We start from the raw sequence: 72,089 nt of genomic DNA, 5'->3' as shown, positions 1-72,089 counted from the left end.
GGAACATAGGAAATAAGAGACTAAAAGGATTATGAGAAAGTTGAAGAAACAATCTTAGTTACCGGCGGTGGTTTAACTTAACGAATGAACTATGTAATTTGATATGGATTCGTTGAACATGAATGAAATTGTGTTGAATTTTCGAGAGCATTTTCCCTATTTGAATATGATTGTCTGTTTGATTTTGATTAAATTTATACTTAATTCTTGGCGGAATGATTCATCGCCGAAAACTCCGTGTAATTAACATCATTTCATTCATAATAAACATGTGATAATACGATAAAAATATATACATCTACATATATATTACAAATTATACACAAAAGTCCAAATGTTACAAATATTGAATATGTACAAATGTTCAATATATACAAAATGTCACTAATGTTCAATATATACATACAGTATAATAATGCTAATCCTCCCCCTGTACCCTGTCTAACTGTGACGGTTTACGACGCCTCCTACGATAGTAAGAGGTCGTCGCATGACGCTCGGGTAGGGGAAGTGATTGATACTGTGATGATCCAGCACCCTGTGAGGACCCGGAACCATAGTCGGGGCACGTTAAGTCTACCTCCTCAAGATGAACGTCGGCATGATGAGAAGATGACCCCTGCTCGTCCATAGTGGTGTCGGGCACAGCGACTTCTGGAATGAAGTGCTGAAACTGTGTCCCTAGGAGTATGCCTTGGGCAATCTCCCGTACAGGCTCCTCTTGGTGGAGCTGATGACAGATGCAATGCCCTGTGCCTGCATTAAGACTGAAGTATTAATGAAATGTATAACATGTGAATTCTATGGATAATAATCAACGTTGAAGAATACTTACAAACTGTGTCATCGTCGGTGCTGCGGGAGCGTACTGGGCTGTCGCGATGATACCTCGTGGTGTCATCCATCGACGAGTGATGGAGAGGAACCACGACATGTAATCCGCCAAAGTAGGTGCGCCTACAGCCTCGATCGGCGCACCTTGGGCCAGCAGCTCCAACCTGTGATCCCAACGAGCTATATGGCGCCAGTTGATCTCCAACCAGTTCTTGGGCTCCCGACCCTTGCTTGAGCTGTGATGGAGATCCGCCACTGTGTCACAAGGGGGGGGGGGATGCCCTGTATCATCCCAAATTGGCGCAGTACGCACTCAGGAAGATGCACTTTGACTATGTCGAAGCATATCACAGGTACAGAGGCTCTCCACGCCCCTGACAAGATCCCTGAGTGCTAAGGCAATACAGTGTATGCCACAGCGGGGTAAGGGTCCCATCTAAACTATACATGAAAATGCAATTAATAAATTACGCAATGTGATAGTTACAAGACTAGTTGTAGTGAAGTTTTTACCTGGTCAACTCGAAGTAGATCGAGTTGATCGCGGTTTAACCCCACGCCGATCCTGTGTGGGTCCTTGTACGTCTATCAAAGGACCACCGCAATCCATACGACACATGTGGGGTTGGAAGAATTGGTGGCGCAAATGCACCACGTCCCACACTCCTCATCGGTTGCCCAATGAGAATGTGCTCCCATGCCCAAAGCTATGAATTACAAATATAAGTAAGTAAACGAAACACAAAAACAAATTAAGAAATAAAGCGTTAATATGTAAAGTTAGTATTACCTGGAGAATAATCAGGGGCCCAACGATCTCCTTCACGTTCTTTCGTGAAGCTTCACACAGTCTTCTGTACAGATAAGCTAGGGCTGCGGAACCCCAGCTGTAACCGGAGATGACCTCCCATGGCGCATCAAGCAACGTCAAGTACAAAAGCTATACCTTGTTGCCACTCTTGTCGGAGAACAAGACAACACCAATCAAATGAATGTGTCCAGCTGACACATTTTCAGTACTTAATACACAACCCCTATGCTTCCCTTTATATGTAACAATCTTCCATGAAGGTGAATAGGAGCTCTTCCTAGCCCTAAGCCTCCAAGCACACCCTCTCTTACACTTCAAGGTGAGCACAGTTTGATTTGAAGTCTCAGTTCGGTACTCAACGTTCCTACAAATATGATACAATCTAACAGCATCTAACAACGCATCCTTGTTATCAAACATCATACCCTTTTGAAACTCTTCTTCATCGGTACTTAAAACTTACATTAACAATACTTCTTGTAGTGTCAATGTCAATCTTAGAGCATATAAGATGTTTAAATTCATTCAAATCCATGTTTGAGTTGCATGCAAACAGTTTACGTCTTCCCCAACATACTTAACATTGCTACTACTTGATCGAATTGAACCATTCCAAAAACATACAACAGTCACACGAAATGAAGCCATTTCTACAACAATACGTACAAAATCAACATCACCATCAAGTTCATAAATATATACTACATAACAACATTGTTATTAAATTTAGGTTTTGCATTCAAACATTCTCTAAATTAACCTCAAATTTAGGGTTTGCATTCAAACATTCTCTACATTAAACTCAAACATTTTCTACATTAAATTCATGAACAAACAACCTTAATATGAAGATCATGGCAAATAACAAGTACATTTGACATATTCATAGAGTTTAAGTGTAAATGACTACTATAAATGACATACATTTTTAAATCAACAAGAACTAAAAAATTTATAATAAAAATGTACCTTAATAAGCTGTAGATCAACAAGAAGTAGTAAATTGCAAGTTTAAGAACCTAGATTTATGTGAAAGTTCATGAACATTTTGTGAATCCTAATTTTTGAAAAAGGAAAAAACACAAAAAAATAGTACCTTAAGTGAACGTAGGAAGATGACAGAACTAATTAGTAGTAGAAACTTGGAATTTGATGATTAATTGAAGAATTGAAGTTGATTTTAATGGTGGAAAGAAGAGGGAGATCTCGTAGGTTGAATGAGGAAGTAAACTGAAATGAGGAAGAAGGAGAACTGAAAAATTTAACACGCATGAAGTCGTTGTTACTAACAGCGACTTGACCTTGTTGACTAGTCAAACATTAGGTCGCTGTTAGTAACAACGACATATCCATTGACCAAAATTTTGACCATTTCTTTTAATTCGCTGTTAGTAAGAGCGAGAACACACCAAGCCTAGCTTTGGAGCCAAGGACATTTATTTTGGGAATAAAGTTTGAACGAAGCTTGTTTTTTGAATAAAGTTGTTAAATAATCTTATTTCGTTAAATAGATTTAGATGGGCATTGAGGCCCATGGGCCATGATAAAGTCAACGCGCAAGGTCTTCACACCTCACCTTCATATAGCGAGTAAGGACAAGAAATGTAAAACAATGCTTGATATTTGGCATTGGTAGTTGAAGCATCGTCATCCAAGGTGTTTCTAACACATTTTTATATTTTATAATTGAACATAATTCCATACCCTTCACTACAAACCCAGCAAGGACTGATTTAAATCAGCTCCGACATAATAATCCCAATAATACTAATGTTCCACCAGTACCACCAACTTGTAATTCACATGTACGACCAACTAATAATCCACTAGTTCCACCCACTAATATTCCACCAGTACGACCAACAAATAATTCATCAACACAACCAACTAATAATGCTCCAACAACACCAACTGAAAATAAACCCTTACCAAGTAATAAAAGAACCAAAGATGATGAGGGAGAAACAAGTACTAAACGTTGCAAGATAAATAACCCATAAAATAATTTATTGGACAATACGTCACCTTTACGGATGACAAGGACACTTTATTTGCTTTTGTTATTATTTTATACCGCCTATATGGCTGGTTAATTTTTTTTTACCGTCCATTTAGTATTATTTATTTCTTTTGTTACTCTTGAAACCGCCTATATGGCTGGCTAATTGTTTTTCTTTTACCGCCTAAATGGACGGTTAGCATTTTTTTTATTCTCGTATATTTACATGTGCATTTTTTATTTGCAGTATTTGCATTTATATCCATGTGCATTTTTTTTATTTACCTTTTACTTTACGTATTTTTTTTAAGTATACATAAATGATACGGTATATTGTACAATTTAGGATAACCCTCTATAAAATCGGATTGCTCTAATTTTTTTTACCACATACCCCTTATCCTTTCACCTTTACTCTTTACATCAAAAACCCTCCTTCTCCTTCTTCCTTCCACCGACAATGTTCCCCCATCACAAAAACAATTCATCTTCTTCCTCTTCCCATACTTTTAGATTTGAAGAAAATTTTGCCAAACTCAAATTATATATCTCCTTAATTATGGGTTTAGTGGTCCTTCTTGTAGCATTAAGAATTATAATAATTATGAAGAAGTAATTTATTTTGAAGAAGAAGAAACAAAATGCACATGATTTTCTTTGTCATATTTTCTTTTGTTTGTTAATGCATTTTGTACGATAAATTACACTAATATATTATGTATGTGCTATTTTTTTTACCCTCTTTAGCATTTATTGTCTTTAATTTTTTATTTTTTTTGTTCTTCTCCTTATTATTATTATTATTATTATTATTATTATTATTATTATTATTATTATTGTTATTTCTCTTGCACTCGATTTATTCCTAAATTTATTATCTACAACAAATTCATAATAATAAACCAAGGGGGAGAAGATCATGAAATTAAAACATCATAATTTTTCTAATGGTTTATTATTATGAAAATATAAAAATTATTGCATTGTCATATACTTACAAAACAACTATATATTATGTAGCAAGTATGGCAGAAATTACCAAAAGACTATTTAACATATTAGACTTAATTGGACAAAAATTCTTAGAATGGAAAGAAGATGTCATCATGAACTTTGAAGCTCAAAGACTTGAACATATTGTATTGGAAGTAAAAGAAAAGGATCCAATAGATGGAACTCAAGCTACCAAAATAAAGGTAGCTACAAATCAAGAAAAGGCCAAAGCCTTAGTCCTCTTGAGGCATCATATTTTCATGATAGCCCTAAATCTGAATATTTATTCATAAAAGATCCCAAAACATTGTGGGACTCTCTTGTTGAAAGGTTTGATCACCACAAAAGGGTGCTTCTTCCATAAGCTAGCCATGAGTGGAAGAATTTAAGATTTTCTAATTTTAAGACTCTCAGTGAGTACAATTCAACATTATACTGAATTGCATCAACGTTGAAATATTTTGAGCACCCGGTGACTGATGTAGAAATGATTGAACTCACATTATCTACTTTTCATTCATCAAACATTATTCTGCAACAATGATATAGGGAAAGAAATTTCAAAAGATATTCAAATCTGAGTGTAATACTCTCACTGGCTAAACAACATAATAATCTTGTCTGAAAAAATCATAATATGAGACCTATTGGATCTCAAACTATCCGTGACACACTCTACTAAAACACATGTGCCTGAAGCACATGCTGTTGAAAATAAAGGCCGTGGAAATTATAATAACCGTGGTAGAGGACGCGGAAATTTCCGAGGAAGAGGACGAGGACAAGGTCGTGGAAATTTTAATGGACATGGTAGAAAGTTTCAAGGATTCAGTAGATGCCATTTTCCCCAAAATTGTCAAAATGGTCATTACAATAATAATTCTCAAAGGGGAAAAGAAATTGGATATCACAATAAAAATAGCCATCAAGAAGGAAAAGAAAGTATTTGTTACAAATGTGGCATGATAGGGCATTGGGCACGTACATGTCGTACTACCAAACATTTGGTGGAGCTGTATCTAGCTTCCCAAAAGAAAAAGAAAAAAGGTGTGGAAGCAAACTTTAATGAAGCAAGCACCTCAATGCCTAATGTCGATCCTTATAATAAAGCAAGCAAGCACGTCAATGCCTAATCTTGACCTTTCAGACTTCTATTTAGATGGCAATGAAAATGATAAAGAATATGACAAAGATATTTGAATTTTTCTTAACAATGTTGTGATGCTTATTTAGTTGCATTTCCTTTTTATATGCTATCTCCTTTTTATGTATTGATATCATCTAATGTTAATGAAATTTTATTTTAACTATCTATTTATTTAATATGAAGATATGGATGAGTTTGAAAATGGATTCAAATATCAATGCCTTCTAGATAGTGGAACAACTCACACTATCCTAAAGCACAAAGAATACTTTTCTGAGTTGAAGATGGTGAAAGCAGATGTTACCACAATCTTTGGAACTACTGCACTAATAGAAGAATATTTAAAGGCTCAAATAATACTTCCTAATGGGACAAAACTAGTAATTAATGATGCTTTATATTCGAGTAAATCTCGACGAAATCTCATAAGTTTCAAAGATGTACGCCAAAATGGTATCATTTAGAAACAATGACCGAAAATCATACTAAATATTTATGCATCACATCTGAAAAATGCGGCAAGAAAAGCATTCATGAAAAATTACCAGCATACTCATCGGGATTATATCGCATTAATATAAAACCGGTTGAGATAAACATGGTGTCTAACCAGAAGTTAGATAATAAAGAAATGATGAATTTATGGCATGACCGATTGGGTCATCCTGGTGTGGGAATGATGCGAAAAATTATTGAAAATTCAATTGGGCATCCAATGAAGAAAATGAGAATTCCCCAACCAAATGAATTATCATGTTCTGCATGCTCACAAGGCAAATTGATAGTTAAACCATCTTTAAATAAAATTGCTACTGAAACTCCTAAATTTCTAGAAAGAATTCATGGAGATATATGTGGGCCAATTAATCCTGCTTCTGGGCCATTTAGATATTTTATGGTATTGATTGATGCCTCAACACGATGGTCACATGTAAGTCTCCTACAAACTAGAAATGTGGCATTTGTAAAATTACTTGCTCAAATCATTCGATTGAGAAATCAATTTTCAGATTATATAATTAAGCGAATAAGGCTTGACAATGCCGGAGAATTTACATCTCAAACTTTTAATGATTATTGTACGTCAATTGGAATTGACGTAGAACATCCAGTAGCTCATGTTCATACTCAAAATGGTCTGGCTGAATCATTGATTAAAAGACTCCAATTAATAGCAAGACCATTATTAATGAGGTCAAAATTGCCATCATCTGCGTGGGGCCATGCAATAATACATGCATCGTCATTGATAAGATTGAGACTAAGTGGTTATCATAAATACTCACCACAACAATTAGTCCATGGTCAAGAACCAAATATATCACACTTGAAAATATTTGGATGTGCAGTATATGTCCCTATTGCACCACCCCAACGTACAAAAATTGGCCCACAAAGAAGGATGGGAATTTATGTTGGATTTGAATGCCCATCAATTATCAAATATTTAGAACTAATGACTGGTGATTTATTTAATGCTAGATTTGCAGATTGTCATTTTAATGAGACAATATTCTCATCCTTAGGGGGAGAGAAAGTGGACCTAAATAAGAAGGAAATAGATCTCACATGGAATGCAATGCATTTGAAAATATATGATCCAAAAATGAATGCTTTTGAACAAGAAGTTAGAAAAATTGTCCATAATCAATATATTGCAAACAGATTACCAGATGCATTTGTAGAAACAAAACAAGTGACAAAATCATATATTCCTGTGGCAAATGTTCCGGCACGAATTGAAATTCCCATTGATAACAAAGCCACTGAAAATGAATTTATTGCACGCCAGAAGCATGGAAGACCACTTGGTTCAAAGGATTTGAAACAAAGAAAATCCAAAAGGTTGAATGAAATGGCAAATGTTATCAATATTACTTCTTCAATGAATTGTAAAGAAACAAGTTTTGGAGATGAGGATGAAAATCTCAAAGAAGAAGAAAATAATGATATAAAAGATAACAATGAAATTTCGATTAATTACATTTCAACTAAAAGGCAAATAAATCGAAAGAATGTTATTGTTAATGACGCACTTGCTCATTCAATCACCACCAAAATAACACTTGATAAAAATGATATAGAACCAAGAACGATACAAGAATGTCGTCGTAGAAATGATTGGCCAAAATGGAAAGATGCTATTCAAGCGGAATTAAAGTCACTTGAGAAACGAGAAGTTTTTGGACAAATTACCCAAACACCAAATAGTATAAAACCGGTCGGCTATAAATGGGTGTATGTAAGAAAAAGAAATGAGAAAGATGAAGTGGTTAGATATAAGCACGACTTGTAGCACAAGGTTTTTCCCAAAGACTAGGGATTGATTATGAAAAAACGTATTCTCCAGTAGATGCGACTACACTAAGATTCTTGATAAGTCTAACTGTTTCAAACAGTTTGCAAATGCGACTTATGGATGTTGTGACCGCATATTTATATGGTTCACTTGATACAGACATTTATATGAAAGTCCCTGAAGGACTTAAGTTGCCAGAAAACCACAAATCACGAGAAATATTTTCCATAAAGCTGAAAAGGTCACTTTATGGACTAAAACAATCTGGAAGAATGTGGTCTAACTGTCTTAGTGAATATCTCCTGAAAGAAGGATTCAAAAATGATCAAATCAGTCCTTGTGTATTTATTAAAAGGACTCAATCAGGATTTTCTATAATTGCAGTTTATGTTGATGATTTAAATATCATTGGAACTCCCAAAGAGCTTGAACAAACTGCAAAATACCTGATGAAAGAATTTGAAATGAAAGATCTTGGGAAAACAAAATTTTGCCTTGGATTACAAATAGAGCACTTAAGGGGTGGAATCTTTGTGCACCAATCCAACTATACAGAAAAGGTTCTAAAAAGATTTCATATGGACAAAGCTCATCCGCTGAGCTCTCCAATGATAGTGCGATCATTAAAACCAAAAGATGATCCATTTCGACCTTGTGAAGAAGACGAGAAGATTCTTGGCTTTGAAGTGCCATATTTAAGCGCAATTGGAGCTTTGATGTATCTAGCAAATAATACAAGACCTAATATTGCTTTCGCTGTTAATTTATTAGCTAGATATAGCAATTCATCAACAAAGAGACATTGGAGTGGGATAAAACATTTGTTACGCTACCTTCGAAGAACTAAAGATCTTGGACTATTTTATCGATCAAAGCAAGATGCTACTCTTGTTGGATATGCAGATGTTGGATACTTATCAGATCACCATAAGGCTACATCACAAAATGGATATGTATTCACATATAGAGGTACCGCAATATCTTGGAGATCCACGAAACAGACACTGACAGCTACATCATCAAACCATGCATAATTGATCACCTTTTATGAAATAAGTAGAGAATGCGTTTGGTTAAGGTCAGTAATTGGTCACATTCAAGAAGAATGTGAGATAAACTCGATAATAAATTCTCCAACTGTAATTTTTGAAGATAATACCGGTTGTATTGAACAAGTTAGTGAAGGCTTCATAAAAGGGGATAAAACTAAACACATAGCACCAAAACTTTTCTTTGCACATGACCTCCAAAAGTATAAAATAGTAAAAGTCAAACAAATTCAATCAAGTGAAAATCTTGCAGATCTGTTCACAAAGTCCCTTCCATCAAAGAGATTCGAGCAACTTGTATATAAAGTTGGAATGTGTCATCTACGAGATATCTGTTGAACTCAGGGGGAGAATCATACTCACTGCACTCCTTTTCCCTTCGTTCAGATTTTTATGCCATTGGGTTTTTCCTAACAAGGTTTTTAACGAGGCAGTATTAAATAGAAATATTGTAATAATATTTTACTCTTTTTTTACATAATTAGAATGCATTCAAGGAGAGTGTTGAAATATAATGTGAAAGGTAATTAATGAATATATATAGTGTGAAAGTTAATTAATGAATTTACTCTAATGTGAATGCATTCAATGTAATTGTAGATGAACTTGCCTATAAATATGGAAGTTCACCATTGTAAAAAACCACACCAATGAGTAAAAACATCTCCATCTTCTAACTTTTACTCTATTTCCTCCTTATCTCTCTAAGTTTTAACAGTAATCTTAAATTTTCGACTCTTTTACGTGGTAGACAAATTATTTTTAATTCACGTGGTAAAACCTTCACCTTCCAATTTTTTCACGTGGTAGATAAAAGGGAATTTTTTTGTTAACTTTACGTTGTTTTTACCTAATGTAATAATTTTTTTTTCAAAAAAAGAATGTCGTGATTACCCTAATTGACCATATATTTCGAAATTCAGTTGAAATAAGTACTTAGTTTAACTAAAAACTTAACATTTTGTTTACCACATGGAAAAATTGAAAGCTTAAAGTCACCACACGGATTTAAAAAATATTTGCAGAAAAGATAAAAACTCAGGATTACCATGTAGAAATTTCCTAAATATTTTCTCCTACCAAACTACTTTAATATTTGCTTGCTAATATTATTCATCAATAATTTTATTTACATAATCATTACTAACGCATAAGAAATAATATAGTCATGTGAGATTTTATTTGATTCTTCTTAAAAGTTTATTTTTTAAATATATATGTTTCATAATTTTTGTCGAGCGAAAATAAATGTATTATATCAAATTATGCTTTAAATAACGCGTAAAAAGAAATGTTGTAAGTTATTTGGTATGAAGAAGTACTACTCCCTCTTATTCAGATTAAATATACATTTGTTTTTGGCATTATTTTCTTAACCTATAAGTTAAAATATAATATAATAAAATTTTATTTGATTTTTCTATATGTAGATTTTATAAACATCAACTTTTTATAATTTTTAAACAAGCACAATATTAAATATTACAATAGTACATGGTCAAATACCAAATTCAGTAGGATATTTGATTAGAATTGGAGGAAGTCTGATAAATCTTTACCTCCATTTTTTAAGCTCTAATTAATGAAGACTTCCACTCCAATATTTTCAATTAAAAAAAAATGTGACATTACCATTATTATCATTTTTCCATTTATTAAATTTGTTATATTTATAATAATCTATAGATAAATATATTTAATAAAAATAATAATAAAAAACGTACTTTAAAATTGTATGTTTTGAAATGAATTTGATAAAATTACAAGAATATATTTTAACTCATACATCAATAAAGAATTATATTCAAATTTATCTCTCTTATTAAATGAAAAACACTCAAAACATGACAAATTGAAGGAATAATCTACATTACCTTTATAAGCTAATTTTGGATAAGTAATCAATGGAAGATATATATAATCCTTTTAAACCTTAAAATTTAATGACTTAGCTTTAAAATTATCAGTAATCACTTTAAGTTTAATATATATTTTTATTTTGAATACTATAAACTCAAACTTTGACTTATATAGCTACCTATTTTAAATACTACTATAAACACCTACATTTAATCCTATAAACACCTAAATGCTTAAAGTATCTATTTTAGTACTTAAAATTACATACTTTTGAACTTAAAAACACCTACTTTGAATCTTAAAAAATCTACTTGGCTAAAACACCTATTTTAGTATTAAAAATACATACTTTAGTACGTAAAAACACTTACTTAAATATATAAAATTACATAGTTTTTAAATGTAAAATATATACTTTAATATGGTAAAATATCAACTTTAAATAGTTAAAACAGCTACTAATACTTTAAAATACCAACCGAAAGTCGAGATTCAAATGTGCTTAGTAAATTAGAAATTGACCAACGAAAAACCAACGAATTACTTAAATGAGAAATAAATAAATAGAAATCAAATTTGACTGAGTTGAACAAAAAATCAAGAATGCATATTGAATAAATCAATTTAAATAAGAAACGTTCTCACGTTCAAAATTTAATAAAACAATATAAAAATTACTAAAAAAAACTTCAATTACATCATAATTTAAAATTTATTTGTGAATTTAATGGCAAAAATTAAATAGGAGAAGAAGAAGTTATTCATGAATGGTTTGATGAAGAGGGTAGTCATGGATAGTTAGATTAAGAGGAAGGAAAACAATTATAAATGTTTGATGAAGAAGAAGGGTAACCATAAAGAGTGTTAGGGTCTTCTAGAATTTTCAACTCGAGTTATTAGAACCCAATTCTTATAATTCGCCACCCTTTTTATTTTTTCGCCACCTCCTAGTAAATTACCATATTGCCCTTGGTTTTTGAAAAAATTACAATTATGCCATTAAAGCTAAAATTTTCTATATAAACCACACTCACACTAAAAATACTCTCACCACAACAAAAAACCAACATACAAAAGCAAAATTTGGGAGCAAAAATTAAGTTCAATCCGGAATTTATCAATCGAGGTAAGTTATTTGTAATTAAATTTAAAAAAAAAAAAAAATAGGAGTCGCCCAGATCTGGGCCATATGAAGACAGTGTTGAAGGGGAGTCCTGCCCTCCATTTCATCTCTCCTTATTGATTGCCTAATATTATATATCTGATTCATACTAGCATAAAAACCAGGAAAATTATCTCTAATAGAATTCATAATAAAGGCCGGTTGCATTCCGGTTGCACTAAGCTGTCGTATGTGCTCCCGAATATCTACATTAATCCTCGCCCTTACATGACCATCTCTGTACACCAAGAACGGGTGGTTATGTTTTCCCTTTTCACCAGGACACACCCTTACCGTCCAAGGTCTTTCTCCTGATTTACGACTACTTCCTACAATCATAAATTTACACCCGCAACTCCTACTTTTAGAACCAGGTCGGGCAGCATTATCTACATTATCTACATCACCCCTAAGTTTACCATAGCGGTGACATCTTAAATAACAACTAACTCTGGAACGTCCTTCTTTCTTTTTATAAGAAGCACGTGTAAATTGAAAACCGATTGTTATTGCTATCGCATCGGCCCAACTATGTAACTCATCTATGGAGATAAATTCCCTATCCGTAACAAAGCGACCGGAGTAGTCTACGTTGTCTCCAAAATTTTCAAACTCCTGCACATTTGAAATGATATAAATTAAGTACATTAATGACTACAATAATAATATTTGGATTAATAATAACAACAACAACAATAATAATAATAATAATAATAATAATAATAATAATAATAATAATAATAATAATATTAATAAATAAATAGATAACGATAAATCAAATTAATAATGACAATAACAATAATAATTTTAATAATAATAAAAACATTACGTTAATAAAAAAATTTAAAAACATTTAAAATAAATAAATAATGACAAGACAAATAATAACAATAATAATAATAGTAATAATAATGACAACAAATACAACAATAATAATAATTATTATAACAATAATAAATAAATAAATAATTAAATAAATAAATAAATTACGTAAATTAAAATATTAAAAAATTTAAAAAATAAAAATATCAACAATAAAAATTATAATAATGACAACAACAATAATAATACTAACAATAATTATAATAATAATTTAAAAAAACAATAATACGTAAATAAAAAAATTAAAAAAAATAAAAAAATAAAAAAATAAAAATAAACCAGTCGCACAAATCTGGGCGACTGAACCATGGTCCAGTCGCACAAAACTGGGCGACTAGACCATGGTTCAGTCGCCCAGATTTGTGCGACTGGACCATGGGTTAGTCGCCCAGATTTGTGCGACTGAACCATGGTTCAGTCGCCTAGATTTGTGCGACTTGTTTTTTTTTTTTTTTTTCGAACGGCAATTTTACGTACCGCATCCGACTCATAGTCGCTTTCGTTAGCCATATTCAACCAACTACGCCTTACAACTTCTTTAACACTTTTTAGAGAGATAGTACCAGTTTTTAGAGAGATAGTACCGTGTTTGAATTCGTACTTCAAACGCATCTCAGAATTCGATATATATAGACAAATCATCCGCATTAAATTCTTAATAGTGTTATTAAGCGTGATTTACATTTATTAATTATGTTTTAACTCCAATGGCATTTTTGTAATTCTTTTAAATCCAGGGGCAATTAAGTAATTTTAAGGGGTGGCGAAAAAATAAAAAGGGGTGGCGAAAAATAGCAACACCCTATTAGAATTTAGACCATCCACTAATATCAATAGCTATATATTAATCACATTAAAGTCAACGCTATTTTATCTTGATTTTTATAATTACCCATTTTTTTATAATGGATACTTAGATTTTAGTAGCTCTACCGGTTAAAGGATCTCAACCTGCCATAAAGAATAGTAATCGACCAAATTAAGAAAAGCATGTGTTATGTAAATTTTTAATCTTTAATTTTTTTTTAATAAAAATCCTAGATTTAGTGGTGAAACCAGAAAAAAAAAATAATTTTAATAATTTAAAATAAAAAATTACAATCATTAATGAATAAATTAAGGTAAAAGACAATTCATGGGTTTTAAACCCTAGTTATTCACGGGGGCGAATGTAGCGTGATGTTATTAAAGTCACTTGACATCACTCATATCTGAAATAAAATCATGTAATATTAGAGAGAATCACCTCATCTAAAAATAGAGATTCACCTAAATCACTTGATAAATGCCTTGTCCTCCACATAAGTGGGCAAGGTTTGAACCCCATCAGGCGTACGTCTCTTATATTATTTTGAAGTTTTTAAAACAGAAAAATAAAACTCAAACCCCAATTAGTCAAGTATAGTAGCTTTTGTCTTTGATTCACGTTATTAAATATTATTTTTTTTTAATTTAATACTTTGCCATCAATTGTTTTTTCTGAATTTGCCACTAGTCACTCATATAGTCATGTGAAAGATAATACACTAACCAATTCAATTAGGGCAAATTTACATGTATTAATTAACAACTAATCTCTTGAGAAATCGTCTCTTTGAGAGACGTATCTCAAGGTCAGCACATTAAAGATTAATACCTACTTACCGTATTCTTAATGCCTACTTATATTATCATTAATGCTTACTTATCGTATCTTTAATGTCTAATTTCAATATCTTAAATGTCTACTTACATTATTCTTAATGACTATTTATAATATTTTAAAAAATATATAATAAGCCGGCCCAATTAGAAATAATTTCTAAAAAAACTGTCTTTTACAAGAATTTTAATTAATTAATTTTATTTTAAATTTAAATAAAGTCAACTAACCTCAATAACTACGTCCGCAAGAGGTCAAGTGATACACAAGTGAAGTTTAAAAGGAGCCCAATGTTATAAAATAATACAAATGAATTTCTAATCTGAATCTGTGTTTCTCTCTCATATCCCTGAGGGGTGACCAGTCAGGTATCTCGCTGCTGCAACTTCCCCTTAAATATAAAAAAACACAAATATTTCTGGTCTTCTCTTCTCTCATTTCTCAGCACACACTTTCTGATTTTCTCTCTCTTCTCTCTACTACCAACTTCCAAGCTACTAACTTATTTTCAGTTTTTTTAATTTTTCGAGGGAAAAAATTATGGATGGTAATGCGCAGTACAATCCACGAACCGTTGAAGAAGTTTTTAAAGATTTTAAGGGTCGTAGAGCTGGCATGATTAAAGCTCTTACTACTGGTATTCTAATTTTTTTCATTTTTAGAGGACTAATTTTTCTAGGGTTCTTCGATTTTGAAGTATTAATTGCAGTTTTGTTGTTTTTGTTTGGTTCTGGGTGCAGATGTTGAAGAATTTTACCAGCAATGTGATCCTGGTTAGGGTTTTTATCTGTTATTTTCAATTTATTATTCAGTTTCTGCTTGTGTTTGACATTTTGATGGCTTTTTGTTAATGTTATTTAATATCGATTTATGTGTAGATTTACTGTGAAAGTTGTTATTCTCGCTATTAAAAGTGTTCCTTAATTTTATTTTTTGGGGTCTTTTGAGGCGCAAAATTAGGAAGGAGAACAATTTTTTTTTAAGATTTTATTCTTTCGGAGTGTTCTTTTCGGACAATGTTCTGTAGCAGTAGCTTACGGTTTCATGTTTTTCGTTTTAGTGCCAAAAAGCTTGTTTTCCGTTAAAACTGTGCCGTTTTATTTTTATTGTGTTCTTACTTTTTTGGTTTTCAACAGTTGCTATTTGCTAATTTTGTTTTCCACCCTATTTTGCTCTGTAATATCTAATTACACATAATTAACAATATAAAAGTTGATATATTATGAAAATATGCACTACTGCATTATGATGAATCCGATAAGATCTCACTTATGGTGTTTATCTCTTATGCACAAAGAACAAGATGTAATGCAATATTTTTATTGATGAATAGCGGCCACGCAGTCGTAGCGACTTTAAAAACCGGAGGTAGTATATTACTAATATGTTTGTTCAATAATTTAGCCTTTACTAGCTGATTTTTATGGTTTGAGAGTACTTTCTACTAACAGCAAATTGACACCGGTAAATTGGTTTATTTGATCAATCTAACTTTTCTGATGTGGTTTATTGCTCATGTCTAGGAAGATTTTGTTCATTTTTTGTATACCAAATTAAGTGGCTAATGGCTATGTATGCATATTTATGCTATTTATGCAAAATTAGTCTATACCAATAATGACTATGTTGTCAAGTTTTATGCACATGTGTGTGAATGCTTGAAGGTTTCAAAATCTGATTTTTCATTTGTACAAGCAGAAATCCTGACAATTGATTCCTATTTATGGTTAAGATACTGCAGTACAAATTATGTTTAAAAGTTTTGTGATAGACATCAAGTATGTGGGGCTATGTCTATCTTTGTGTATTGGTAATTGTTTTGTTTTTCCGTTTTTGTTGCCTGCATATTACCATTGGTAGTATTGCAACTTTTCCTCCCATTTTAGAAACCATTTGTAACTGTTTTTAGCAGCTAGTTCTTGGTCGGTTTGTTGAAATGATGTATTTTGCAGAGAAGGAGAACCTATGTCTCTATGGATATCCAAATGAGCAATGGGAAGTGAACTTGCCAGCTGAAGAGGTTCCTCCGGAGCTCCCTGAGCCCGCTTTGGGTATTAACTTTGCTCGTGATGGTATGCAATCAAAGGACTGGTTGTCACTTGTTGCTGTTCATAGTGATGCTTGGTTGCTATCTGTTGCCTTCTATTTTGGTGCCAGATTTGGATTTGATAAAACTGACAGGTATTTAATTTTTACCTGTTTTCCTGATACTTCTATTTATTTAACCAGCCAGTACAGGTGTTTGTTCTTATGCAAGGAATGCATATTATTTCTATTTAATATTACTTATTTTACTTGAAAACTCCTTGTGTCAAATTTCAATCATCTGCCACGAGTAGCATGTTTATGAACATGTGAATAATGAGTTAATAAGGGATGTTGATAGCCTTTGGTGTTAATTTTTGAAGAGTACAAACATGATGCTTTTATTCGGATTCTTTCATTTGCTAAATATGCGTCCTTTTATGTTTAACGATTTTTCTATGAGATAATATGTACTTAGATTTCTTTACTTAGCTTTATTCTTTATGTTAATATTCTTCCATCTTTTTTTAATTTTTGAACTGGCGATGCAGGAAACGTCTGTTCAATATGATCAATGAACTGCCTACAATATTTGAGGTTGTTAGTGGAACTGCAAAGAAGCAATCAAACTCAAAAGAAAAGACATCTGTCTCAAACAACAGCAGCACCAAATCCAAATCTAACACTAAATCAGTAAGCTTTTATCTTAGTTGTTTTAGCAATGAGTGACAATATTTTCAGGAATCTTGCATCATGAGTTCCTGAAATATCTGATGTTTGGCAACTACTTGAATTAATGAAATAAGATGCTTAACTTGAGAACAGGGGAGGTTTTATGCACATCCTAGGTGCACAACCGTATAGGGCCTCCAAAAATATGGGGCTTGAAATATCTGAATGATGTTCTTTGTTCAAGTACATAAAGAGAGAATAGTTGGTTGAAATCTCACTAGTTCAAGTACATAAAAATATGGGCCTCCAAAAAACCTTTACTGAGCATTTTTACAAGATTTAATTAAATGTCTAACAATTGTTCTATGCTTACCTCTTTAATTTTCCTCTTTTTCCTAAAATAGGCTTTGCAAATTCCTCTACTTTATTGAAATTAACCATTCTAAATTAAAGGCATCAATTAATTTCATCAATCATCATTAATGTTATATTTTTCTCTATTTTGTGATCTTTCATCTTATTATATCTTCATACTCTTTTTCTACTAAATACATTCATTAATTTCCTATTTTTTTGGCAATCTGTTCTTAATATCCCAATTCAAAAAGTTATTTTTGGTAACTCAACTTTCTATCAAAATAACAACTTTAATTCGTTTTAACGGTTTGATTAGAGCTTTTTTTTTGAAATTATTTTTTAAACTGTTTAAAATCGGAATAGGATTTCTAACCCTATTTATTTGTTCAAAATATACCAAAAAAATCAATTTGCATACGGTTTAATTGATTGATTTTGAAAGAAGTTTGCTTACGTAGAAAATTAATTAAGATCCATGTATTTTGATTTTCTTACTATTTGACTTTCTTTTATTTATTAATGAAGGGCCTCATTTTAAAAGGAGTTGTAAAATGAAACGGGGCCTTCATAAACTTTGCTCCTCCCCTTCTTGAGTATCTAACAAAACTACCTTTTTCTAATCATGTGACTTAAAATCCTCTGAACCCTGGCCCCTACTGCAGACAGCTTTTAGCCTTTTACCGCCACACCAGCAGCTGCAACCAAAATCCTCCACCAATAAAGCAACCGCAGCGGATTGAAGACCTTATAAAAGCCCCAAAAGTAGTTACACCAAACCCTGAAGAGCTTGACTTTTGATCAACCCAAATCTCCAATGACTTAGATTTATGAAGAAAGTGAACACAATCCCCAAATTGTTGACTCCAAAAGAAAATTGCGAATGATTGTTAATCCAGATTCTAGATTATACAATAATACAAGACTTTTTTTTTTATTAATTCGTAAAATCCCCTGAGAAATAAGACATGCAAATTGTGGTGAGATTACAAAATATTGAATTACAGTTTAAAAGGAAAATATGAATTTCTCTTATAACCAAACTATGTCAACTGGATCTATTGGGTTTAACGATGCTTGAGAAAATTCATTTTCAGTTGATGGGTAAAGGGATTTGCTCAAAAATAGTCACTTTCCTTGAATTGAAAATGAAAGTTGTCCCAAAATTAAAATTAAGGTATGTCTTTGAAGATGGTATTGTTGAAACTGGAATTGAAAGGTATTTCTCAAAAGCAAACATGACTTGGCCTATATAAATCATAAAAGTATAAGTTTGAAGGGTAGAGAATGAATGGTGGAAGAAATGAACTATGGGTTTAGGGGAAGAGGGTAGGTGGTTTGGGGACAATATGGGAGAATGTGAAAAAGTTATGCCAAAAAGGGGGCCTAAAATAGCATCTTTGATGTTTCTTTAAAAAACCTCTATTTTGGAGAACACGTTCATCTAAAAGAAAGTGGAAGAAGTTTTTAAATCATATAAGCAATATCATGGTCTTCTTCATGTAGATAACTGTGTCTAGTATCTTTCAATTGGGAAACGGTTGCATGCAACAATGAGCTGGTAGAATAAATGCTGTAAAAGCAGGTGTTAGTACATTGTAGCATAATTGTATGTAGTGTATGGAGTATGTTTGGCTGCTGCTTTGTTGATTGTCTCATATTGGTAGGCTATGACATGAGCTATATTAATTCTCCGTATTTTATGGATTGAGAGGACATTTGTTGTGAAGAGAGCTGTTTAAGTCTTGCATGCGTGTGCTGGCTTTGTAATCCTTTGTCGATGTTGGATACTCTGCGTTTCAATTACTGAAGTATTTCTGGCATATTTAACGAGGGATCTTTGGGCTGTCTTGTGGATATTGTTAGATTACAGGTACATCTTGTGGAGCAAATCACAATGTGCTAGTGGTTAATATGGTTGGTGTTGTATCTTGATTTAGCAACATGGTCTTTTCACAAAGTATTACTCATTGTGATGATACCCTTTTGACATGCTAATCTTTTGTAATGCCGCACGAAGAGTGTGGAGTCGGTGAGTGTGTTTTACGTTTGTAGGTACCGTCTTTTTTTCCCCTAATGGCAATCCACCCACTTCATGAATGGTGAGCTTTGAGCTACATGGGGAAATCACTTCTTCATTTTTCATTTAGGGGGGTTTGGTTGAGAGGAAAACATTATCATGGAAAATGGTTTTCTATAAAAAAAAAATCCTTTTAGCGGAAAACAAAAGGGAAAACTAGTTCTCTTGTTTGGTTTTGAACAATTTTTTTGTTGGTTCAATGGAAAATGTGGATAAAAGTTTGTTAGTATATCTATATTTCATTATTATTATATTTCATTTATTTTTCACTAAAACCTTTACATGATCTAATTATCTAAATAATATAACTTCTATCCTTACTAAATTTTTTAATCACTAAATTTTTTAAAACTTTTTGCATCATCAATTCTGAAAGCTGAAAAATAAAATGCACCAACGTTTCAAATATAAACTTACATTTTTTTGTTTTGTGAAACAAGTCCAATCACCTCAGTTCCCAACCATACTTTCCATTTTCACCAGAAACAAATAAAAAACCTCAAAAATAAAAAATTCCATCTTCATCAAACCTAGATTAAAAATAATAGTAAATAAAACCATCTTCATTGAACAATTTGAGAAATTTCATTTTGCAAATTTTTGAATCGAAGCACAAAAGAACACTAAACCTTTTGAGGAAGAAGAAACAAGAAAGATAGAGAGGGTGAGTTTTGTCCGATCGTGAGGTCAGAAGAAAACTGGTCTCCTTTGTTTTTCTGGAGGAAAATGCCCTGAATCGCAATTGAAAAATGTTTGATTGTTTTCTGTCAAAAGTTTTCTTTATTTGCTTCGCATGGAAGTTGAAAGTTGAAACCAAACATCGGATCAGGAGGGAATATTGTTCTCAGGAAAAATATTTTCCTTGCAACTAAATTGCTTCTTAATTGCCTGGGGAATTTTAAGTGTATACGCCTTTTATTGGTTTGTATTAATCATCTTCGGTAATTTTCTTTATGTGATCTATGAACTGTGGCAGAAACCAGTGTTCACTGATTATTGCATCTCGGTGTATTTAAACTATAAAGTTCCATTTCGATTGGGGTTTTAGAACTGAAATGAAAGACTCTAATTTTACAGTCCAAGTATTCTTCGAAAGGGACACCAGCAAAAGATGAAGAAGATGGTTTAGACGAGGAAGATGAGGAGGAACACGGGGATACTCTTTGTGGTGCCTGTGGAGAAAACTATGCATCAGACGAGTTTTGGATCTGCTGTGACATATGTGAGAGATGGTTCCATGGGAAGTGTGTGAAGATCACTCCAGCGAGGGCTGAACATATCAAGCAGTACAAGTGCCCATCGTGCAGCAACAAAAGAGCTCGGCCTTGAGTTTTGCATCTAAAGCTAGTGAATTTGTATCTTGCATCGATTGTACTCTACCCTTTTGTTGGTAATGTATTCCGCTCATTGTCTAGGTGTTAGCTCATAGTGCCATGCGTTTTCAGGCGTTACGTTTCTGTCCAGCCATGTGTTTAAATTCATTTAATTTAAATCAGCTAGTATGCGGATGGTAGATGTTCTCAGTTGTGCATTTGGATATATCATTAATCTCTTTATGTTTTAGGAAAGGTTCCTTCTAGGTTAACTTTGCTCCAACATTCTGGAATCAGTTGTAGATTTTCAGAATGCAATTTATTGTATCCAGTGTTGTTAAAATTGTTTCATGTTTATCAATCACCAATTTATTTTGGGGTTGCTTGCCAAATAGTTGTTGGATTGTTTGACTAGTCGGAGCCTGGGGATGTGAAAGTTTTGTTGACTTTTAACTGACCGGATACATGAGTGATAGAGATTTGTTTTTAACTGCAAGTGTACGGTGCACCTGTGGCTAATGGGTTGATTTCAGAAAAGCTATTTAATTATTTTCCTATTATTATTAGGCAACAAAATATATGAAGGATTTTTATATAACACAATAAAAAATCATTTAGATAGATTAATAAAGATGCTAATAAAATAAATTAAAGGAAAATTTGACATTATTAATCTAACATTTTGCTTGTCCATTGTGAATAATTTCACCTTTAAATTATATTTTAATAATTTAATATTTGCTCTTAGTTCGTCGTGAATAATCTAATCTTTGTCTAGTTTGCTGGCAGTATATTATATTATTTCATGTTATTAGTAATATGGCATGTTATGGGCAAATATAAGACAAAGGTTAAATTATTAAAAAATAATCCAAATATAAAATTATTCACATTCGATAGGTGAAAGATTGAATTATTAATCTCCATCTTTCCTAAACTAAAAGGATTTCTTGGTTCTAAACAATGACAAAAAAGTCCATGATATCGTATACAACTGTCAACTGTTTTATTGCATATAGATTACGAATCCTTGTCTTGATTAAATGTGATCTTTGTTAACTGTAAACATCTATTCTATTGAAACGTTAATAAATCTTTTTAACTTGAGGTTCATTAGCATGAATTTTGTCTAATATTCCTAAATTAAACTAATGTCATGTTTGGAATGATGATTTCATAGGAAAATTTGAAATTGGCTTAAATTTATTGTTTGACAAATCAAAAATTTTCAATTTTGAATTTGGATCAAATTTCACTATTGTTTTTAAAGTATTTAAAGTTGAGAATTTGAGAATAGTAATTTTATACCTACTGTAATCTGTAATTAAATTAGAATCATTCCCTCTACCCCTGGATTATGAGTACGTAAAATTGATGAACAATTATGTCTACAAGGTAAAGAAAAATATGTAAAACTGAAAGGTTAGGAAAGACAAGGGAGAAAAACACAATCTAACAAAATTTCCTTTTTATTTAGGGAGATTTTTTGGAAATATAATCTTTCCAAAAACCTAAAAATATTTACTTAGAAACTAATATATATATATATATATATATATATATATATATATATATATATATATATATATATATATATATATATATATATATATATATATATATATCCAACCGTCAAGACGTGGGAAAAAGATGTGCGAAAACATCCAAAACAAAGAAGACGAGTCGTCGCCAGGATATCGCGACGTATCACTTCATTGCCGACACAAACTGCACGTTTCAAAGGCTAGGCGACGAGTCGTCGCATATAAAGTGGCGATTCATTGCTTCTCTATTAACCGACAAACTTTAAATGACCGTCATTTCTTGTTTGAGAGTCAGAATTGGAAATATAATATATAGTTGGAAGACTCTTGAAATCTCGTTTCCAATGCCTGCCGGCTGGTTTTGCATTAATACAATCTTTGTATCAAATTTATGGTCAACCTTGTTCGAGGGGGTATTCGATTTGGTGTAGCTTTGGAATAGAGATAAGTTTTTAATTATTGACTATATTAGCAAAATTGATACTTGTGGTGACATTATTTACCTTTTTATCATCAAATTGATATTTAGACTCAAACTCTCACCATGAGAGCATTTAAGACCAAATATATATGGGTAGATCTAATTTAATAATTGGATAAAATAACTCTATAATCTAAGAGAGAATAGATTTTATTTGTAACTTAAAACGAAAAAAACAAAAATAAAAAGATTGGGGGTTTAACAAATATAATAATGGAGGCTATGATTTTTTAGAGAGAAAAAGTTTACTTAGTTAGTATTTTCATTTTGGTTTAAAAGCTGGCTTTTTATTGGATAAAAAGTCATTTATCAAACGCTTTTATGGCTTTTTGACCAACTAACAAACTAAATATAAAGAAAAAATTATAATAAACTACCTATTCTATACCCCTGTTTGCAAAAAACTACTTTATCTAAATTTTTTTGCAAAAAACTACCTTATATAATACATTTCTTTGCAAAACACTACCTTATAACGGTTTTTACCGTTTGACCATTTAACTTAGCCGTTGACTGTCACGTGACAGTCACGTGACCTTAGAAACATTTGCTTCTTCTTCATTTCTGCCTGTTTTGAATTTGTTGCTGCTCCTTCTTCAATCGGAGAATTGCATGGCCATTCCGGAATTGGCCGGCTTCTGTTATTCTACACCCGTGCATTGTGCGGTCTTGTAGACCAAAATAATGGAATTGGAGTAGCAAATGCTGGAGTTGTCTATTTTAACAACAGACTTTTAGCAATGTCCGAAGATGATTTACCATATCAAATTAGGGTTACTCCTTCTGCGGATTTACAAATTGTAGAGAGATATTCCTTTAATGGAGAATTGAATTCTACAATGATAGCTCATCCCAAAGTTGATCCAGTTTCCGGTCAAATGTTTGCTTTGAGTTATGATGTAGTTAAGAAACCTTATTTAAAATACTTTTATTTTAACCCAGATGGGACTAAATCCCCAGACGTTGAAATTGATTTTGAAGCACCAACAATGATGCATGATTTCGCAATCACTGAGAATTTTGTCATAATTCCTGATTCTCAAGTTGTGTTTAAGCTTCAAGAAATGATTCGAGGTGGTTCCCCTTTTGTTTTTGATAAAGAAAAGGTTTCCAAGTTTGGGATTCTTCCCAAATATTCATCTTCTTCAGATGAAATTCAATGGGTAGATGTTCCGGATTGTTTTTGCTTTCATCTATGGAATGCTTGGGAAGAACCCGAATCTGATGAGGTTGTTGTAATCGGGTCTTGCATGACTCCGGCTGACTCCATTTTCAATGAATGTGATGAGAATCTTTCCAGTGTGTTGTCTGAAATCCAGTTAAACAGAAAAACCGGAGTTTCAACCCGGAGAGAAATTCTTCAAAATTCAGAGAAAATGAATTTAGAAGCTGGGATGGTGAATAAGAAGAAACTTGGGAGGAAAACCCAGTTTGCTTACCTCGCCATTGCTGAACCATGGCCGAAGGTTTCGGGTTTTGCCAAGGTTGATTTAATTAATGGAGAAGCTAAGAAATTCTGTTATGGGGATTTTCGAATGAAGAAGGAGCAGCAACAGATTCAAAACAGGCCGGAATGAAGAAGAAGCAAATGTTTATAAGGTCACGTGACTGTCACGTGACTGTCAATGGTTAAGTTAAACGGTCAAACGGTAAAAATTGTTATAAGGTAGTATTTTGCAAAGAAATGTATTATATAAGGTAGTTTTTTTAGATAAGTTAGTTTTTTGAAAATAGTAATAAACTCTAAACATTATAAAGACATGTTTTTGAAAATATAAGCTCTTGTGTGTATTAATGTATTTCCTTCAAATCTTATTAAATGCAACAATTTCTTTTGATAAAGGTTCTCAATTACTTGCAACACATTCTAAAATGGTAATACAAATCACCATATTATCCCAATGAGATCTTAGTAAATAATAGTGATTTGTTACACCCTTATGTAGTAAGATTTGATAGGATTAGAATTTTATAATTTTAATTTACTTTTATTTTATTTTACTGTTATTTTTTTTGTCTTTTTATAGTAATTTACAAATCACGGCTATTGATTAGAAATTATAGCATTACCCTCATTATATATGGTCCCATCATTTATGAACTTTAGTTTACAAGGGTAAGTTTGATAATGTCTATTAAAAATTGCAATTGTTTGATGAGGGAGGAGGAAGGTCTAGAATACCTAAAATGTCGAAAAAATAAGAAAAGCTAAGCTAAAAATATTTTTTTGAAATACATGTTATGTCTAAAATAAAAAATAAATTTGGGCAACTAAATAATAAAAAGAGGCACCTCACTTACAAGTTCAAAACAAATTTACTATTAAATCAATTACTAATAATAGGAGTTAATCTTTAAATTTATTAAGTGATACATTTTTTTTTTCTTCAATGTGGGTGAGCTCAACCAATTGAGCTTCTCTCAATGTTAAAATAAGAATTTTAGTCATCCAAAAGTACAATCAATTACCAATAAGGAAGTAGAGCATCCTTAAACTCCAAATAAAAAAAATTACTAGAACAAAAAAGAAATTTATGATGTTAACTTAACAGAGTTTGATCGGTCCATGGTGGATTGTCATACGGTCAGAGTAAAAATTGGCAAATTTTTGGTGGATTCTGTACAATTTTAAAAATTAGATATTTTTTAACAATTTTATATCTTTGAATACTTAATATATACTATGTAATTTAATATTAAGATCTCTAATTTGCGGCGCCCTATACAGTTAAACATGTAGAACATGCTCAAAATTTCCAATGGACGGTCAATTGTCACGGTCGAGTTGTAAACTACATGTTGCATAAAACTCTTGCGGAGAGCTGAACTACAAATCTGCTAGAGTCGACTTGCTCTGGGCCCGATTCTGAACTTTTGCTGGTCCAGAGGCAAGATTAGATATAGAGGCCCTTAACGACATTGTTAAAAATTTTCCATCATAATGTTTTTCATCGGATCCACAAAAAGCTAAATTAAAATTACTTTGTGAATCTATTATTTATTGAATTCATTTTGTTTCTTTTTTCACAACAAAATGTATATTTTCGTGGCAATATTATTATAATATGTTAATCACAAATTCTTAAATGAGACGGTCTCATACAAGATGGACTGGTTAATAATATAAGTAAAATTAAGATGGAGCAATATAATCCGATTATTAAAATACCGAGTACCAAGCTCTCCCAAATTGCAATCCCTTTAATTCAATGAATCGTGAACATTACATGCTAATAATATTCCACTATCACTCTTAATTCTTTAATGTTTTTTTACTTTTTTTAATATTTAAATATAAATATAAACCTACCGAAATTTTGAAATATGGAGTCTTGGGCCTTTGCCCAACCCGCCCTGGGTCAAATACGGCTCTGACTTGCGCAGTCCTAAGAGGTTTTATGCTCAACTTCTCAAAAGGCTCAATTGACTTAAAAAAGAGTGGATCAACCGGCAAACTGATATGTCCGTCATGAACCGAATTGGTTGGTATCCTAAAGCCTCTCTTGCTTTAATTTGTTTCTTGCTCCTACTTTTGCCCGACTCGACTCTTGTCTTCCCAAATCTCTAAGAGTTTAGGGACTAGTGTCTTATCACTTGTGCGACTTAAAAAAAAGTCATAAAATCCTTCAAAACATCTCCATTCATACACTTTAAATATTTCAATCATTTTATAATTTTTTTGTCCTTCCTTCTTGTTGAAATTCTTTAAGAAAGAGTAATTAATTAATTTGAAAAGATAAAAATCATGAGTATTACACATCAATAGATTTTTCTATAATTATCTACCTCTCAAAACATTTTTATATCGAGAAATTAAGCATTAATAATTCAACTTATTAGCATTTATTTATTGAAAATAAAATCATCTTTCTATTCTTTTAAAATAATTCTACCTATTGTACGTCACCACTGAAATTATATGTAACTTAGATAATTAATCTTATATTTAACATTGAGTCATCAAAACACACTTCTTCAAACAAAGCTTCCTAGACATTAGTGTGACGTCAATCGACGCCACTTGGTTTTCAATCTTTTAAAAAATTCATTTAAATTTTTGCAAAAATACTTATCTTTATTTCTACTATTTGTCCCATTTAAAATTTTATATTATTTATCTATTATTTTTAGTTTATATTTTATTTTTAATGATTTTTAATATATAAGTCTAAATATAGTCAAGTGCAATTTCTTAAATTCATCTCAATGTAACAAATAGAAATATAAATATTGAATTAATGCAATGTCAAGCGTGTCACTTTAAACAAGACAAAGATATGAGGGGTATTGATATTTTTGTTTTGAATTGCAGCATAAAATAAAAATATAAAACACATATAGTTGTATCCTTTTAAGATAAAATCTCGTCAAGAAGAATTATCAGAATAAAAGACACTTAATTTATAGCTATTGTATGCATAACTCAAGTTATTAACGATTAAAAAACACATTGAATTACGTAATAAAGTAAAATAAGTATTATTCAAAAAAAAGTAAAATAACAAGTACTCTTTCTGTTCACTAATGTGCTTCCTATTTAGAATATTTCACTTTAAGAAAAGAGAAATTTTATTACTATTTTTGAGACATATTTAGAAGATAAAATATATCTATGTGAGATCTTGTTAGATTCATCTCATTGTATATTTTTTTATTATGTATTTTTTATAATTTTTATTATGTGCATTTAAAGATATTAAGGTTTAAAATTTAATTTAAAAATTACGCAAAAAGTAAACGAGAAGAACAAAAAGTAAACGAGAAGAACAGAAAACAACGGACGGAGTATAATGCAACGTAGAAAGATTGAATAAAAAATGATTCATACCCATACGTGGATTCTGAATGACATAGCCGACATAAGAAACAACATGATTCGATAGATATATTGTCTTCTTCTTTATCAATCGGAGTATTTTTTGGAAATATAATACTTCTATGATTCTTTGACATGTTATGTAAAACACTTTGTCAAAGTTCAGAATGGTTTCTTGATGGTTTGCGTCGCTAAACATTAAACATTCACCTTTCAGACATTTTTATTGATCATTTGAACAAGAATCGTTCAGAATCCAAAATAATCATTAGACCTTCTTTGTTCTCTTGTGTTGTTTCTTTCATTGAGAAAGAACAATGAAAGAAACAACAATGTCGAACAGTGATGATGGAGTTGATGAACCATATGAACATTCATTTCAGAGAGTGAAAAAGAGATTAAAAGATCGATCCAAGGTCACCCGTTCAAACTCTTTATTTTTTTATAATTTGATGCAGTTTATTTGAGCAAAATTTGACATGGGTTTGTTTATTACTTGAAGGAAACTCAAGAGAAAGCGAAAAAGATCATATCTGAACAAGCGGAACACATTGCAAAACAAGCTGAAGAACACGAAAGATTCATCAATAAGGTTTGCATTGTTTTTCTTTAAGTTTATTTTGGTCATTTCGGCTTCTGGGTTTGATTTTTTTTCCTATCAGTTATTTGTTCATTCACTTTTTTAATGGAATGGTTGGTTTGTTGTGAGCAATAAAATTTGAATTGATTGTTGTTAAAAACGACTGAAAAAGATTAAAGATAGTAGCGGTGTGAGTTATTTGAGGTGTTTGATGAAATGTATCAAATTGATTGCACAAGACAAGTAGACAACCAATAATACAAAATACAGCAAATTAACTGGTACTACAGAAGAGTATGTTGTTATCTCGAATCTTTAAGGTGTTTGATGAAATGCGCAGCTAAATTTTTTTGGGGTTATTTACTAAAGTACTAGTGTTTTGTTGCTGACATAGGTAACCTATTTGTGTGGTGTTTTTGGGTTCGGAGGATTTTGCTTTCTACTTGGGGCAAGTGAGTATTAGTTATGCTTATGGTTTGTTGGATTTTTGGGGTTATTTCTCTGTAAGTTATTGGAGTAGTTATGATTTGTGTGGAATGGTACATTAGTATGAGTATTTATATTTCAACTGTCTTTTTTCAGGGCCACAAGATATTCCCTATGTATACTGTCTATTCTATCTCATATTTGTTCCAGCTAGATGGGTTTATTACCGATACAAGAAATGGCATTATTATCTTCTGGTAAGTTTGGCTTTAACTTGCTGCAATTAATGCTTTTGGTACATCTTTATCTATGTCTGTATATTTAGATTTTAGATCCCATGTAAAATATGTAATTTACTTTTTTGTAATTCATAGTGGTGAAGAGGAGACAATAGGAAGTCTAAGGAGTTACTCCTTTTGCTGCTGAATGGTTTTTGATTTGAACCATATAAGTGAAACTGTCCTCGTTAAGATTATACTAAAAAGCGCCATATTTCTGTTCCCTGCGCCGTGCTAATGGTCTGGCAATGTTCAATTGTAGAAGAAAAGAAGGGATATCAATATTGGTTGGGCATGGAACATGTTTGTTGTAGAGGTTGGGCGTTCATAAGTTAGTGACTGCAAACTTCAATATCATAATTTTATACTGGCCAATGAAATTGCTTTGTTTATATAGGCCTATGAAATTGCTTTTTTTATTTTCTCAACCAATTTAAATAAACTTCCATAAAAGGAAAGATTTCAAATGTAACCAACAACAGGAAATACCCAAAATAAAATACGTAATCAACATTTATGTAACCAACAAAAGGAAATACTCAAAATGAAATATGTAGCCAACATTGTGAAACTAGGGAGTAGCATTTAGCTGAGTCTTTATAAGTGATATCCACAAATCCTGAAACAAATTTAATATTTGTTTTAATGACTCCATTGTCCGAAGCATAAACTTGGTTGCTGTTCAGGTGTCGAGCAATGTGCTGCAGGCCTGCAGTCTGCATTGCTTTCTCTTTGCAATCTTTGGGTGTGCAATTTCTGTCTGTTGTGTATAGGAGTTCATTTTTGGAGTAATTCACATTGTGATCAATTAATGACCCTTATTTACTGGCCACTAGTGTGCCAAGGTTGTTAGGTTGAACAGATTACTATTCTTAGAAAGTCATATGCCTGTTATTTACTGAACAAAGATCTTTATTAATGTTGAGAAAATTTGTGGACATGATGTAGGTGCTTCTTGAATCTCTGATTAAACAAGGTATTCCCAAATCAGGAAGTATACAACATATCCAAAATTCCAAATAATGTCTCATTACTTTTAGCTTTAGCCTTTAGAGCAAGATTATCAATAAGTAACAGACATTTCTCTTATTTTTTCTCGCTAATCCTTTTTTAACATATCACTTTTTCTTTCATCTAAATCATTTCCCACCATCTCCTTCCTGATCTCCATCCTCTACCTTTTACTTATCCCTTAACAATTCCATATTATATTTTTAACATATCATTATGTTAATAAATAGTTTCATTTGGACATGAGTGGAAGCTTAGTACATCAAGCTAGTAGAGGAAGATAAAGAAAGTAGTTTTGATTTAGCAGTTGTACGCAGGCAGCTTTCTTTTCTTTTACTTATTACTTAAGAAGTTATATAGTCACCCATCTATCTGTGTTTTTTGGTTTTCATTTTGACCTATCTGCATAATGCATTCACGGAGAAAGAAGATTTTTCTTGCTGATTATGTAATAAAAGGGAAATTGACTCTAGGACTCTTAGTGGCTAAGTAGACGATTGTGTGAATCTTGACTTTTGTGAGGATGTTTGGTTGTTATTAGAATGTTACTCCGTGTTGTTAGCCATGGTGGTGAGTTGAATGTGTATGGGTGTTTGTAAGGGATGGGGGTGCTGCGGTTGTGAATACATTGCAGTGTCAAAGCTCCATAGTGAATAAACACCTTTTGTCGATACAAGCATGACAATATTCTCCCCCTTCCATTCATTATATATATGTATATATAGCATTTAGCATGTAATTGCCTCTTCTGTAAGTAATAACAAGCTAAAAAACTCTCCCTAAAAACTAATTACAAAATAACAGGTTATTTAATAGGCGGGTTAAATTTGTTAGTACATGACATTTGTTGGGTTTCTCTTTTAGTAATATTGATGATCATCTGAATCAAAGACAACTATGCATTAGGTTTGGATATTTCTTTTGAGTATAGCATGAACACCAATGTATCACTGCCCAGGTGCTGTGTATAACAAGCAGAAGTATATGTATTAGTTCCAATCTTTACTTCATAACTCATAAAAGAAGAAATGACAGAGACAAATTTCCTGTTGACAGGAACTCTGATAAACCTGGTCTGTTTTAAATTATTGTTGTATACTTGTGTTGAAGACCTGAAGGAAATACTGATCATAGCTTCTTCATGATGGCAGGACTTTTGCTACTATGCTAATGCAATATTCTTGATTATGCTTCTTATGTATCCCCAAAACGAAAAGCTTTTCATGGTTTGCTTTTCATTTTCAGAGGTAAGTGATCTTTATGTTCTGATGTCACTTCAAGATTTGGTTTCGCATTTATTTTTCATTTCGTTAATCTATTATCAACTTACAATTCAGGGGCCATTAGCATGGGCAATTATTGTGTGGAGATGCAGCTTAGTTTTCAATTCCATTGATAAAATAACTAGTGTCCTTGTACACTTGTTACCTGGTAAGCTAAGGATTTCTACATCTTCCTGTTTCTTTTTATTCCTAAAATCCTGTGGAATGATCCAAAATTTCAATAGACTAAAAAATTACTTACACTCACGTGCGTGCGCACTCACACGCAGTATATTGGCAAGTTAGTTCTGTACCTTCAGCTGATTGGTCGATTGATGAATGATTCTGGAATGACGAGAAACATGTTATTTCAGGTTTGGCTTGCTTTACAATTCGGTGGTGGAATCCAGCCACCTTTGCGGCCATGCATCCTGAAGGAACTGCTCAAAGAATCTCATGGCCTTATGTAGAAAACAAATTGTACCTGTGCACATGGCTGTTTGTAGTGCCTCTAATTGCTTACACCCTTTGGCAAGTTCTATATTTTTTGATAGTAAATGTTCTGCGTAGACAGAGACTGTTACGAGATCCAGAAGTCATGACTTCTTACAGGTATTTGTTTTCTGACTTCTTTCTGTACCAAAGTGTTAGGTCTTGAAAATTCGTCACATAATCACCCTGTGAGCCCACTCGTGTGGAAACACCCACGGGGCATCCATGGGCTCGGGTCCACAAACCCACAGGTCATGAGCGTTGGTTGTCTTGCATGGCCTTGTCCAAGCGCTTTCCACTTTCTTGCTGATACATCTAATGAATGTTACATAGGGAACTTTCGAAGAAAGCACAGAAATCGAACAGTATTTGGTGGCGCCTGAGTAATTTACTTGGGGACCAGAATCGTATGTTGATGTATATTGTTTTTCAGGCTCTGTTCACTGTGACAACCATGGCACTCACCGTTCCCATTTTCCTGTCATATGAACTGTCTGTGACCTTCCAAATACTGAAGGTTGCTGCTGCTGTATGGAATGGAGGAAGCTTTTTGCTAGAAGTGATGCCAAAACAGGTGATTATAAAGGAGAAAATGAAAACAGAAATGTAAACTCGTGAAGCTCAGCTTGATGAAAGTTCACCTCTCACGAGTCCAGTTGGTTCTTGACGGTATCAACACTATACGTTACGTTTGCCCTTATCAATGATCGATTTTTCAGTCATATTCTTGGTGACATATGGTTCTCCAAATCTAAATGTTTGTGTTGCTTGTTGGTTCAAATGTCGACTAAATAGTGTTTGTAATTAGGTCTTGTTGCTTGGCGTAGTTGTAATGAGAACGTAGTGTCAATTTTTAAGAGAGAGGCTTCGTGTTGATATTAGCCATCAAGCCATGGCAACATCGGCAAGGCATAGGTTAAACCGTCAAATACAGAAACTTCCGAGTGTAAATCAAAGGCTGATAGGTTACAGGTTCTACATGAAATGCTTATTGTCTCATAAAGAAAAGTTTTGTGAAAATTAATGTGTAATTTGTTGTTCAAGATCAGTCATGGCTGACTTGCTTGGGTTGGAACTTCTATTAAGCTTATGACGCTGCATCTGCCTGCCTAATGCCTACTGAAAATTCTTGCAAAAGCAACCCCATGATCTTAACTCTAAAAGACTAAAGACGGAATCAAATTTAGGGAGACACGTTATGTGACAAGACGGACTGTAAATTTCCTTTTCATTTCAGTTCCACTCTTAATTATAGTCGGAATTAGGAGCAGAAATGTAACGGAAAGGAAATATATAATGGAGCAGTTACGGTTACGTGAAGTGTTATTCCTATGAGTTTGGATAGTAGATGATGCATACGTATTTGGTATGTGAAATGGAAATGCAATCAAAAAGGAATGCTTTGTTTGATATATAGATTAAAGGGGATAGAGGAATGATAAAATAATCATTACCCATACAATCAAAATATGAATAAATTGATGTTAAATGATAAAATAAGATTAATTTTGATATAATTAAAAAAAAAAAAAAGTTCAAGTAGCACAATATGTGTGACTTAAATATTTTTCTTTGTAATCCATCAACATTTTAGATTTGTGTGTCTACGTTTAATTTTTTTTATTTTTTATTTAATCAATTGACATTTTAGATTTACATCTATATTATTGGCTTACGCTTAAAATAAAATTAATCTTTTTTAGTTAAATTGAAATTGAAATTAATTGATCCACATTTAAGGCTTGTGTCTACTTTGCACTTACATTAATTAAAATGAAAATAACTTATTTAAATTCTTAGATTTGTGTCAAATGAAAATTCATGTGTTGCATAGCACTTACATGGAGAATAGATTATTAAATTTGTTTATTGTAAATAGTTATCTAGCAAATGTAGTCCTCTTAAAAACTTGGGAGATCCAATGACCAACACAAATATGAAATATGTACTTTGGAAGAAAATTAATTATACATAAAAGTGCACTTATATTTACTACAAAAAACTTGAATACATACATAATTCCTCAATATAACAAATGCTTCAAAGCTTGGCAAACCTACCTTTAGATACACTCAACCAACAAACTATTAAAAAACCCTAATAAAAAAACAAACCATTTTCATCATAAACCCCCTTCCCTTTTAAGGGGACTGACAAAAAACAATAAAAGAAAAAATCATGGCACTAAAATTTGCACACTTATGTCCATAGAGCATATGGACTTCCAAAATTTAAAGAATAACCAGTCGCCTTAAAAGGACGCGACCGTAAAAGAATAAATAAACCTCTCCTGTGTGTAAGGCAAACCATGGATGCCCTTCCAATATATAAAGAATCAGGTGAGTGTTGTTGAATATATATGGACAAGTTTTCGCATGCCAAATGAATGCAGTAGATCGATAGGCCATCCGGGCTGAGACGGGATTTCATGTTCATGTTTACAACCCTAGTTTGTGCTCACTCTGAGTTTTGAATTAAGAATGAAAAACCCGAGTGTTCTCTTAACAGTGTCGGAGGTTCTATATCACCTGTTCCGGGCTGCTGTTGCATTGAGCTGGAGATCTCGTCCAAAGAGAACGGGATACTGGATTCATTGGAGGGATAAAATGAGTTATGGCGTTAACGGAAATAAAAATGTCGTCAATACCGATTTTTGAAAGAAAGATCGTAAGGGTCAAAGTTGGTGAACGTCCTACCTTGAATCATCGTCTAGTAAGAATGAATTTGTCACGGCACTGTTTGCATCCTCGGTCATCTGAACTCTCATACTTGAAATAACCTGTAGCTTATACACTATCAAACACTTCCTATAATGAAAACGTCTTAAAGCAGATATATCTATGGAAAAGGTAATGATAAAAGAATGCATTTACAAGATTCGATAAGGACGGAAAAGTGGCTGCCCCTAAGAATGGGCTATAGAAATGGAGACGGGTTTTTTGAGCAATCGGACTTAGGGGTACGTGTCTAAGCATCTGACTTAGATATTATATCTAAATTTGTCATAATTTTGTTCCAATGATATGTTACTTGGATTCGGGTACTAATGTCGGATACTGATACGTGTCCAAGTGTCATAAACTCGGATACGTCTAAATATTCAATTTAATGCCTAAAATGAAGTATCTGAGTGCCATACCAATGTCCAAGCATTAAGAATCGGACACAGGTACGTGAAGGAAAATGAAGAGTCCGAGTAACATAGTCCCAAAGGCTCCAAAGTGAAGTGTCAAAGTTCCTATACTCATGAAACATAAAATTATGGAGGATCTAACACGGGTACATGAGGTGAAATAGATAGCAAGAGTAACATAGTTCTCCAATAGGCTCGAGAATCCCAAACCCTTTTTCGATTCCAAAAAATCGATTGCATTGCAGAATTTAATGTAGATGGTGACTTACATCGGAAGATACAGTATGAGTTCCATATTTGTCGTCCCAGTACATTGTGCTGATTCTATACAATTGTTGTATGCTGAGTGCCTGGTGAATTAGTAGCATGGAGAATTATCAGGAATCGGGATAAGGTAAGAAATATCAAGGAAACAGAAAATCGAGACGTACTGGACATAGATCTTTTGTAATCTCATTTAACGTTTTCTTGGGCTTCTGATGGATGACCTGTAGTATATGACATTGCATGATTAGTCAAATTAGAGAGCCGTCTGTAGAAAATTTTGTCAACAGAATACACAACAAAACCAAACTTACAAGGAATCCGACCGCTTGTCGAATATGCTTCAACTCATCCCATGCTGAGCCGGCATACTGAAGGAAAATAATAGTCCATAAAGTGAGATATGAATTGATAGGCGTGGGAGAAAACGATAGTAGAACTTACTTCCTCTGTAGCATCATAGCACCACTGCTCCAATTCTGCTAAACCTGCTTTTACATACTCTCCGTTACTGAAGGAGCAGCATTCACGTCGTAGCAGAAGACTGAAAAATTCAACCCATAGATTCTCAATGAAAGAATGATATGGTGCGCGCACGCACGCACACATATATAATAGTATGTATGTTTGTATACAATGTATCTATGTTACTTGGACTCGCGTATTGATGTCGGATACTGGTACGTGTCCAACTATTGGATACGTCTAAATATTCATTTTTACGCCTAAAATGAGATGTCTAAGTGCCATACTAATGTCCGAGCATCAAGGATCGGACACGGGTATGTGAAGCAAAATGAAGAGTCCGAGTAACATAGCAATGTATGAGTATGTATGTATATCAGAGGAAATAAACCTGTTGAATAACTGGACATTGATAAATGAGAATATTTGAGAGAAAACTTTTCGTACTAAGAAAGGAGGAACCTGCAAACATCAAAAGATAAGTTAAAATCTTGACATGAGCAATCTGAGAAAATTACCAGTCAGTAGAGAGAAAATATGAAACGCACGTAGTTTGCTTGCATCATCTGTAAGTAATTGTTGAGACTTTTTACGATGCTTTGCCAGTGTGCTATCAAAGCTTGTTGAGCAACAGTATTGGCATGAGTCCGTCCTTTCATCAAACTTGCCCGTGATGTTCGAGGTGCCTGTAAGTCATTACAAAAACAAAAGTCATGACAAGAAGCAGCAACTGTGGTTAAAGGTAAACCTCCATGTATATATGATACACATACATTGTGCACATTGTCACATGATTCACTAATTTCCTTGCGAATCACGAATCAAAAAAAGGGAATTATGGTCGGTTTTGGGCTACTTTGGGGTCATTTTAAGCGAATCATGAATTCAAAAAGCGAATCAATTGGCGAATTATGTTACACTGGTCGTGCAAATACTAACCACACAAAATTCAATAGAGCTAATTAGTATTAGGGTGATTACATATTGCTATCATTGTTTTTTTCTGGTAAAAGAATTTTATTACCAAGAAACATACTTCAGTACAAGCCAAAAGGGGGTGGAAGATGGACGCTTTTTTAAGCCCTAATTGAATGAAAACCATATAAAAAACGACGAAGAACCATCTAGGATGGACCCTCGCAAGAAAGAAACAAAATAATACAAAGGAAATAGTATTTGAGAATTCCAAGCTTCAGTTTATTGTTCAATGCGGTAAATTTAATTAGTTAAATAATTGGCATAAAAGAAGAACCATAATTACCTGGATGCATAACCCAAGCAATGGAGAGATCTCTTTCTTCAAGTTGTCTCTTATCATGCCATATATTTTCTCGAGGAATGCTGTAAGCTGCTGTTTGAACAATAAAGCAGGATATTTGGCCTCAACTTGGCGAACATCATCTGTTTTGTTGAGGCGACCATTGAGAAACGACAGGCCAGGACTTTGAGGAGATGCTCTAAGCTGTGAATTCAATTTAAAAAGAAGTGAGGTTCCTCGAGGGAAATTCAATAACTAACAATTCCTCGTCAAAACCAACAAATGATTGCTGTACATACTGATGACATTCTTCCAAACAGAGAAGTTGACATTGTCCTACGTCTCTGTGGAGTATAGCCAGCAGCTCCCGTGGCTTTGAGCGTTTGTTGGAGTAGCATCAACAACGTGGATGTATTAGATAACCAATAGGCTAACATATCATTATTTTCCTGAACCTTGAATCAGAAGAAACCAAGTATCAGATACGCAATTTCATGCTTAGAAGCAATGGAAGTGAGCAAGCCTGTTGAGCAGGACTAAACATACAAAAGCATCAACTTCAAATATCGGAATAGGTCATTTTGAAAAAATAATATTGAAATAGATATCTGATACCTAAAACTTTCTGCATCAAAGCATCAGATTTACTAGATATCAGACATCTGAAAGCTATGTTACTTGGAATCGGGTACTGATGTTGGATATTGATACGTATCCAAGTGTTGGATGCGTCTAAATATTCAATTTTATGCCTAAAATGAAGTATCTAAGTGTCATACCAATGTCAGAGGATCAAGGATCAGACACGGGTACGTGAAGCAAAATGAAGAGTCCGACTGTCCGAGTAACATAGTCTGAAAGATTCTTATTGATCAATTGAGATTTGGATTTTTCCTTTTCCTTAAGGAGAAAAACTTGAAGCAAAGACTAGATACCCGAAGGCCGATCGATAATGAGGTATCCATTATTCGGTTTCAGATTGCTTTTACGGATCACATATATCATAAATTTGAGATTCAAAATGGAATAGCAATCTTATGTATGATTTTTGATTTGAAAATAATTTTGGATCAGATATCCAAAATATTGGATTAGAATTGAATCCCCCGTCCAACCCCCCACTACCCCCCAAAAAACTTGGATAATGTGCTCTGTCCTGTCTAAAGGCACATGCATTTTGTTCTCCGTACAAATATAGTAAGTCGGTGTTAACTGCATACCTCTATGGATGAACCTATTGTTTGTATAATACGATCAAAAATATTAGTTCTTTCAACTTCAAAGGACCTCCACTGAAGTAGACACTTATATATAACACAAGCGGCGATTGGCTTGCCCTTGGAAAATCCAAGGTTCTCTACTATGCACTTGATCAACAAGTCTTGATACTCCTGAAAGCGAAAAAACAAATTGAACATGTGGAAGCTTAGCAACAAATTACAGTTAAAGTACTTTAGAGAAAATAGAATTTGAAATTAATTCATGCATTTATGCTAGTTACAAACCTGCTGCTTCTCATTAAGAGATTTTTGTGGTTTATCCTCAGGTGAATATTCAGCAATAGTCGTGATCTGGTGATACAAATCCGAATAAGACAAATGGTACCTGATAGACTTAGATAGGTAATTAAAAAAAGATTAGAAATAAACGGTTATTTTACCGGTGAAGGTATGGGCTTAGCTTCACCATTTTGAATATGCCCATTCTCAGGAGTTCTCTGTGTTTGACAAAAAAGAATGTTAAAGACATAAAAAGACCTTGAAAAGAAAAGTTGTTCAATCATAAATATTTGGGCAAGCATACCTGAACAGCCATTGTCTTTGAACGGACTGGAGCAGATTTGGCTATAGGTGACATTGTGAGGGCTTGTTGTCGAAGACCTTGCAACTCTGACTCTGCCTTCTTAAGTTTTTCTGCCATCTGCTGGATTTCTGACTCCGCACTAGAGAGCTTTTGAGTCATCTCTAATGTTTGTTGGCGTAGTACTTGAGATTCTGACTCTGCATTGGAAAGTTTCTCCTCCATTCTAATCGGAAGAAGCAAAAAATAGGAACATGTGGATAAGACATGACGGTGTGTTGATAAACTGATTGTATTTGAGACAAAATTAAACAAAAAGAAAAAACAGATGATAGTCAACTAATGATGGAAAGTGAGCACTCAGGAATGTCTAACACAACCTGGATATCTTTGACTTACTTCCTCAGTTCCAACATACTCGCTACATTTGACTTTTTACGCATTTCAATGTGTTATTTTAATCATTTATATATAGAACTATACACATTTAAAAATAATAAAAAGCTAATATTATAAAAGTATGCAATTAGACGATTCAAACAAAATTCTACTTGACTATATTTTCTCTTACACATTAGCCACAATATATAAAATAAGCTGGAACGATGAATAGTGTCAATAACCGTAATGTAGCAAGTATTTTAGAACGGGGGAAGTATGTATTAAAAATTTCCATCACACCAGTACTCAACTTAAATGAATTGATAAGAACTCAATATACATAAGTGAACGAAACCAAGAAGGCACAAACCTTTGCATAAAATCTTTGAGTTGTGATATTGTGTCATCTGAACCTTCAACTTTTTTAAGTAACTCTGCATTTCTTTCCTCAGTGTCTGAGAAAGCCTTTCTGGCAACATCGGCAGCCTCTTTTTCTCTCTCTAATAAGGCCTGGACAGTTTACAAAACCATCAAGTCAGCTAGAAATACAAATTTCAGACAAGGTTTATTTTGCAAACTTGGTGCAATGACCTTAAACATGTAGTATCAACTGACAAGTATGGAACACTCTTGTCTCAACACTGCTATTCAGTCTCCCTTAAACTAAACGAGCTCAGATTTATCAAAACTGCTCCCACTACTTACTCTTTTTTCATCAATGGGGAGCCAAAAGTTAATAACATATTAAAGGTTACTTATTATATTGCTCCCTTAATTCCGCAATGTTCTATGTAGGCTTTTTTTCATGCACACCAATGGAACTAGTAGGGGGTCATAGTAGCTAAATGTGAAAATAAAAATTAAAAAAATGAAAGATGATAGATAGAGAAAAAGCTGCAAGGGAATGTAGTGTGAGAGAAATAGAGCAGATATGTTGAAGAGACAAAACGTACAAGAAGAGCCCCACATCACATGGTGGTCGAAAATGTTTTAACAACGTAGGTAATGAAAAAGGATTTGGTCACTCAGATATATTTGAGCAACATTGTTTTATTGTAAAACTAATTTCAAACCAAAAGTTTAGTTCGTTGTATCAAATTGATATCTACTTATCTCAACTATCTACTTGTCTCGACTAATATAGAGATAAAACAAAATTTTGGAATGTGATTATTTATACAGGAGTAATGAGCACATGACAGGAAAAATACTAATGTGCAAAAGATGGAATAAGATTGGATGAGATCCATTAAAAACCAAAGTTTTTAAGAAAAGAATGGGTTCCACTTTCACATTAAGCAGAATGGAAGACTGAATTTATAGGGTCAGTATGAAAATCATTGTTTTTGTGTCATATAGTTTCAGTAAACTACCTAAATTACAAGCTAGGGAGCACAAAAAAAGACACAAAATAAGGGAATTCACCTTTAGATTGTCAACTTCAGCAGTTAATGACTCGACCTTCTCCGTATCTTGAACCATAACCGGAACCTCTTTGATGACTGGAGGAGCTTCTTCAATAGCTTTCTTAGCTGCCTCTCTCTCTTTAACCACACGAGCATTTGCTTCATCGATCTGCAGTTGCATGGCTTGCAAAGCTTCCTGTAATTTGGCAATTTCTTGACCTTTCTCCTCTTCCAAGTTTTTCTGTTCACAGTTGAATACATTAGATCTAGGTTCATGTAATGCAATTTATTACGATTACGATTGCATTGCACATCAAGAAAGCAAGATGCAAACCAACATAGGAAAAATAAAAGGTAAATATTACCCTTAATTGACCCTCGAATTGCAAACGCCATGTAAGTTCTTCCACTCGCTTTTCCAGCTTGTCTTTTGCTTCTTTGAGAGCGCCCGTTTCTCTGGCAGCCTGAAACCAAGGCAGGCATAAAAAAGTGGTTTTAAAATATAATCCTTAATTTTTTTATTTATGCAAACACTTGGAGCAAGTTGATTGTCGAACCATCTTGAGCTGTCTGAGTTCTTTCCTTGCAACTCTTTGTCTCCAACCACATTGAGTAGCAAGAGCAGCCTTTTGAAGGCTCTTGTAATAAGAAGAAGCCACGTGGCATCGCTGACGAGTCTGCAACATATTAAAAAGAGAGATTTAATCAATTGATCAAGCTGAAGTCCAGTGTAACATACATCTAATTCACTAGCTAATTCGCCTTTTGAATTCGCGACGCTCAAATTTGCACAATAATGGCCAGAAACCGACCATAATTTGTTTTTTTCTATTCACGATTTGCGGGGAGATTAGAAAATCATGTGATACTGAGCTGAACTGTTATCCAAGAACATTAGATCCATGCTAGATGAGATAAACAAGAATAGAATAGAAAATGAACCTGAATAATGATGGCAGCCTTCGTTTCTTTTTTGTATCTGAAAACATTCCGAGCCTGCATCCCTCTTAATCCAGTCTGTACTTTAATTGCAGATGACCTTACTGTCAAATAGGATTTCCTGGCCCTGTAGCAGCGGATGCTTTTCTGAATTCTAATCGCAGCTGCTTGTCTGCGCAATTCTTCATGAACCTTACGGGCAAGAGCACCTAAAGGATCCAAGACGACAATAAAAGTGCTTAGTAACACAATAGATTTGGTAGGATAAGCCCCAAGTTGCAATACAAGACCACAATGAGCACTTAGAAATCAAAGGTACCCAAGAGAACATCATATCATTGAGCTACGCACATGAAACAACCGATAGCTACAACAGACACTAACTAAACAGACAACACCTGAACTTTCATATCTCAAAGTAAGAGGTAAACAATCTCGAAAACATTTTGTGTATCTGAAAGATCATGCATTTTTCAAACAAATGACATTCACCACTTGTATCACAAAAGGGGCCAATTTTTTCACTTCCCTGCTACACCCCAAGTTTCACAGCAGTACCAGAAACCTATATTGTCATAGAGGTATTCACATTTACTAGAGAAATTCTTATATTTAAAATTGGCGGTATTTCTCCAGTGGCCCTCAATTATTATCTAGAAAATTAAGTTTCCTACAAACTTGTTGAGACCCAAAACTGGGACCTTATTGAATCCTGAACTAGTTGAAATATTTTTTAATGTTCCTTGTATATACTTTACCTTATTAAGCATATACACTTGTTTTTTCACGCACTTCAAAATTTCCTAGCATAGTGAAAAAATGCAGTGATGGTAGTGATCGTGTTAACGAAATGGTGATGCAGTTATCGTAACTCCTAAGTCCTAAGTATCAATCAAAGCATGAGATATCCTTTGATACGGCTCAAAACGCGGTTTTTTACACCTTTACAATGCGGTTTTTGTCCTTGCATACTCCTTTCTCATGATGGACTAGAAGAAATATAATAATTCCGGTGTAACCAAATTCATTATGTGAGTGTGTCGATATATTACACTTGGTTTATTTCAATATGATCCTTTGTTTTTGGAGTATGTCTTACATTGCCTTCCCCAATTATGTGCCATATTAATGGTAGGATATATATTAAGGACGGAGGCCAAGACAAAGAAAAAAGGTGTAAGGAGCCGGGACTCGGGAGAACTTCTGCTGCTGCACAGAATGGGCTATGTAGAAACCAAAACAATACTTCAATTTACTTTCATCTTACTGTATAAAACCTCCTAGTGCATTCAACAAAACTAGATATTTTCTCCACAAATTATCAAAAATTATCATCATACACCTCTTTGTCAGGAGGTTTGACATATATTTTGAAAGGAAAAATAGAGTTCTAGTGAGATTTTTCGTAATCAGGTGGTATGAGGTTTTGAAATATTAGAAGACTAAGCATTGCATTTACTCATGAGTGATAACAATAAATAATCAAATGAAACATACTTCTGCACCAAGACTGAAGTTGAATAGCTGCATTTCGGTACGCAACGAATTCTCTGCGAGCTATATATGTACGTCCACATCTTTGAATCTTCCTTGCAGCGTTGCCCAAAACTTCTGCCCTCCTTGTATCCAACTCTGCCATCTGACCAGCTCGTAGGAAAACCTTTGTTTTTCCTATCTGTGACGGCATACATAATTATAGGAAAAACACGTTAACGGTTAACTTCAAAAGCAACTGATAGTAACACCCAATTTTATTAATTTCTATAGTAATATCAACATTTGACACGCAATAGATTTCATGATTTACCTGGTAACCTTTCAATCCCATTTTATCCAATATCTTCTGGCATACAACCTTGTCATCACATCTGCAGAGGGGTAAGTTGCAGAGCTAAGTCAAAAGAAAAAGGAAAAATGAAAACTATTTACATGAAGCTGATTGATGATCGTAATGATATGTGTAACATAAAGAGAAGAAAAAGTATGTGAGCATCAAAATAAAAGATATTTATAAAAACTTACTTCCCATCCAAAACTTCAGGAGCAAGCACACCAAAACGGAGAATAAAATCTTCAAATGTTCGTCTTGTAGGATATCCAGCACAGCTGATTCTGATTGCTTCAAGAACACCCTAAGCAAGATAAGAAAAAACATCACACAAATTTAATGCATGACCTTACTACTGTAAATGCATCATGACAGTTATTAGTCTACAATTCAATGAAGTATAAAACATGTACTTACACCACATCGTAACTGGTTAAGGATATTAACATTCTCAAATATAGCAGGCTTCAGAAGATTATTTGGTTTCACACATCTGATGTAGTGAGGCTCTGTGGAATTTAGAGTCTCCATCAATTGCTGAAGTTGTAGCTGCAATATTAGCAAGCATCACTATTTGTCAGTACTGAAGCCTTACAAAGAACTTGTCTACTAGATATTGATCAATGATAAGCTATGCTTGCTAAAATTCAAATGCTCAAGCTGGACGCAGCTATGTTGAGAAAAACTTAATGGTTAAGGTCTAAAATGAAGTCAAATGTCCTCATTCAAGAATGTCACGAATCATGGGTACTTGAGAGTTGAGAAATAATGGCAATTCTGAATATCATAACTGGTAAGGTATTTAGCCTTCGTTTACAAATTAAAGAATAACGAAGAGAGGAAAAAGAATGATATGAAACCTAAAAAACCAAAAAAAATCCACTTAAAAGCAATTTCTTAAAGCAAAAAAATCATTTTAATTTAATTTTGTAGCTATAATTTTCATACATAATGTATCTTGTACCCAATTGTTTCCGAGTCAATCAAGCTTGCGTTCCTTGTTCCCGTTCATAACAGAATGTCATTCCAAGTAACAATGGTCTCCTTTCCATAACTATTTACTAGTCCGTACGACTGACAAAAGTCAACTCTTTAACCCAAGACGCTGTTTCATGCTTTAGATGTAAAAGATATAATAACTTATAGAAAAATTCACATCAACAACAAATCAACACGAGATAAAATACCTTAAAGCGAGATCCAATTGAAGAAAATTTAGAAGACTTCGATGTTTCCTCTGGAAGTGGAGGGAACAAACCAGCTACAAAAGAACATTTTGAGGCTTGCAGAAGATCTTGATGCTCTGCTATAACATAATCTTTATTTTTATCTAGAAACTGATCCGCTAGATACATCACCTAAATCATATAAGTGAATTCATGGATCCGAACTGTGGCAAAAGTATGACCCAGTAGAAAAATCATTTGGAAACTTCTACTTACCTCTCCTGCGTAGTGGCAGATGGTAAAGCTTGTGCGAGAAAGCTTGGGTTTCACAAAGCGTTTATGTTTTGCAAATGTCTGGTACAATTTTTGAGCAAATGTTTCATGCGTAGACTTGGGAAACATACTGCATCGCCAATAAAGAAGGATAGTGAGCAAGAAAATTTCTATTAGTTATACAGTTATACTCATTTAGACTGTAGAGTCCCCAGACTCTGATCGCAGTTTTCTACGAGCTTGATACACTAGGTATGATGATGATGATGAGTCCAAGACCAGTACACTAAAAGAATCAAATGAAAGTAAGAAACTTTAGCACAGGCAAAAGAAACAGCATACCATGCTTCATCAAGAAGCGCAATAACCCCTCCTGGTTTCTGCAAAATGTACAACACATAAATTTGTGGTTTTCATAGTCACACCCACAAAAGCAGTAAAAGCAAAAGAAAGAAGGTCCTAGAATGGTCAAATAAATAAGCATGCAAAATTAATTCATCTAACAACGAGAAGATACCTTCTCAATCATGTCCAATACATCCTGATTGTCCACAAATTCTATGTAGCTCCAGTTGATTTCTTCTTTCGTATACTCTTCCTGCTCCATCTTGAAAACATGCTGTAGAAATATAATACCAAAATTTTAAGTGAGAGTGAAAAACTGTGGCCTGATTTATGACATTTTGTTGGGTGTAAACTCACCTGATTAAAATGCTGCTGGAGCTTTTCATTGGTGAAGTTGATACAAAACTGCTCAAAACTAGATTACACCATACTTGTTAGCACGTGGACATAACGGTATTCATACACTTTCCGAAAAGTATAGTTATACAAACCACTGGATTTACCTGTTGAATTTGAAGCTTTCAAAACCATATATATCAAGAACCCCAATAATTGATTTGGAATTTGGATCCTGCCCAATTGAACTATTGATCTTATCCACAAGCCTGCAAAGAGAAAATTTTAAAAGACGTCCGAAGTAATAGCAAACAAATCAAATGTCATTAATGGAGAAACAATGAAGAGATTATTACCAATCAAACAAACGCGAGTATATAGTTTTAGCAAATGCGTCTCTACTAACAGCTGCAGAATCAGGATCAAGAGTTCTTGTGATTACTTCTTCTGGGGTCACCATCACACGTTTAATAAGTGCATCTTCTAGATTCTTAACATCACACCTGCCATTGCACATTGTGAACAATTACAAAAAAAAAGGAACCACACAGCAAGAATAGAATTGGTTGAACAAGCTTACCTAAGCAGTTCAGCAGTCATCTCTAAATGGAACCTCGATTTCTCATCCTTAAGAACAGAAGAGTCTACCTCTGCTCCTTTAGAGAAGTTTACATTACCAAGATGAAGAATTGCAGCAACGACTCTGAAAATAGCTTCCTGAATAGAATATTTGATGTTAAGACAATTTGCTATGCAAGCCCATAGATAGTACACAAGTTATTAAATGAGACGGTCTTATAGTGTTACTATCTCTATTACCCATGTACATTTAGTTTATTAAAGTGATTACTTACAATTTTAAAGTGATTAATCAGAAAAATAGATTAATTATATGAGTCCGTCTCATGGTGGGACGGTCTCATACAAGATAGTATATTATTTGATATTAGCAAGCTATACTGACCTGGTCTTCTGCACTGATCCCAACCACATCCATAGCCCTTCGAGTCGCTAGATATTCCTCAGAATCATCAACTCCATCCAACCTATAACAATTCGTTTGATTTAAGTAATGGAATTTCTCTGGGCTATCCAATTTGTACTTCTCTCGAACCTACAAAGAAGGAAAATAAGAGGATCTCATATGAATGAGAGTAAGAATTTAAATGAGTTTTATATGCCAATATGGCAAGGCCTAGCGGAAAACAATGATTAAACTAATTAGTAAGCAAAGTGAAGTATTTTACCTCTTGGGGTGCCGCACAGAGAAGATAAAAACAGTGATAATTTCTTTCAGGATCTGAAACCTGGCAGACACGGGATCTTTCTAAAAGATAGGTTCTAATAGCAGCACCAGATATCTTCCCATGTTTGTCAAACTGAATCTCCACGAATTTTCCAAAACGACTACATAGTATGGAAGAAAGGAAATCACTCATATATTCACTTTTCTTTAAGCAAATTTAACAAAATCAAAAGATCCTAAAGGCAAGCTTAAGAGTGAGCAATATATATTGCAAAAACAGCAACCATTAATTAAAGAAAGAATTAAGGAAGATAATTAGAAGTAGGAAATTACCTTGAATTGTTATTTCTTACAGTTTTGGCATTTCCAAAAGCTTCCAGAACCGGATTGGACTGTCAAATGATTAAAACAAAACATAAGATCTAGTTTAAAAAAACTATGAGCCAGCGAGAAGCATAGCGTAAAAATGCATGACAATTGCGATTGCGGTAATGGCACGGTGGTGCGGTAACGAGAGCAATCTGGTTATCGCAACGTCTAAATATCGGTTGAAACCTTAAGATATCCCTTGATACGGCCCAAAACACAGTTTATTTACACCTTTGCTACCCGGGAAATATCGGTTCGTTGTTTTTGAAAACCTTTACAACGCGACTAACACGATGCAATGTGGCCTTGTTTTCACACTATGGCGAGAAGAATAAAATTCAAGAAAACTGATAGCCTTACAAAATTTTTTATGTAATGGCAGTTACAACGAACTTATTACGCTGTTCAGTAAGCTGAATACTTAAAATATATTTCAAATGACTTCAAATGAAAAAACACATAGATTAGATTCTTACTTCTAGAACTTGTTGTTCAACTGTACGGCCTTCTACACCAGACCGACCCCCCAAGTACGCCAGATATCTCATAAGCATCTTGGTTGTCTCAGTCTTACCAGCACCACTTTCTCCACTAACCAAGATTGAATTGCTTTTTCCCTCATTAATCATAGCCCTGTTACCAAGAGATACGCAATCAATAAAAGATTTGGCACAAGCAAAAATATGACTGGATCATAGGCCGTCACCTGTATGAGGCGTCAGCAATTGCAAAAACATGAGGACTGAGCTCTCCGAATCCGGCACCCTTATATTGCTCCATCATGTGCTTATCATACAAATGAGGTAATCTTTGAAATGGATTTACTGCAATGAGAATATTTCCTGTATACGTCTGTATTAAAAAGAAATTTAAATCACCTCATCATCAAACACTGGAGTGTAAACAAAGCATTTACTTGAATACTCCCTCCGTTTTCATATGTTCTCCTCAAATAGAATATACAAATTTTAGTGTCCAAATTTGACTATGATTTCTCATCGAATCATATGAAAAAACCATATTCATGTGGAATCTTTATAGATTCGTCTCAATATATATTTTCCAAATGTCAAACTGTTTAGAATTTTTAAAAAATCACAATTAAAATTAGTTGACTTTTAAGCTTACATTGAAATCAGCACAAAAAGTGGATGGGAAGAACTAATGAAAACAGAGCGAGTATTAATTTTGAGTTTGAATTAAGAAAAATTGAATCATCATACATAAATTTCATTGATTGAGTATCTGATGGCTAAATTGGAGAGAACTCCTGGTTCATGCAAGTATGCAAGTTTTGTCATGTCGTCAACACCTCCAGCAGGAGCTTCCTCGTCTAAAGGATAGGCCTTTGAAACCTCTGTAACAATCTATACACATATACAACATTTGTAATGAGAATTTTGCATGTTAACCATCTACAAGTTTAAGAACAAGCCATTAATGGCGAGATATTGTGTCGCTATCTAGAACCGACAATAAATGGTTTATTGATATATTAGACAAACATATAGAAATAAGGGTGCATGAAATAGAAGGTGGCATACCCTTTGGGGAAAAAGTACTTTTAAGCAATTAAATAAATATATTGGATGAGGTAGCATGTAAGAACATTCGACTGACCAAGGCTACGACTAAACACTGTCCACCATCACTTTGGAGACCTTAAATGAATTTTAAATCCTCTCTTGCAGATTGCTACTAAAGGATAAAACAGATATCTCAATTTTCAAAAACAATGCCAAGGCCTTAATCCACACTAGAGTTGTTCATGGGCGGACTACCCGCCAGACTCGACCCTCCCGCTCGAAAAACTAGCAGGCTTGGACAAAATTTTTTAAGAAAAATTAAAATTTGGACGGGTAATAACCGCCACCAAGATAGAAATATAGAATGAAGATTACTGGTTTCACTAGTTGGCAGCAACCAGTAGCTACAGGTAGCTAGTTTTAACACCATACTCATGATGATCGATGAATATCGAAGTTAGCAAAGATATTAGTCAAGAATTTCTTGTAGAAGTAAGTAGTAATGAGTTGAAAATTTTACTAATTGCATTATTTAATACTTGGAGCTAATTTTACTCACCAATTTTCCACTTGTAGTTTTAACCTGAAGTTCTTGGCCATTGATTTTTGTGACCTCTCCATCGATCCATGCTAATTCTGGATCTTCAACCCATACCTTAGAACCGACTATAACATTTTCCGAGGTTGCCTAAGAGAAAATGAAAATTTTCAGCATGACAAGCATTATTGTTTCGAATATACGATATTAAATAAAAAAGTGCAAGAGATGAATCCAGAATTGTGAAAACATGCCATATTCATCAACAATGAGCTTCCTACAATGCACTGATATGAAAATCTCAAAAAAAACTGCCACAAAGTAAAGATCATACAAGCAATGTGCAGATGCGTGTGCTAAGCACCATGTAATACGCGTATACGCATTACTCTGCAAGTAAAAACTGTATGAAAAAGTAATGGAAAGTTAATGCAATTTTAGTAAGAAAAGCTCTTGATAAGTTCAATGGCCATGCTTGTTCTCCTTCAATCATCTCATTTTCTTCATAAATTTATTTCAATGTGTTGCCATTTAAAAATTTGGTCTTAGGTGGTAATAGAAAGTAGTGAAAAAATATATATAATGATCAAAGTTTCATTTCAATGGGAAAGGTATAGTACATTTCTGAAAAAATTATGCTACAAATCGTTTTCATCCACCATTTAGTACCAACAACCAAACAACCAAACAAACTGTAAGTCCTTTGTAAACACCACCATGAGAAATATACATATATAAAAGACAGATATACAATTAGGAAGAATGAGCAAAAAGGGAAATATATCCCTTTTGGAATTATTATGTTATCACAAAATACTCATTAAATGCAGCATTTTTTAGGTCCAAAAGATCATCGATTTTTCCGGGAATTTTTTGCCTCCTATTGTCATAGCAACAACACCATCATTGACAAACTCTGAAATTCAGCAAGTGATCTCTTGACTACAACTCTTATCTGCTAAAACTCCAAGCATTTCCCTAGGAAGAAGCATAGTGAATTAGTGACACCACTTGTGTTGCTTCAACTAAATATAGCCCCTTAAAGCTAGCCAACTTCATAACCAGCAAAAACAAGACCTTAAATTGAAAAATGGCAGCAAATTCAATAACATAAGGCATATTTTCAGCCCCATTTTTCTTCAAGGATGCTCCTTCATCTTGCCATATCCAAACATACGATTTCGCGATCATAATCAACAATCCATTACTCGTCCAAGATAACATTAAATGGAAATAGAAGCCAATGATTCATATACCATGTTCTTAAAATGATCATAATTCATAACCTCAAACTTTACAAGCAACACCAAGATTTCACAGCAATCCTTGAATCCCTATTCTTACTGGTTCAAACTGAATTTGCCAATAATTATACAGCAACAAACCCACAAAATTAAAACCTTTGAATAAAATTCTCCAAAAATAGCAGCAACCCAGTTGATAATTATAAGTCAATTATCTACAAAAACTTGATCCCCCAAAATTAGCAGCATCCCAGTTGATAATAATGAGTCAATTATCTACAAAAACTTGATCTCCCAAAATTTAGCATAACCCATATAAAATTTCAAAGTCAAAATGATTGAAATTCACGTAAATCAGTTCATATCAGCATTCATCTCAATCAAAACAAAATTTAGCAAAATCAATCCAAAACAAAAATCACCCAACAAAATTCACAAACAGTTCATATACTTCTACAAAAAAGAATAGCTAGATCCCTTATAATTCTTACTTTATTAAAACCCACCATCAGATCATCAAAAAACTCAACAATTCAGCAAGAAATACAAAACCAAACAAACCCAACAAACAAAATTCAAAATTAAAATAAACTAAAGTTACTATAATCATGAACTTACCATTTCTTTTATATTTTTGTATTTGTACAATAAAAAGTAATGGCTACCTCAGAATTCAGAATTAGAAAAGTAAGAAACAGCAGATCGGAAGGAAGACAAGAAAGCTGATGGATTCAAACTTGTATGAATTGATGAAAAAGAAGAAGAAAGTTTCTGAGAATGAGTCTTTGTCTTTGAATGAGAAAAAATGGAGGAAAATGAAAGAATTTTAAGGCTTTAAGCAAAAAATAAGAGAGAGAAAAGAATTAAAATAGTAGTAAAAATGAAAAGCAAAGAACTTTAAGCTGGAATGTGGGGGATGAACAACACAATAGCCAGGGAAGAAGCCTCAAATGACCACTTTTACTTGATTACTACTACTAATCTTTAATTTATGTTTATTTGGCTCTCTTTCCTCCTCTAACCTATTTTTTTTTAATACTCCTAAATTTTCAAAATACGTAGGCTATTAGGTTGATGACTCTGACAGTAATTTTGTATTTTTTAACAAGTCAATTAAAGGACTGTAAAGAAGGCTAATAACGTGAATCAAACTTATGTTTCTCGGGGAAAAGTAATATATTATGCAACTTAGACAAAATTCAATTGTTTATGTCAATTTAATTCTCCATCTTTCTCAAACTTTTTTGTTGAGTGCAGTGTAGACTAAAGAAAAAAAAATTAAGAATTGAAGAGAGGGGAAATTGATACATGTTTAAATTAAGACAAGATCTGATTCTTCTCATTCAATCTTATTTTAATTTTCCCACCTATGATTACTAAATGTGAAATTTGATTGTTATTCCTCTAACACTATTTTAATATAGATTTTGTTTAATTCGTTTTAATAAAAAAATTATTAATATTAATGTCTTATAATTATTAATTATGCACTTTAATATAAGGATTAAAATAATATATTTACTTTTGTGCAATCTCAATTAAAATATTTAACAAGGATAAGAGGGAGTATTTTAGTATAAATTGTTGATTTTTCACACAATTTAATACACTAAAATCAAATAAGATTCAATTTGTTTATATTTTTCATGGGTTATGATATAAACATGTTGCTCCAAAAGTTATATAAATATAACAATTAAATTACTAAAATTGTATTAAATTGGGACTTATCATCAAACCTCATTTTGATTGACGTAATTATTGTTTTTAGATCCTTATACTTATACATAGCCATTGTGATTATATATTTTTTTTGTATTATTATATACTCCTTCCATTTTTTTTATAAAATGTTCCATTTGATTCTATATGGTATGCACTATCCATTGCACTAACTTATTTCTTAATATACTCTAATATTGTGCACATTAAAAATTATAAAATAATTATATTAATAAAATTTAGATTGAAACAAATCAACCAATATTGTATTCAAGTATTTTGTAACAAATAGATATATATATATATATATATATATATATATATATATATATATATATATATATATTAATAGACAAATAGCAATAAAAATCAAAATTTTCAATTAAAAAAATGATGGGAGCTCTAGTATATAAAGAATATATAGGCTACTAACATCATTGCAAACGAAAAAAAACAATGAAAAAATTTATAAATATGGTAACGTCTTTCTCTCTATAGAAAAAGATATTTGTTGCTAGTAATTTGCCATATTTTTAATTTTTTTTCTAAATAAATTTGATTTATTATTATTTTAGAATACATTTTAGAGTATAATTCAATCATTTTTATACATTTTCACATGTTATTCTCTAATAACTTATAAATAAAAAAATTACCTAATAATCCAATAATTTTATAAATAACGATGAATAATACCAACTTTAGAGGGTATTTATCTAGAGTAAACTCGGTTAACCGTATGACCAATTATAATAGGTAATTGACCAAAAACATAAACTACAAAATTAATGTAAAATTAGAAAAAAAAATTTAAAATTTAGATAAAATTTTTGAATTATAAAAAATAAAAAAAAATTAAAAATATTTTACATTTTTTCGATATTTTATTTTAATTTATCGTTTTAAAAAAATAAAATTTATTATAGCAAATTATTCAATTATCGCATTTACTCTTGAAAATATCCTTTAAAATTTAGATCGTTCATAGCTGATCAATAAGTGAGACTATTCTAGAATAATTATGAAAAACAATTGAATTATTTTAGATATAATTTTTCCAAAAAAATTAACCCACCCAATAGAATTTCTTAAACTTATAGACTCATAGTGTAGAGGTAAGTTGGGTTGTGATGAAGGGATGGAGAGAGAGAGAGAGAGAGAGAGAGAGAGTGATGTGTTGGTGGTCACCCACATTCTTCCTAGTTCTTACCTGTGAATGTGAAGGAGCCGACTTTTTGTATGGAATTTTGTCTCTCTTTTTTAATTATTTTTTTATATTTATTTTATTTACGCTTAGCTGTTAAGAATTATTATAATCTTTTAATCACAATTTTAGTCGCCATGTAACATGAACATCAAAATAAACTACTCTGTCCCTCTGATTAATTAGCATTAAACAAAAATTAAGTTTTTAAAGAAAAGATAAATGTTTTGTAATAAATGTAAAAAATAAATTATATGAATGAAATTAAAAAAAGAGTTAAATGAACGGAAAAAATTAAAAGAAAATAATAGGTCAATTGTCAAAAAATAAAAATTAAATAACAAAAAAAGTAGAACAAACTAAAATAATAAAAAATACTATAAATGAATCACTAATTCTTAAATGAGACGGTTTGACGTTGAGACCATTTCTATTGGACTGGCCTAATATATATTTTTTGTTTTAAAATGATCACTTATAATATTAAAGTGATCACTTATAATTTTCATTGAATTCATTTTAATGTACTTTTTATTATATAATTTTTATAATTAATATTTAAAAATATTAAAGCTTAAAATTTACAATAAAAAGTATAATAGAGTACTCCATATAGTATGAATTGTTGGGACTAATTAAGATTTTATATTACCTTCTTGAAGGGAGTAATCTCCTACTCCAAAGCCATAGGTGTTGTAGCTCAATCAATTATGATTCCAATAGTTTTGGCTAGATTTTGGGTGATTACCATGTTGGAGAATAATGTTTTTAAGGAATGTTTCTACTCATCAATGTTTTTACTTGATTTACCTTTATTTTTATTTTTTATTTTTTATTCTTATTTTTTATTTTTTATTCTTACTTTCCCTTGGAAGTATTACGTGTTTTGACGAGGATATCGTGTATTTTTTTATTTTCTTTAAAAATAACTTTATTTTTTTATTTGAAAATTATTTTTTTGCTTTTGACAACTAAAAAACAAAAAATTAAAAATTAACTAAAAATCGACAAGTATTTACTAAGCATCCCGTAGTCAAAATAGCGACTTATTTCCACAATTAGAGCGCCACTAATGTGTCCAAATTTCAATATCACATATATACATTTCAAGCTCCCTCAAGTTTGTCCAACCTATATAAAATTTGCATTAGAAGTTAGATATGTACAAATCATATTTAATAAAAAAAAATTTATAACTACATAAATATTTATGAGAAAAGTGTTCAAAAAACATCTAAAAGTTCTCCTAGTATCCTCAAGGTGGATCAACTAATAATGAAGGTACTTCAGATAATGAAATTATTAGATTATCTGATAGCATTGACATATAATACCACGTAAAATAATAATGATGCCACATCATAACGACTACAATCATTCCACATAAATCGATCATTTTGATAATAGAATCAACGATTACCTATATGTCCTTCGTTCTTCTTTGTTTGATCCTTCCAAGCTTAGTTTTCATAAAAATATGAAAACCAAAACAAAGTCAAAAACAAAATCAAAAATTAAATAAATTGAATCGATCATTTCCTAACAGACTTAATTAACTAAACAGTTTAGCTATATCTACCCACTAAGTAATTTACCAGCGTGAGGTGTCAATTAATGATTAGTTTAATAAATAATTAAATATGATTTTGATATGTAGTTAATAAATAATAAATGTATGTATCTTTATATCTTTAACGCTATTTTATATGGATAGTTTAATGTTTACCAGATTAAAAAGCCTTGCAATACTCCTAAATACATTTTATTTGAAAAAATGAATAGTACTATAAAAAGTCATATGACTCATATTTTTAAGATTAGCCTACTAATGTGTTTGCTAAGTAGAAGTTGTGAGACAACAAATAATAAGTTAAATTACTAATGTGAAAGGAGGGCAATTGTATAGGAAACATATTTTGGAAACCATGATAGTATAATCCTATAAATTTTTATACAGGTGACGATAAAAGTTTATTTTTATTTTATATTACTAAAATTACATTTAAATTATTTTTATCTGAAGTAATTATGACTTTTTTTTTTTTAAATTAAATATAGGAAACTGGGAAAAATAAAGAATATGACTTGAGACTTGAAAGTATATTCATCTGAAAAAATTAAGACTTATATTTTTTTTTAAGTGAAATGTGAACTCATGTATTAAGACTTTAGTAAAAATAGAATACGAGATTTAAAGTAGACTTTCAATTGACTACACCATATCGTAAATTATGAATTACATATTTTAAGATAGAGGTTTAACATAGAACTTCATGTAAAAAATCAAACTTGAAGAACAACTAAAATTAAAATAAGACCTAATTTTAATAGAAAAAAATTAGTACTCTAATAAAACGTTCATGAATTAGGATAACAAAATCGCAACATAGGTGGGCCCAAAATCGGCACCGTCCTGATTCCTAAAAACAGCAACTCCGACCAATAAAAAGCAAAGATTACGTCGTATTCGTTCCCAAGGAAAATAATGAGAAAATGGGCTAACTTGCCTAACTACCAAAACCGACAAAACGTGTTTGTTTTATAGCGTCTTGGCTCTTGCCAACTACCAACCGTATTTTCATTCAGCTTACGTGACCGCTGGCTGCCTGCAAAGTGGGTCGGGCTGACATGCGTATCGCCCGTACATACAACACGTACGATATGATATAGGTCATTCAATGGTGAGCATGATGCGCTAGGCAGCTCTAGATGACACAATTTTCGTGATTAGATCTCAATTGGGTGAATAATAACAGCGAGACGCTATTTACAATACAACTTGACAAGATATGATTTACACGAGACACGAAAATGCAACATATGGGCAACCTAACACCATACGATTTTCATTGTTATGGAGTATTTTTTTGTCAACATATTTCGCTTAATTTTCTTTATACCCCTTTTCTTTTACTTCATCACCGTATAAAGGAAAATTATATAATTGATTAATCCTTTTCAACTATAACACCATCTTAGAATATGTTGTGATAAGACCCAAATTATCATGTGTTAGAGACGATTTAAATTATTCAGTTATTTGCATTTACCATAGAGAGAAGTGTTGGAGATGTATTGAAATTAAGTTTGCAAGAGAATGATGAAGCAATAAAACTTGTGAAAGAGTGCTTCTGATGCGATTTTCTATTTTGTTGCATATTGTGTTTTTAGGTAAAAAAAATTTTGAAAATTGTTTTGTAGCTTCTAATTAGTGTAATGCAAGAGAAATTTGTTGTGTTAAGAAATATTATTGGTTATCTATGGTATAAACATAAGAATGACACTTCTCCAAATTAGTGCAGTCGCTTATTATTACTGTAAGTATTTAGTGAAGATGTAAATTTGATACTCTACTCAAATTTTAATGTTAATATAAGAAATTATTTTATTTATAATAACATAAAAAAAATAGAGTAAACTTGGTGTTTAATATTTAAGTTAATAAAAAAATTAAGTTGAAAATGAATGGAAAACGGTACTCATCTAACTTAAATTTGCAATTGCGACTCAAATATGAAAGTGACATTTTGGCCCCTGCTTCCTTGCTAAGTTGCTATAGAGAAGCAGATTGGATGGTCATCCACTAATGTCTGTGGCAAAGTCTACGAAAGACAAAATCCAACATTTATTATCTAACGTTGTAAAAGATCAAAATTTGAGACTGATTTGTTTCTACGTAACTCCTTTAGTAAACTTCCCAAATGTGTATTTTTCCATCTAAAATCAGTAAAAAATGTGCAAAAACACATGAGAATTTATCGTAAGTAATTTCAATTGAATTAAGTTTAATTTAGTATTAAATAGAGTAAAACAAAGTATAGTTTTTATCACCGACAATTTTTCATGTTCATCTATATTGATTCATGTAGCTAATTCTATACAATTAGTTCAAGGTTTTGGCAAGGTCTGGTGATTTGTTTGTGTTGGTGTTTTGATGATTCGAACTTTTTCTAAGGCATAAGCAGATAAATCAAAGATGGGCGTGTTCCAGAGGGCAAACGCGGAGTTGGTGTTTGTGGAGAAGAACTCAAGACGAATCGATATTAGCTGTTGAATTGAAGATTCTCAGTTGAAGAAAAACCGACTAGACTTTTAGTGCGCGTTGACAGTTTTCTTGATTTCTGAACATTTATTCATGTATTGTTTAACCTAATTTCTTTTCAAGAGAGGCTTACTATACAAACCTCTCTCTTATTAGGGTTAGTGTTCATAGAAACACAAGAGAGAAAAAGTGAGCCACCATTAGAAATTTTCTAAGATTTATCTTTGTAATCTTCCTGTTAAATAGTGAAATTTAAGTTTTCGGTGATGTGGACATAGCTATCGCATTGACAGTGAACCACGTTAAATTCCTGTGTGTTCTTTATTGTTGTTCATGAATCTTTATTTGTTTCTAAATTGTTTTGGGGTAATTGCTTCCGTTGTCCGCACAATAGTTTGTTTGAAGCAACTTGCAGCAACTAAGAAAGAAATTGTTTCTCTTTTGAACCATCATTCATATAAATATTAAACCATCTTTAATCTTTTGTGATTAGGACTCTGCCGCTCTGACATTTTTGTTGTATTCTGAGGTCATTTTCAACACTGCAATCAAGTATCTCAAGCAGTATTATATGTTTAAGCTGTAACATGAATACATGATGCATAATTTGTGTGCATAACATTAAAAACTGCCCAAAAATTACAGACTGAGGACATAGCAAGACTGCAGGAGTTGTGATTGTCAATTAGCAACTTATACAGGCACCAAACCACAAACTTCCCACATAAAAAAACTACTATACACATATTTTTGCCTTGTTTGATCACAAAATATAGAACCATTCTATTGCAAATTATGTTTTTAGCTAATTAACCTGCTCACCTTTACCGACACTCCTCTTCTCTTCCTCGACTTGCTCAAGTAATACTTGAAGTTCGGCTTCTGTAAGACCCTCTAGTCGTTTCTGTAAATTTCAGAGGATCATGTTATATACTCTTATAAACGAATAGAATCTAAGACGATTTTTCTGAGGATTCAAATCATATTGACTGTAGGATAAGGTGAACAGATGTAAATCAAAGGTAAGAAACCGAGAAATTTCTGAACTTTCAGCAAAAGATCAAGACCGACGACGAGGAAGAAGTAAATCAAAGTTGGGATTTTTTAGGAAAATTTGTTGATTAACTCAATACCCTCAACGATCATCTAACCTTGTATACTCTCCAGTATTGTGATACTTAACCTTTTATGCCCCCAACTATTGCTAGTTGACTCAAAATACCCAAAAAAAACAACCGGTTGAAAATAATGTGCATAGTGTTCAAGGTCAAGTATTCCAATACTTGGGAGTATATAGAGTTAAATGATAGTTTAGGGTATTTTGAGTCAATCAGCAATAGTTGGGAGTATTTATTACAAATTTTCCTTTTTTATAGAGGAAAAATTTTGGAACTTGGAAGGATCAGCTTGAAAAACAGACATGCAAAGATTGGGAAATAATGCACCTACCTCCATCACTTTGCTCTCGTAGTCCCGCAACTGTTGTGCGTAGGTCATGTCTTTATTTGCAACCCGAAACATATAACTAAAAATCCATCCAACAGTCATGCCTAAGACTACTAGTAGCTGAACAACGTTTCCGGCTTGTAATGGATCAACTCCAGCAAACTGCAAACCACATTGTGAAAGATCAGTCATAAGCTAATAACCACCGGCTTGTCTTGTATGAGACCGTCTCACCATGAGACGAGCCCATATAATTAACCCATTTCTCTCACTTTAAAATTGTGAGTGGTCACTTTAACACACTAAATGTATATGGGTCAGCCCAATAGAGATGGTCTCACCATGAGACCGTCTCAATCAAAAGTTTGTTACATAGAAATAAAAGATCGAAGTACGCAAAGAACTGACGGCCCGTTTGGTTAGTGGTACTAAATGGTGGTAATGAGAATGATTTATAGTGTAAAATTTCATCTAAAGTTTTATATCATTCCCATGGTAATGAAACTTTGATCACAAAAAAGTTTTTTTGTTTACAAATTTCCATTACCATCTAATACCACTTCTCCTAATGGTAATGCATTGGAATGAACCTTATAACGAAAATGAGATGGTTGAAGTTGGACAAGCATGTCCATCAAGGTAGCCAAGAGATTTTTCAACCAAAATTATACTAGTTTTTCATTCTCATTACCATCGTTTATTACCACCTACCAAACGGGCCATGAGAGTAATCTTCCATTGTTTAGTCTTTACCCATAAAACTTTTTATAGAATTCATGATATTTAAAAACATAAACCAAATCGAAGATAGGAAGATAAATATGCATAGGAAGTGCAAATTTAACAAAACAGAATGTTCAACTAATTAATCAAAGGTTATGTTTTAAGAATTACCTCTAACCCGCTCTTCAATGCCACTCCAAAAACTGTCACTCCCACCCCAATCAAAAGCACATCCTTCCTGGTATACCCAAAAGGCACCTGCTGATTGAGTATGCCAACATCATAAATAGTTTAATAAAACTGCAGAAACAGTTACAGAAAAAGATTCAGATTTTGATTCATGCAAGTAGGATAACATTATCTCTTGCAAAATAAGGGAATGTTACTCAGGTTATGTCCGAAAAGTTAAGCCAAACCCTTGGCCAAACACGGATAAAAGATTGAGAAAAATACTATACACCAAAACCAGAAGCAAGTAAAAGCGGACAATACATATGTAATATATAAAAAAATCCTCTCAACCTAAAGACCTAGCTTGAGAAAAATCTGGAGTTTGTAGATACTTCCTCTCATCCTAACAACCCAGCTTGGGAGATCTCTGGAATTCATATATCCAGGAAACCAAAATTTAAATATTCAACTATTTATTATTCACGAAAGAAGTTGCACAAAAGGGGAGTTAGCTGCCAAGTGAATGCAACATTCCGAAATCGACGTGAAGCTCAAAGACAAGAAATATAATCCCAATATGCTCAAGATAAATTATCACTGTGCCAATGAGGTGCTCCACAGTCCACCTCCTCTTTAGTAGAGGTGTAGTTGGATCGTATTGCCGTTTGGAGACACTGCCTGTTCCCAAAATGTTTTGACAGTTGATAAGTAAGAATATTCATCGTGCAAATTAACATGGTGATCTATTCTATAAATTGTGGAAAATGTATGTGTACACATTTTAAGCACTTAAAAACTTAATCGAGTTTCAACAAGACATTATTCAAAAAAAAAAGGAGCCACTAAGGAAACAATTAGAGCAAGACCACGATCGAGACACGAGTTACTGATCCACATCAGGCTATTTTTAAGGTGTTTGGTTAGTGATGGTTCAGCAAGGCATCGTTCATACCTATCCAGGCAAGCAATCATTTGGAAAAAATATAATGTAGAGTTTTCTTACAGCCTTTCAGGAAAATAGTTCAACCTGATGGGAGAATTATGCAGACCACTAAAAACACTAAGGGTTAATAGGAAACAACATCTTTGTTATCATAAGGGTGAGATTACGTACGTATGACAACCCCCTCAAACTGCCGCCTATGTGAGAGCCACTTAATGGCTTTGGTGTGATGGAATAGTGTCGTAGCTTTGTAGGTGATATCATAAAAAGTTATAACTAATATAATACAAAGTAGAAAGCGAAAGGGGGATAGACTTAATTAGAGAAAAGGGATTGAAGCTTAGATTGGGGTCTAAAGATGGTTTGTCAAAAGATGAATAATAGTGTGCTTTGAGAGACATTGAGACTTTAGAATGTTCCACATTTGGCAGATTGATAAGGAATTTAATCTGTGCTCTCCAATGGATCAACTATCAAGTATAAACTAAAATAGTGAAAATGTGATCACAAAAAGTCTACGGTTCCTTAATATTATAAGATTAAAAACATGACTGATGTGATCTGATATGAAAAAAACATGAAATGAAATAAGTTCTCTTAGGGTTCCAACCTTTCAATAGCGGATTCCACAATCAAAACTAAACGTGAATCTCATGAGTTCTGCTTGTGTTCAGCTGTGATTTTCATGCACTAGCTACCATTCTAAATCTAATCAAAGCAAGCATACAACCCAACACAATCTATTATCACATTATGAGAGAAAATAGCTAATTCCTTTTGTACTGCTTAAAACACAGTGATTTCTACAGTACAAAACTGTGCGCTTATATGTTTCTTTTCACATTTCCTCCATGAAGTAGGGGTAAGGAGCACAAAGTATATGATTCTGGATATCTATAGCCTATTAAAAAGGAAATGAATATTCATTGTTCTTCGGGAGCAACTCATCTTTCCCACCAGACAACAAGACGAGTTACATTCTTTATAGTCTTCACTTTACACACTGCTAACTTGAATATGAATTTAAATTATTACATGAAACCCCTCCAATAAAAATGGATATTCTTGTTCTTTACAAAGCACTAGTTAAATCTAGCTGTTTTTTTCACTTTGACGGCGAAACTCTGAAAGATGTTAGTGTGATTCATTAAACAAGAATTAGAGACAAAAATATGCCTTTCTAGCTAATTACAACATTCCATTACCCAAATTCCACAAAATAGCGTCTTCCTTAGAGGGGTATGGGGTCAGATGCTGCAATCTTATCCTAGTAACAATTCCTCCAAGATCATTACAAGATCAAATTTGAAAGGCCTAAACTTGCAAGTTCGTAAACAGTATTCTATGGATCCTTTTATCGATCAGAATTGTAACCTGATGATGACGGGGTCCCTGGAAATGTGCCAATATACGTTTAGCGGGGTGCTGAGATCCATGAGATGTTATGAACTTAGAGTTGTATCTAACTTTAATGCCCTATATCGCAAGAGAGTTCAAAAAATCCCAAGTTGCTCTCAAAGAAAGATCAATTAGCAACAAATGGAGCATCCCATAGGGACATAGTCCCACTCAACTGACATGTAATCTCCTTATCTTTCAAGTGAGGTAACTCAAATGTTCATTATGCTCTTTACCACTTGTCCACCACACACCAAATTTACTCCTATCCATAGTGTAAAAATGTGGTAACAATCGTGACCATGGTAATGGAACAGTAATGCGGTAACGAGAGCTATGCAGTTATCATAACACCTAAATATCGGTCAAAACCTTAAGATATCTCTTGATATGGCCGAAAACATGTTTTTTACCCTTTACAATGCGAGTAATATCAGTTCGTTGTTTTTAAAACCTTTGCAACATGGCCGACGCAATAACTATGCTCTTACCTCTAAAATTTCCATAGACAACTTCAAATTACACTTATCACAACCTGAGGCTAAAGCATATAAACAAACTTCAAAAAGATATAGAACACATCCATCCCCCAAATGTCATAACAATGATTAATATTAGAAAGGAAACAAAAGTTACAAAGAAGCAAATTAGGGAGGAAACAAAAAGTAGCAAGTGGAAACAATTAAGAATTACAGTACTGGAAGTAACTTGCCTTATCTTGAGTAGAGGAATCTTCCAAAGGTTCATTGGAGCTGGAATTACCACTCGATCTTGGAGCCAAAATTTTAACACCCAACAATTTCTTATTGAGCCAAATCTTCCTCAGACTTGTATCCTTTTTACCCCAATTTTCAGAAGTAATTACAACTATCACAAAATCAAAAACCCTAATTAGTTTATCACTTGTACTCTTACAAACCCTAATTAACAAATTACAACAGAGTGGTGAAAAGTAGAAACCTTTGAAGAGAGAATGATGTGATGAAGTAATAGGAGGAAGAATTGGTGCTGAAAAAGTGCAGATACTCCTACAATCAAGACTAACTAGTTGAAGATTAGCCATTTTTAGTTTCAATGCCCTGCAGGGATGAGTGCCAAGAGCTCAGCCAGAGTTGAAACTTGAAAGAAGTGAACGAGAACAGGGTTTTAGATTTTTTTTTTCTTTAAACTGATTGGGAGGACGAGAAACTGCCACGCTAGCCTATATGTACATTACGGCCCTCATATTTCAGTTATTTGATTGTTTTTTTTTTGAAGCTTTGGTGTTGTTTTGTCAAACAATTAAAAAAATGTTGGTATAAATGACTTAGTTTAATTGAACATGTATAATACTTATACTAGCTTTTTGTATTAATTTTTTGCTTTTGATTTACTTTTTCTATAAAAAAAAAAAACCAACACTCAACAAAAAAAATTCACTTCCTTTATTTACTTTTTGCGTATTGTGTCAATACACTAATTTAATTCATAATATAATTAAAAAATATAAAAAGTTGATATTAATAATATTCACATAGATACAAATCAAATAAGATTGCACATGACTATATTTAAACATATAAATTAAAAATTAAATACAAATTAAGAATGAGATGTAAATAGCGTCAAAAAAGCAATTAAGACATTAAATTTGAATTGAAGAGAGTACTTCACATATTATCAATAACTAACTTATTAGTCAATACTTTTAGTTAGTCCACCTCTCAAAAGCTCCTACTAAAAAGCTTCTAGTAATAGTCAACTATCAAAAAGGCTTCATAGTAGATTTATTTTCATAATTGAATGGAAGAAGTTATATGAGTTAAACTTTGGCTTTTTTTTTGGAAATATAAAAAAGGGAGAATTTAATAAAAAAAAAATTCTAAAAAGTACCTAATTTAAAAGTTTTGCCAAAAAATAAGTAACAAAAATTTTTCTTTTCCAAAGAGTACCAAGTATCATTTTCCTTCAATTGACCGTTAAATATAACGGTTGATTAGTCAAAATCGAAAATTTTTCTTTCTCATCTTTAATTTTTTTCTATATAACTTTAATTTTGAGTAAAAAGTAGAGGAAAAAGACGGTGAGGAAATTAAATTGAAAAAGAAATTGAAGAAAGGAAGAATAATTTTCGATTTTGACCAGTCAACCGTTATATTTGACGGTAAACTAAAGGAAAATGTTAATTAGTACTCTTTGGAAAAAAAAAAATTTTGTTAGGTATTTTTTGACAAAATTAATTTTTATTAGATACTTTTTGAGAAAAAAAATTTTATGAGGTGCTTTTTGACACTTTTCTCCATAAAAATTTTATTTATTAGAACTAATTACAAAAATATGTTTGTGAAAAACCAACAAGAATGTTTTTTTTTTTAAAAAAACAACCTATAAAAATTAATGTAATCTACAAAAATCTTATATTTTTGTCAAACATTACATACTAATGAGAAAATGTATTCAACATTCTATTGAAATGGATATGTACAAATCACGTACTTCTCATTCACATAAAAAAAAACCCCAAAACAGACCTCATTTTTTGGATTCTACACACCAATTCACTCTCCGAAGAAAATAGATTTTTAGGCGGTAATTTTGACAAAAAAAAATTATTTAAAGAGTTTCTAACAAGATGTGATTTTTATAGGTAGTTTTAAGTAAAAAAAAAAAAAGGAAAATTGATGTTTATAGGTAGTTTTAGAAAAAAAAAATATTTTAAAAGTTTTTAACAAGTGATTTTATAGGTAAGTGATGTTTATAAGTAGAATTTGATATATTTAAATGGTTTTTAACAAGAAGTGATTTTCATATGTAGTTTTTAATAACAATAATAAGAAAAAGTGATATTTGTAATTGTTATGTAATCACGGTGCTGGTTTTATCAAACATAGTAAAGAACAAAAATGAGTTGGTTCTTGAAAGCATGCTTAATTAAGTGACTTTGAAGAGGTAAGTGTATCAACACGGTAAATCTTGTATGAGACCGTCTTATCGTAAGACAGGCGCATGCAAGTAATTCATTTAACAATTTTTTTAAAAAATTAATTATTAAATTGAAATGTGACTGAATATGACGACATAATTAATAACGATTTCATTTTCTTTTTTAAAAATTAAATATTGGGCCAGCCCTATCATATTAAGTCGTCACACGGTATGACGGTTTTAATGTTATAGGTTCATTCTCAAAGGATGAATTTGGTTTCGGAATATCAAAGCTTGCCTCAAATTCATTTGTAATATAAGGTGATTATTCTTTTTATATTAGGAATTGTTGACTTTATTGGGAGGGCATACGAAAGTAGTGTTATGTAATTTGTGTTGAATGTTTAAGGTTGAAAATGAAAATACTCATATTGTTACTTAGTTACTTGTGTGAATCTTTATATTTGACATTTAGATTACAACATTTAAATTTAACACGTATGAAAAAATTTACAAAAATAAAATCTTACTCCTATTTCTTTTCATGAAAAGGAGGGAAAAAAATAAAATTCTATTTGTGTGGAAGTCATATATACAAAAAGCCTATTAAACAACTAAACTATAGAAGCACTAACTTGCTTGAGTCATTACAACAAATTTAATTTTTCGTAACATTGAATTTAGTGGCATTAAAAAAATACCATTGATTTATTTTTTTACGGCCCGTTTGGTTAGTGGTACTAAATGGTGGTAATGGGAATGATTTATAGTGTAAAATTTCATCAAAATTTTTATGTCATTCCCATGGTAATGAAACTTTGATCACAAAAAAGTTTTTTTGTTCACAAATTTTCATTACCACCTACTACCACATCTCTCAATGATAATGCATTAGAATGAAATTTATGAAGAAAAATTAGATGATTGAAGTTGGACAAGTATGGGCATCAAGGTAGCAACAGATTTTTCGACCAAAATTATACTAATTTTCATTCCCATTACTACTGTTTAATACCACTTACCAAACGAGTCATTAGTGTAATAATTATTGTTTTTATTTTAAATTTCACTATAAAGTGATTTTGTGACACTTTATTTGGTTTTTAGTGACATGGATAATTGTTATTATATTCTATAGTGACATTTACGAGAAATATCACTAAATTCTATATCGTGAAAAGCTTTAGTATAATTTTGTGTTACGCTACTAAAGAGTCTAATAAATACCACTAAATCTATTATATATATATATATATATATATATATATATATATATATATATATATATATATATATATATATATATATATATATATATATATATATATATATATATCATTAGAAAATTAAAACTGTAACATTTAAATTAAATATTGCTAAATATATTCAACTAAAAGCAAATTATATTGTAGTAAGTTGATTCATTGGGATTTGATATATTTTAAAAAATGCACTAGTAAAAAGGTAAAAACAGTTATATCAATGATTTTTCAAGATATATAATGAAATGCAAGTAGCTTATTTGTATTAAAAAAAGGTGAACATTGCATAATTAAATTTTATTACCGTTAAAAATATTTATTTATTGTATGATCTGAGTGATATAAGTGAATTATAATTAAAGATTGGTGAAGCAGCTTAGTGGTGGTCCTATGTGTAGTCCAGGATTGAGTGATAGTAGTGGAATTATTGAGCATGCAGAAAGCAACATAATATCCTATTGCATATAATAACGCACTCTTATTAATCATGGTTTATTTTTCACTCATGTACACCACACACAATTACCTTGCTATCTACTTCTACTACTCCTTTCGTTTTCAAATCATATTTTCACAGGAAAATATTTTATTTTATGAAAGAAATTTATAGATGTTTTAATTGATTACTTACAAATTAAAATATATTTATATAAAATCTTGTTGGATTTGAGTTGACATATAGATTTATTTTTACAAATACATTAAAAAAACACATGTTTTGTAAATTGGGCTAAAAACAATTAGGAGCATTTAATAGGAACCACAGAGTTTTAAGTGTTGACATATGCAAAAATATGATTTCTAGATAAAGGTGCATTTAAAGAATCAATTAAACCAAAAGCTTAAGTTTATAATTGAGGCTCTAAAATATGTTATATACTCTAACACGCCATCTCACACGAGAGTCTTTTGGATTAGAATTGTGGATGCAACACATGCACACCTCATATATGATGTTGAATATTCCATTTTAAATGATATAGGTGTGTGGTTGAAATTCAAATTGTTACTTCTTGTCATGTTGGATCTTATACCATATTAAAAAACTAACTCAACCAAAAGCTTAACCTAATGGTTGCGACTTCATAATATGTTATATACACTAACACTAAACAATATAATAATATTATAACAATTTGATAATAACAAATTTTATACTCTAGCACAATACGGTGATAAATATTTGCTTAAAAAATAAAATAAATAAAATTGAATAGTCGATATCTGATTCAAGGTAAATCGATTAAATCGAATACTTGAAATAACTGAATCAAAAACGGATCATGATTTTCATTATCCGAAAAACCGAATAACAAAATTTCCGAATCTTAATCAATCCGATAACCGATTTTAAACCCACTAATACTAGCTGAATTATACGACCCATGATAGAATAAATAAGATAATAAAATAAATTATTTGTTATTTGAAGTCCAACTAATGCAAGAAGTCTTATCATGTACTTACGGCCCGTTTGGTACATGGTATTAGAGAGCGGTAATGGTAATAAAATTAAGTAATAAAAAATTTGGTTGTTTGGATGCCTTCAATGGTAATGGATGGTAATAAAATAAGGTAATGAAATTACCAAAAAGGGCCATTTTTGTTATCATCAAACAACCTGGTATTAGGCTGTAATGGTAATGAAGTATTACGGTGGTAATAAAATAAGGTAATGTTGTTTCGAGCTGAAGAAAAAAAATAATGAAGAAAAAAAAGATAATGTATGTAATTATCCAAAAAAATATTATTATTAAAAAAAGAATTATTAGATAGAATAATTTAGATACAATAATTCTTTTAGATACAAATATACAATAATAAAACTAAGAGTCATTACCATTTTTTATTACTAACAACCAATGCAATCAATGGAATATTATCTTCCATTACCATTCTTTAGTCATGCACACCAAACAAAAGTATCTTCATTACCAATTCTCATATCCATTCCTTCATTACTATTGCCATTACAACATTTCATTGCCATTACTTTATTACCATTAACCAAACGGGCCGTTACTGTACTACTCCATAGTCCATACTAATTAGTAATTACAAAGCACAAACCAAAATAACCAAAATCAAATATAGTTCTTCCCTAATAATAAAATTTTAAGTACAAAATAAGTAGTAGTAGTAGTAGTGTAGTAAAAATAAAATGGATATTCAACTAAATTACAACCCAAACGTATTGGAAGATGTCCCGCATTGGTGTCTCTTCCTTTAAACAATGGAGCCCATTTTTTAAAAAAAGTGGGTCTCCAATCTCCATTATCAAAAACTTGAAATTCCATTTTCCGTGAAAAATAACAACAAAAGAAAAAGGGGATAAATGAGCTCATATTACCCACCACTTTTTTGACTTGCCAACTATACATACCAATATAGTAATATACCATCCTCTTCCATACATTTCCCTTGCTATATCTGCCTATTTTTAGCTTTTTATCCATAAGCAAAGACTCTAATTTTGAAATTTATAAAAGCTAAACAAAATTAGAGCTTAAACCCGCTTCGATCCATACTTTAATTTTAAATTTTATGTACTGTCTATATAACTTTACCGATTAAACTGGTTGAAATCTAGTCGTCCACCACTAACCCTTTCACTAAACTATTATAATAATGGAAATAATTTCCATATCATAATTAACCAACCATCTAAATAAAACACAAAGGAGCTAGTTGGGGTAGTGACAAGAGAGCGTGAAAAGCGGGTTCAAAATGGGCCCTTAGTAATGGGCCTAGAATTAGAAGTTGACCCATTACCAGCCATATTATGTTTCTCTCTCCATGAGTTAATTTTTTCAAGCCTCCATCCATCATGAAGCTTTGCAATAAATGTGTCCGCTTTTGAATTCACATCTGGACTCGGACACGTCACCGAACTCATTCCCATCCCATCTACATCTCTACCGTTGATCTCACTTGAACTTGACATGGACTCATCGTCACCGTCCATCTCCGAATCCCTACGCTTAACACTCTGTATCTTTACATTAATGTATCCACCTCCCACTACCGGAAACTTCATCCCACCAACCTTGAATGGCGGTGGGGGAGGCGAAGGTGGAATTCCGTTCATCGGAGACTCGTTTCCTATTTCTCTTCTTCTCGGTAAAGGCGGTTTTCCTGGTGGTTTTTCCTGTTTTTGATGGGTTGGTGGAAGGGATGGTGGTGGTATTGAGGATAGAGAGTGGATTTTCTTGCTTTTACTTCCTTTTTTGAACCAGCTTTGAAAAACTGACGGCGGTGGTGGAAGTGGAGGTGGTGGTGGTGGAGAGGGTGGAGGAAATAACTGAGACTGACTTTGATTTTCCGAATTTCTCGAATCTTCTTCATGATTCCCGCGCATTTTTGCTCTTCGTTTTCGCTTTCTATGACTGTAGAGAGAAACTAAAGCAGTTGCTATTTCCTTCGTTGCATTCATTCTCTTACGAGAACTTCTTCTCTTCTCTTCCCGTCCACGTGGCGGCTGTCGTGGAGGTGATAACGGAGCTCGCTCTTGTCTAGGAATATTCTGGAATGTTCTTCTCTGCTTCGTTGGTGGAGGTGGAGGTGGAGGTGGTGGTGGATATGGAGGCACCGTTGGAGGATCACGCGGCGGAGTTTTTGGTGGTGATACAATCGGCGATCGTATTTCATCTCGCTTTTTAAGTGTAGAATCGTCCACCGGAATTTCCTTCACTGTTTTACTCTCAACGATGTCGTCTTCTTCTTGAGTTTCAATCAACGTGGATTGAGATTCCTCTTTAGGATAAAATCTGCTAATATCAAGATTATCAAAGAACCGGAACTGGTTATTCCCGGTGAATCCAATATACGGATCTGAACTAACTGTCCGCCTTAACCGGGAGATTCCAGTACTATTAACCGTTGATTGGTTGACCGAAGAAGAAATAATCCTCTGTTGCTGAGAATACTCAAACCATTGTGGAACACTTGATTTACTCCTATGTAGCAAAGCAGTATTACTACTACTGCTACTAATTTCATCCTGTAAATCATGATCAGGTACCGTTTGTTGATTATGAACAGTAGCACCAATACTGTTGCGGCGGAGTTGTTGACGATCAGGGATCGGAACGTCATCATTTCGTTTAGCGAAAACACCGCATAAAATTGCGGACAGAACTAGAATTATATTGAGGGAATCCCAACTCCTTTTAATAGAAATGGTTTTTTGAATTTGTGGAAGAATGCTTGAAATAAAAGGAATGAAAATGAAGATAACAAAAAGGAGAAGTAAAGAAGGCAAGATTATGATAAGTAAAGAAGAGTTTAGATATGGAGAAGCTCGCCGTCGTTGGTGGTGGATCGGCCGTGTTATGGAGGCTTGTGTCTGCCAAAATGGTGGAAGGTCACCATCATCCATTGGGTTTTGCTTAGAAAGATGTTGGGGTTGAAATGGTTTGAAATTGAAGTGAGGGAAAGGAAAATGAGTAGGAGACTGGGAGCTGTTTATATTCTAATTGTTGAGTGAATAAATGTTGGATGATAAATTGATAAGCAATGAGGAAAATGGGAAGTTTTGGAGGTATTAATAAGGGTGGGTTCAAAACTACTAATTGTTGAACTTCTCCATTGGGAAGGATGCTAATGCCAATAAGAGGTGATGCTACATTGCTTTTTTAAGTGGGTGATAATAGCTGTAAGATTGAGAGGGTGGTTTGACAGGCATGACAGCTCTTTTTCTTTTTTTTTTTATCTTTTAATATACTTCCTCCGTTTTATAGATATTTACTACTATGAGTGTCATATATTGTGTGGAAAAATATCACGATCAGTAGCAAGTATTATGGAACGAAAGAAATATATAATATAATACTAATATATGTTCTGTTCAATACACGGATGTGTAAGTTTGTTAATTTATATGAAATTTTTTTATTGATTATTTCATAACAAAATTTTACTAACTTAAAAGATTATTAGTAAAATTAATCTATTTTTACTGATGAAAAGTAATTTTTACTAATGAATGTTTTTCTTTACTAAGTAAACTGATTTTTCTAAGTAAATATATTAATTTATGATTAATTAAACAAAGGCTAAATTAGTGTTCAAACATTACATCTAACTCCTCATATGAAATGAACATATTGTATAACCATGCATACACAAATACTTTATTCATGACATGCTACAATAAATATCCTTGATCATAATTATCATTGTAAAATTACTTAGATAAGGTTTTGGTTATCATTTTGTACATATTGAAGTTAGCAAATAATTAAGTAGATGAATATTTTAATGTTATTTTAAAATATTAATTAATACATTATTTAAGAGTTTCCAAATTTAAGGTTATTTTAGTTGATATTTATTTTTAATTCTAACTTTTTTTATGGTAAATAAGGTACTCCATAATTAATATTTTAGACATTTGAATTAACTAAAGTCAAAGTTACCAAAATTAACTTTTTCCTTAGAGAGAAGTATAATTAAAAAATCAAAATTTCTAAAATTAACTTTTTTCTTACTATATTATTATTTATATTATCTAAGAAATTAAATTTAATTAAAAACTAAAATGTTCCATATTCAATTACCTGAATACATGGTTGCTGATAGTATAATTGTGTTATTTGACATTCTAATTGTTGGCCATTTATTGTCTTTGTTATTTTTCTAAATACATATACTGTTATGAATGCAAATAAAATAATTTTTTACCCTTTATATAATTAATATATTATATAAATTAGGAAAGCTAATATTAAATTCAATTAAAAAGTT

General features: G+C 32.3%; 6 protein-coding genes across 8 annotated transcripts; 3 read left to right on the top strand and 3 right to left on the bottom strand.

Moving 5' to 3' along the window:
• Window positions 1–14,960: 14,960 nt before the first annotated feature.
• Window positions 14,961–21,694, top strand: LOC130815204 (PHD finger protein ALFIN-LIKE 4-like). Of its 2 annotated transcripts, XM_057681587.1 has the most exons (6): window positions 14,961–15,046; window positions 15,191–15,315; window positions 15,419–15,451; window positions 16,631–16,859; window positions 17,255–17,396; window positions 20,887–21,694. In XM_057681587.1, the coding sequence occupies exons 2-6, from the start codon at window positions 15,219–15,221 to the stop codon at window positions 21,136–21,138; spliced, it is 753 nt and encodes a 250-aa protein (XP_057537570.1). In that variant the 5' UTR covers window positions 14,961–15,046; window positions 15,191–15,218; the 3' UTR covers window positions 21,139–21,694. The 2 variants fall into 2 exon arrangements, with proteins under 2 accessions (XP_057537570.1, XP_057537569.1); XM_057681586.1 differs by having other exon boundaries at window positions 14,961–15,315.
• Window positions 21,695–22,772: 1,078 nt separating this feature from the next.
• Window positions 22,773–24,956, top strand: LOC130815694 (9-cis-epoxycarotenoid dioxygenase NCED3, chloroplastic-like). The gene is made up of 2 exons (XM_057682182.1): window positions 22,773–22,826; window positions 23,675–24,956. Exons 1-2 carry the CDS (start codon window positions 22,773–22,775, stop codon window positions 24,722–24,724), a joined length of 1,104 nt encoding a protein of 367 aa, XP_057538165.1. The 3' UTR covers window positions 24,725–24,956.
• Window positions 24,957–27,914: 2,958 nt separating this feature from the next.
• Window positions 27,915–33,060, top strand: LOC130815384 (glycerophosphocholine acyltransferase 1-like). Of its 2 annotated transcripts, none has more exons than XM_057681841.1 (8): window positions 27,915–28,379; window positions 28,466–28,555; window positions 28,938–28,995; window positions 29,126–29,226; window positions 31,410–31,505; window positions 31,596–31,689; window positions 31,895–32,132; window positions 32,346–33,060. In XM_057681841.1, the coding sequence occupies exons 1-8, from the start codon at window positions 28,281–28,283 to the stop codon at window positions 32,620–32,622; spliced, it is 1,053 nt and encodes a 350-aa protein (XP_057537824.1). In that variant the 5' UTR covers window positions 27,915–28,280; the 3' UTR covers window positions 32,623–33,060. The 2 variants fall into 2 exon arrangements, with proteins under 2 accessions (XP_057537824.1, XP_057537825.1); XM_057681842.1 differs by having other exon boundaries at window positions 28,017–28,379; window positions 32,446–32,602.
• A 917-nt stretch (window positions 33,061–33,977) lies between these two features.
• On the bottom strand, window positions 33,978–51,518 carry LOC130815383 (myosin-17-like). The gene is made up of 39 exons (XM_057681840.1): window positions 51,148–51,518; window positions 49,307–49,435; window positions 48,445–48,588; window positions 47,928–48,073; window positions 47,698–47,854; window positions 47,186–47,244; window positions 46,854–47,013; window positions 46,571–46,720; window positions 46,187–46,323; window positions 45,963–46,109; window positions 45,774–45,875; window positions 45,628–45,685; window positions 45,443–45,544; window positions 45,268–45,305; window positions 44,929–45,055; window positions 44,674–44,844; window positions 43,904–44,035; window positions 43,681–43,790; window positions 43,466–43,526; window positions 43,156–43,333; window positions 41,662–41,867; window positions 41,277–41,396; window positions 41,085–41,183; window positions 40,739–40,960; window positions 39,684–39,823; window positions 38,936–39,158; window positions 38,793–38,849; window positions 38,638–38,703; window positions 38,353–38,523; window positions 37,432–37,587; window positions 37,136–37,336; window positions 36,423–36,560; window positions 36,266–36,336; window positions 35,854–35,953; window positions 35,724–35,780; window positions 35,577–35,633; window positions 35,415–35,495; window positions 34,709–34,791; window positions 33,978–34,596 (listed from the first exon to the last, which is right to left on the bottom strand). Exons 1-39 carry the CDS (start codon window positions 51,148–51,150, stop codon window positions 34,470–34,472), a joined length of 4,686 nt encoding a protein of 1,561 aa, XP_057537823.1. The 5' UTR covers window positions 51,151–51,518; the 3' UTR covers window positions 33,978–34,469.
• A 6,575-nt stretch (window positions 51,519–58,093) lies between these two features.
• On the bottom strand, window positions 58,094–63,434 carry LOC130815271 (uncharacterized). The gene is made up of 5 exons (XM_057681686.1): window positions 63,139–63,434; window positions 62,891–63,045; window positions 59,838–59,924; window positions 58,947–59,105; window positions 58,094–58,401 (listed from the first exon to the last, which is right to left on the bottom strand). Exons 1-5 carry the CDS (start codon window positions 63,239–63,241, stop codon window positions 58,303–58,305), a joined length of 603 nt encoding a protein of 200 aa, XP_057537669.1. The 5' UTR covers window positions 63,242–63,434; the 3' UTR covers window positions 58,094–58,302.
• Window positions 63,435–69,066: 5,632 nt separating this feature from the next.
• On the bottom strand, window positions 69,067–70,722 carry LOC130815693 (formin-like protein 20). Its single transcript, XM_057682181.1, has one exon. The coding sequence runs from the start codon at window positions 70,720–70,722 to the stop codon at window positions 69,067–69,069; it is 1,656 nt and encodes a 551-aa protein (XP_057538164.1).
• Between the last annotated feature and the right edge of the window lie 1,367 nt (window positions 70,723–72,089).

Source organism: Amaranthus tricolor, chromosome 6 (assembly GCF_026212465.1).
Source record: "Amaranthus tricolor cultivar Red isolate AtriRed21 chromosome 6, ASM2621246v1, whole genome shotgun sequence".
Classification (NCBI taxonomy): Eukaryota; Viridiplantae; Streptophyta; class Magnoliopsida; order Caryophyllales; family Amaranthaceae; genus Amaranthus; species Amaranthus tricolor.
This window is presented reverse-complemented; position numbering and strand designations above follow the sequence as displayed.

Coding starts and splice junctions, on each gene's coding strand:
- LOC130815271 (XM_057681686.1), bottom strand. CDS start 63,241: ATGGCTAATCTTCAACTAGTTAGTCTTGATTGTAGGAGTATCTGCACT. Junction 63,046..63,138: donor ACATCATTCTCTCTTCAAAG/GTTTCTACTTTT, acceptor ATTTTGTGATAG/TTGTAATTACTTCTGAAAAT. Junction 59,925..62,890: donor ATTCCTCTACTCAAGATAAG/GCAAGTTACTTC, acceptor CTCAATCAGCAG/GTGCCTTTTGGGTATACCAG.
- LOC130815693 (XM_057682181.1), bottom strand. CDS start 70,722: ATGGATGATGGTGACCTTCCACCATTTTGGCAGACACAAGCCTCCATA.
- LOC130815204 (XM_057681587.1), top strand. CDS start 15,219: ATGGATGGTAATGCGCAGTACAATCCACGAACCGTTGAAGAAGTTTTT. Junction 15,316..15,418: donor GATTAAAGCTCTTACTACTG/GTATTCTAATTT, acceptor TTCTGGGTGCAG/ATGTTGAAGAATTTTACCAG. Junction 17,397..20,886: donor CCAAATCTAACACTAAATCA/GTAAGCTTTTAT, acceptor CTAATTTTACAG/TCCAAGTATTCTTCGAAAGG.
- LOC130815694 (XM_057682182.1), top strand. CDS start 22,773: ATGTGCGAAAACATCCAAAACAAAGAAGACGAGTCGTCGCCAGGATAT. Junction 22,827..23,674: donor CGTCGCCAGGATATCGCGAC/GTATCACTTCAT, acceptor GTCACGTGACAG/TCACGTGACCTTAGAAACAT.
- LOC130815384 (XM_057681841.1), top strand. CDS start 28,281: ATGAAAGAAACAACAATGTCGAACAGTGATGATGGAGTTGATGAACCA. Junction 28,380..28,465: donor GATTAAAAGATCGATCCAAG/GTCACCCGTTCA, acceptor TATTACTTGAAG/GAAACTCAAGAGAAAGCGAA. Junction 31,690..31,894: donor CCTTGTACACTTGTTACCTG/GTAAGCTAAGGA, acceptor ATGTTATTTCAG/GTTTGGCTTGCTTTACAATT.
- LOC130815383 (XM_057681840.1), bottom strand. Junction 47,014..47,185: donor GTAAGAAATAACAATTCAAG/GTAATTTCCTAC, acceptor CATACTATGTAG/TCGTTTTGGAAAATTCGTGG. Junction 46,721..46,853: donor TCTGTGCGGCACCCCAAGAG/GTAAAATACTTC, acceptor CCTTCTTTGTAG/GTTCGAGAGAAGTACAAATT.